General features: G+C 31.8%; 9 protein-coding genes and 1 pseudogene across 12 annotated transcripts; 9 read left to right on the top strand and 1 right to left on the bottom strand.

The window, feature by feature from the left end:
- Positions 1-5,102: 5,102 nt before the first annotated feature.
- LOC121124422 (hatching enzyme 1.2-like) lies at positions 5,103-6,747 on the top strand. Its single transcript, XM_040719577.2, has 7 exons — positions 5,103-5,188; positions 5,243-5,574; positions 5,637-5,920; positions 5,980-6,146; positions 6,203-6,304; positions 6,376-6,471; positions 6,532-6,747. Exons 1-7 carry the CDS (start codon positions 5,128-5,130, stop codon positions 6,534-6,536), a joined length of 1,047 nt encoding a protein of 348 aa, XP_040575511.1. The 5' UTR covers positions 5,103-5,127; the 3' UTR covers positions 6,537-6,747.
- A 3,954-nt stretch (positions 6,748-10,701) lies between these two features.
- LOC121124421 (astacin-like metalloprotease toxin 3) lies at positions 10,702-12,483 on the top strand. Its single transcript, XM_040719575.2, has 7 exons — positions 10,702-10,924; positions 10,979-11,310; positions 11,373-11,656; positions 11,716-11,882; positions 11,939-12,040; positions 12,112-12,207; positions 12,268-12,483. The coding sequence occupies exons 1-7, from the start codon at positions 10,813-10,815 to the stop codon at positions 12,270-12,272; spliced, it is 1,098 nt and encodes a 365-aa protein (XP_040575509.1). The 5' UTR covers positions 10,702-10,812; the 3' UTR covers positions 12,273-12,483.
- A 4,040-nt stretch (positions 12,484-16,523) lies between these two features.
- Positions 16,524-18,232, top strand: LOC121124479 (low choriolytic enzyme-like). Its single transcript, XM_040719634.2, is given in 8 exon segments — positions 16,524-16,673; positions 16,728-17,059; positions 17,122-17,405; positions 17,465-17,591; positions 17,594-17,630; positions 17,688-17,789; positions 17,861-17,956; positions 18,017-18,232. Coding segments are annotated over 8 exon segments (1,095 nt in total). The 5' UTR covers positions 16,524-16,561; the 3' UTR covers positions 18,022-18,232.
- A 4,024-nt stretch (positions 18,233-22,256) lies between these two features.
- On the top strand, positions 22,257-23,967 carry LOC121124430 (astacin-like metalloprotease toxin 3; annotated as a pseudogene).
- A 4,038-nt stretch (positions 23,968-28,005) lies between these two features.
- LOC121124437 (low choriolytic enzyme-like) lies at positions 28,006-29,694 on the top strand. The gene is given in 8 exon segments (XM_040719588.2): positions 28,006-28,136; positions 28,191-28,522; positions 28,585-28,868; positions 28,928-29,054; positions 29,057-29,093; positions 29,150-29,251; positions 29,323-29,418; positions 29,479-29,694. Coding segments are annotated over 8 exon segments (1,095 nt in total). The 5' UTR covers positions 28,006-28,024; the 3' UTR covers positions 29,484-29,694.
- A 4,088-nt stretch (positions 29,695-33,782) lies between these two features.
- LOC121124454 (hatching enzyme 1.2) lies at positions 33,783-35,429 on the top strand. The gene is made up of 7 exons (XM_040719608.1): positions 33,783-33,869; positions 33,924-34,255; positions 34,318-34,601; positions 34,661-34,827; positions 34,885-34,986; positions 35,058-35,153; positions 35,214-35,429. The coding sequence occupies exons 1-7, from the start codon at positions 33,809-33,811 to the stop codon at positions 35,216-35,218; spliced, it is 1,047 nt and encodes a 348-aa protein (XP_040575542.1). The 5' UTR covers positions 33,783-33,808; the 3' UTR covers positions 35,219-35,429.
- An 11,661-nt stretch (positions 35,430-47,090) lies between these two features.
- LOC121124424 (astacin-like metalloprotease toxin 3) lies at positions 47,091-48,799 on the top strand. The gene is made up of 7 exons (XM_040719579.2): positions 47,091-47,239; positions 47,294-47,625; positions 47,688-47,971; positions 48,031-48,197; positions 48,255-48,356; positions 48,428-48,523; positions 48,584-48,799. Exons 1-7 carry the CDS (start codon positions 47,128-47,130, stop codon positions 48,586-48,588), a joined length of 1,098 nt encoding a protein of 365 aa, XP_040575513.1. The 5' UTR covers positions 47,091-47,127; the 3' UTR covers positions 48,589-48,799.
- Positions 48,800-52,864: 4,065 nt separating this feature from the next.
- Positions 52,865-54,533, top strand: LOC121124423 (hatching enzyme 1.2-like). The gene is made up of 7 exons (XM_040719578.2): positions 52,865-52,973; positions 53,028-53,359; positions 53,422-53,705; positions 53,765-53,931; positions 53,989-54,090; positions 54,162-54,257; positions 54,318-54,533. Exons 1-7 carry the CDS (start codon positions 52,913-52,915, stop codon positions 54,320-54,322), a joined length of 1,047 nt encoding a protein of 348 aa, XP_040575512.1. The 5' UTR covers positions 52,865-52,912; the 3' UTR covers positions 54,323-54,533.
- Positions 54,534-58,627: 4,094 nt separating this feature from the next.
- Positions 58,628-60,060, top strand: LOC121124516 (hatching enzyme 1.2-like). Its single transcript, XM_040719680.2, is given in 8 exon segments — positions 58,628-58,713; positions 58,768-59,099; positions 59,162-59,445; positions 59,505-59,631; positions 59,633-59,669; positions 59,727-59,828; positions 59,900-59,995; positions 60,056-60,060. Coding segments are annotated over 8 exon segments (1,044 nt in total). The 5' UTR covers positions 58,628-58,652.
- A 5,363-nt stretch (positions 60,061-65,423) lies between these two features.
- LOC121124610 (uncharacterized) lies at positions 65,424-68,209 on the bottom strand. 4 transcript variants are annotated; one of them, XM_040719771.2, is made up of 4 exons: positions 68,106-68,143; positions 67,511-67,706; positions 66,014-67,460; positions 65,424-65,956 (listed from the first exon to the last, which is right to left on the bottom strand). In XM_040719771.2, the coding sequence occupies exons 2-4, from the start codon at positions 67,565-67,567 to the stop codon at positions 65,532-65,534; spliced, it is 1,929 nt and encodes a 642-aa protein (XP_040575705.1). In that variant the 5' UTR covers positions 67,568-67,706; positions 68,106-68,143; the 3' UTR covers positions 65,424-65,531. The 4 variants fall into 4 exon arrangements, with proteins under 4 accessions (XP_040575705.1, XP_040575702.1, XP_040575700.1 ...); XM_040719768.2 differs by having other exon boundaries at positions 65,424-67,460; positions 67,511-67,692; positions 68,106-68,209; XM_040719766.2 differs by having other exon boundaries at positions 65,424-67,460.
- Positions 68,210-71,036: the final 2,827 nt, after the last annotated feature.

Here is a 71,036-nt window from a genome sequence, read left to right on the forward strand (position 1 = left end):
TGTCGGGGAGAGGGCACGTATGAAACTCTGTAGGCCTTCATTTTACAGGAATGGGCTCTAATTGACATGAAAGAAATCAAACGTGTCCATCATATCTTCCTGTATCGTTTGGAGAAATGTGGCAGGAGAAGGCGGCCAAAGTTTGTTATTAAACAACTCCTAAACACTGTATAATTAATAAAAACTTTCTATTAGTAATAAAATAACCGTATTAGTGGTATTTTATATTACTATCAATTTATTAATCGCACCTTCTCCTTATATGTATAGATACCCAATAAGAATAAAAATTGATTTTTCTAATTATTAAAGCTTTGTTTTATATATAATTATTCTTAAAGAGAGTAGAATGCATTTAGGATAATAAAATTATACACTGATTACTTTAAAAGATTGCTTTTGAGTGTTACCGGGCGATCCATTGAAATCTGAGCACTTACTTATTCAATTATTAATTAAAGTTGAGTAATTGAAATGGATTCATATTTTGGAATTAATAAAACATAAACAATAAATTATTAACCAAAACAAATTATATCTCTCTAGCTTACGTATAAGTCAGGAAAATGACACTTTAACTTGATATGCAAATTTTCAAACACAGACTCCAAGCAGTTGGGTGTCTCTAAGACTACTGTCTACGTCGTTAGCATGTACAAAAGGTTGGAGAGGAAAATGGGATCTGTCAAAAAGGCCAAACTGGAGCCGGAAGAGTTAAAGAAAACAGTCCAGGCCAATCCCTACTAGTCAATGGGGATCCATACAAGAAATATTGGGTTCTCACATCAGTCTATCTAAAAGGCTATCACAAAAGTGGGATTGAAAGAGTCTTGTCAGAGAGGAGAGACAAATTTTGACAGCAGCATTCTTCTATTTCCTTCTCCCTTGTTGCAAGACTCTTTTAAGCTTTTTTTGAGACTCCTACTCCCCCCTATAGCCCTGATACATACACTGTTAGCGACACATTATAGGTGTAAGTAGAGTGGAAGGCCTTTAGTGCCCTTCATCCAAACAGTGGCCCTCTCAATGCTACTGTCAGCCAGTACTGGGACAACATGATACATCCGCAGGAGGTGCCAGGCCAAGCCTTAAATAATAAATTATATCTTGTTCAAGTTTTAAATTCAAAGTGTTCAAATTTTAAAGGAGCACTCGGTATGTGAATTACTTTGAAAGATTGATTTTGGATATTAATGAATTTATGTTGTTATGTCCATAAAAAAAGCCTAGATACTGATTGCACTTTTAGTTTGATTGCTTAAGAAACATACATAGAGTGACCATTCGTTTTTATATATATATTTTTTTTTTTTTTTGTTTTACTAATGAAGTTGAAACAATGCGACGTCAAGTAGATTTCTCCTTGAATCAATCAGGACATTTTTAGATGATTTAAATCATGATTAGTATATGATGAGAGACATCCATCTTAAGCACGTTCTAAAAGCATAGATTAATTTGAAATTGTACATTTATATCGTTTAGTTCATCATTACTCCTGCCCTAAAAATGTCTCACAGGTCATTTTTAATATACTATTGACTCCTACCAAATTTTCCAATAAAACTTTATCGTTTTTTGGAAATTTTTGACTTATTTTATAAAATTTTGTTGTTAATGTATTTTCATTTCATTTACATATTATTATAAAACAAATTTGAAACAAATTACTCCAAAACAATGGGGCAATTTAGTATCTGCGGATACAAAATAGAACTGAGTCAAATATCACAAAGCTTCTAAGAAAACGTTTGCTTTTTGGAATTTCCCACTCCCAAAAATCCAAAAGAAGTTGCAAGAAGAAAAAAATGGATATCAAATTTTAAATATATTCCTAATTGGAACCTGCTGAACATTATGTATGAGATAATCATTTTGAATCATAATTCCTTCTTCATATTTGCTCAAGCAAAAAGTATATGATTAATAAAGGAAATAAAAGTAAAAACAGTACCGTACTTGACTCATTCAGAAGAGAACTGGAAATTACTTTCCAAAATGCTTGAAATAATAATACCTCTAGCGGACAAAAAAAGTAAATTTTGCCCAAAAAAATTTTCCCCCTAATAATAACGTTAGCCGTCCATACGCTACTTGGTTTAATGCTTTAATGCAATCACCATCTGCTAAGAGTTTAATTAATAAACCTATTTAAATAAGTAATCATGTAATTGTGTTTATAATTTTTGGGGCTAAGCCCACCCAAACGACGAAAGCTGGCAACAACCCTTCTACAGTACATCATATGGAAATCAGGACTAAATGTTGTATTGCATTTACATGCATTGTTTTGTTTTTTTTCTCAGCTGAATTTACGGTTCAGACAAAAAATTTGAAACTCTCAATCTATACTGCCTTCAATCCTTTATCTTGTTAAATTTATTTGATGTTATGTTAGAGAAACCAAAGAGAGTTTTTAAAACAGCCCAGTTTCAGAGACCCTTTTTCTCGGATATAAAAAAAAAGCTTCAGCAAAAAAAAAAATATTATAAAATTGTATATAGTAGCATTGATTTTGAGGCAAAAAATAAATTTTTTCCCTGTTCACTTTTCTTTGAGATGTTAAATAAATAAAAGCTGATTTCTACGAACTGAAAAAAATAGTAATAATGCAGTCTTTTTATAACTGGTAACTATTTTCTTGGCCTTTTAGGTCATAACGGCCTTAAAATAGCATGTTTCTAAAAACAAATTTTATGACATACAATCATCTACTTCATAAAAAACAAAAAATAAGGACTTTAAAATTTTAAGGATTATCCTTGCTACATATTAGTAGGTATCTTTCTACATTTAAAAAAAAAGGAGATTATAAGGTTTAGTGAGGAAAAAAAAGAAGAGAGGGACTTTTGACCAGTAATGCTGATTATGTCCTAAAACGCGGGAGCGGTTTTATTGTAATTGGGAGACAAATCTGTCAAAAAAAGAAAAAAAGAAATCCATATAATACTAGAAAACAGTAATAGAAGCTGTCATCCTTATTTTTTCATTCTTTAAGAGATACAAAATATCATTATTCAAGATCATAAATAAATCAAATAAGTACCCTGTATCTACCAACTACATATTTATGGTTTCGAAAAGTTTTAGAAACATGTTGAGTTGTATTGTGATGAATTTTGTGATTAAGTATCGACTACTGTTATTACATCTTAGAATCTCTGGTTAAAAGATTAAAAGTCTTAATCACATTTAAAAATGATTTACGTATTATTTTTATTTTATTTGATCATTTATGAATCATTCAAAACACATATACCCTGTTTGCAGAAATAGTCATGAATTTGTCTGAGGCAATGAGTAATACTCCAACAAGTAATCTTGCATAAACACAAGTTACTCCAAATATTAAGAGAGTTTTGTTTCGTGATTTAAACTTAATATAGGCTCTAAATTACACAAATTAATCTTAACGACATTAGAATGTATGAATAATTAAGGGATAATTAAAAAGAAATAATTTGTATTCATTATAGTTGAAACATTATAATTTCATTTTTGATAAAAACTTCTATAAAATTTAATGAGATTGAGTGTGATATATAAAATAATAGCTGATACTTAGATATGTAGCAACACGATTTTTTTTCTCAAACCATCTAATTTTCAGTTTTTAAGTTGAATTAACTCTTTTTATCCAATATATAAACCACACCAACTGGTAGCAACTATTTACATTCTTTCATCCCTACTCCTGGGGAAAAATTCGCTTGGATGGATCTAGTTCCAGTAACTCACCGTCTTGCAACTAAATGAGTGTCTTTTGGATTAGGGATCTTGAACATGATGGTAAATACCTACCATCCAACTTCAACCTCATCAAGTCACAAAAAGAATAATGTGAGAGACTTCACCAAATCTGGATAGAATAGCAGAGTTCATTTGAAGATGTAGGAAGAACAAAGTGTTATGTATTGTCTTTTATATGTGCTTTTATCTAATGATGTAGGGATTTTGTTTTAAATAGATAGTACCTTTTTATTAATTAGATTTTACGTGTAACATGTTTATAGATTTTAGTAGTTTTGGCTATGTACGGCCTTTTTAGTTTTAATCCCTTAAAGAATAAATATATTAGTGCATGATTGTACCCCGAATCTAAAGGTACTCTTATTGGCTTTGGCTCCGGTCCGTTATTTCCTTCTGTTGGGTAGTGTTCGCAATACACTACACAAAGCATCGATGATGGTTGCAATAATTAATACTGGAGAGGTTATTGAGACTTGAGATACTTCATAAGTGCTGCTTTGGGAGTTTTCTGCATTATATGCATTCAATGAATAATAAACAAAATTTGCATTTATTCTGAAAAATGTTTACGCAACAATTTAAAAATGTTCTTTATTAAAATATATTTCTAATCAATTGGAAGCAATTTCTTATAAATTTCCCAGGTCATCAATGAAAGTTTAAAAAGGAACTAATTAATATTGCTCATGAACTATACTTTTAAGAAATGAATATCTTTGAAAATGAAAGATATATTGTACAGACATTAAATGATCTTATTTTCTTCTCAAATGAACAAAAGCGTACTTTTTACTGATTCTTATATACAAAGCTACATAAGTTAATATTTTCTTTAAACTATTATACATAACAGCAAAAACAAGAATAATCAAAAACCCTTGCAAAAGTACAGCAACTCTCAGAAAATAGTTTGTTAACTAACAATAAAAATTACAGATAACGATTCGGAGCAGGCTCCCATTCTAAGGCATTTGCCGACATGGATAAGGAGATATTCATCCAGGCTAATGCGTGTTTTAGGGGCCTGTTGGAGGCTTTTGTTGAAGCTACAAGTGTTTGGCTCGAGTCATTTCTTATGAAAATGAATTGTCAAATACATTATTCTTAAATTTTCCGGATTTAAAATCTCCATTGAATGTAATTGCAGTCAAAACTAAACTGGAAATGTCTCCTTTCTCTGATTTGTGTATATAATTGTTCTTCTTTTTCTCGTGCACGACATAATTTTTTTTAGCATGAATAATCCTAAAACAAACAAAACCTAAAAAAAAAAAATCCACTCATCTTTTACAAACCACATGTGATACAAAAAACGAATATAAATAAATGTATACAAATCAGATATTACAGCGCAAGTCCACAGCTGAGCATTGCGAAATGATGTTACTAACAATCATTGCTACTCTACTCCTCACTTTCCATGATGTCTATTCAAGCGGTAAGTAAATGAAATAAGTATAAATCCATTCTAGTATAACCTATTTGTCTTCAGTCAAGCATGCTGAATGTCGCATCGTTTACGATAAATTTCACAGACAGGAAATGGCTTCAAGGAATTTTATAGCAGGGGCAAAGTGGCCCAACAACGAAGTTCCCTACGAAATCAGTTCTGGGTACAGCAGTTCCGACTTGGATGTGATTAAATCCGCAATGAGAGAAATAGAGAGTAAAACGTGCGTGAAATGGGTCCCACGCTCAGGACAAAAGAGTTTTGTCCTTATCAACCCCAGAGAAGATGGATGCTTTGCAGTCTTGGGATATAACCCTAACCGTGGAATGCATGTTTTGAATTTACAAAGGAGTAACGGACGTAGCACATGCATGGTGAGTTAGCATTTTATTAGAAAGGCAGTTTTCTGCACTTACATACGTATCCTTCTTTTCAGATCATGGGTATTGCTGCCCACGAAATGCTCCATATTTTAGGATTTGCTCACGAACAAACAAGACCTGATCGAGATCAATTTGTTCAAATTTATTGGTCAAGAATTAAACGGGATTCTATCTCTAATTATTTTAGAGCCATTGATATTAATGCAAGAGAACGTCCTCCAGTATGTGATCCCAGGTCGACACAAACTTCATTTGATAATTGCTACTCGGGGTTCAAGACGCGTACGTTTGGATTGGAGTATGACTATGGATCTATTATGCACTATGGATTAGATGAGTAATTATTTAAATTATAGCAAATCCTTTAGTATAAAGTTATATTTGTTGAATTTTTAGTTTTACAACCACCGGCCAAGATACAATGAGGGTCCTTAGACCTGTACCCACTGGTATTGTTATCGGTAATAGAAAAGGGATGACAAACTTAGATGCACTTAAAGTAAAAATGCGTTATGACTGTAACGAGGACCCAGAAAAAAAAACGACGAGAAAGCCAAGTGTTGGTAGGTAGTTATTTTGTAGTCATTGAACGAAAAACTAAATTCATTATATCAAATAGAATGTAAGGATATTTATAGAGAGTGTCCATTATACAAAAATCAATGCAAGACTAACCAATTTATCAAAGATGGCTGTAAAGTTTCTTGCGGCGAATGCACTGGTTGGTTATTTTTATTTATTTGAAACTATTCACTTTTTATTATAATTTTTGAATCCCTTTCTTGTCTTTAGAATGCTATGACATGTATAGAAATTGTCCTGACATGAAACATCTTTGTGGAGAGCTTGATGCCATTACAAAAGGATGTAAATTAACTTGTAGACTATGTAAGTAAAATTATCTTTAATTACCTTACAATCTTTAATTATTTTAATTAATATTTTCAGGCTAACTTACTATGGATATGTCTATTTGATTATTTACTCCTTATTATTAGAATATTTAATTATTCATACTACAATTTATGTGTAAATCATTGTAATTTATATGAGTAATATTTTCAAACTATATCCTTGAGCAATGTTAAAAATAATATGTACTATGAATCCGCCATTTGATGAACTTTTTAATATTAAGGCTTACAATAAAGGAATCTGCACAAATTTGCCAGGTTTTTGAACCTACTTTATTTATGTTTGACAATACTATATATTAAAATATGGGGAGATGTATTTTTGGTATAAATTGGAAAGGATCTAATATATATTTTCCTTTCAACTGTAGTCCTGAATTTACTCTGACATGATTTGAAGCAGCTGGCTCTACCTGTTGTGAACATAGATATATAATGATGTGGAGAAGAAGTTGACGTCAATATTTTTATTTTTGATCCTCTCTCTATTTACATTTGATTTTAATTTTCTTTCTGGGAATCTAATCGAATGATAATCTTTCTCAACAATTAGTCCTGCTTCAGAAGAGCCTCCACTGATTGGGCGATGGCGAATATTTATAGCTCAACGAGATCGATGATTGGTGAATATCTCCTCGCATGATATGACATCAAGTACCTGTATAACGTATATCTATATTGTGTATCCTAGGATACGTCTGGTTCAGGGCTGTCAATCTGACAGGCGTCGACGCAGATAAGATTGCCTTTGATGAAGTTCAATTTAGCTTTATCAAGTAGTTCATCAATTAAGAGCATGGAACATCTAAATATTTAGTATTCACTAGTGGATTTGCTAATGAAAGACGTATGGTAATACTGATAATTTTTTGGGTGGGTGACACAAGTTTAGGTCCTTGTTCGACCAGGAGTAGAATTAAGGATCGCAATAATAGTAATTCTTGGCAATGTCCTAGGTTATTATCTACTCCCCCTGGCCACAACTGTTTGTTGCTCATATAATGAAACGTAATGTTGGCTAAGATGATCATCTCAAAAACATTCTTCAAATTGTCAGGGCTACTATTAGTGTTAATCATTGATGTCACGAAGGGATCGATTTCACCTTCCTTAATGACCGACAAGTGGGACTGGACATAATGCGAAAATATGAAATTTTGCTTCTATGCATAAAGGGATTTAATACCGACATTACGATGAATATATATATATATATATATGAGGATAAAAGTGCATGGAATAATCATTGAAGGGATTTTTGGATTTTCTTTTTTTCAAGTTAAAAATCCAATACAATTCAGACAAAATTATTTTTTTCAAAATTAATTGAAAATATTAAATAATTAGGACAAAATATTTCAAAAATCCATAATTATGTAGTCTTAAAAATTTAAAAATCCATAACTACATAGTCTTAACAATTCAAAAATCCAATGCTATTCAACCAAAATAAAACTTCAAATATAAAATTTTTGGAAAAATAATTTTAAAAATATAAATGTTTTTGAAAAAAAGTCAAAAATCTACAAAAATTTACAAACATAAAATTTTACAAAAATTGAGCTTTAAGTTTAAATTTTTTTCACAAAAAAAAATCCAAATTATATATTTATTGACAGAAAATTAATTATCTTCAAAAAAAATTCAACTAATTATGATTTTTTAGTAAAAAACAATAAAAAATCCTTAATCTGCGTGAGGCATTTGTTTTTGGATCGATTAAAGAATCTTCTAAATCCAGGATGGGGCAATAGATCTTGTTTTGTAAAATCAGGCTGTAAAAGTAGTTTTTATTCTTGGGGCGAGATTCTACAATAACATTCAATTGCTCCCATGTGTTGGAGTACGGATGCACGTGCTTTAGCTGTTGAAAATAAATATTATCAAAAATGATTTGACAGAATGTTTTATAAAATACAAATAGATAACGTAGTAATTGAAACTATTCTGACTCCCCTTATTAATTCTTACCTAGTACCTTAAAATGGAATATAAGCGTGTCTAAGAGCTATTACAGATAATAAAAAACCCGCTTGGATGCCTGTTACCATTCCAAGGGTATTGAGCAACAGACTGTCTGCCCTAGTTTTCTTCAACCCAACCCAGAGTTTCAGGCACTGGGACATAACTAAATTTAATGTAAAGGCGCCTAGACATATCGTGTTTTTTATATTATGATGATAAATTATAAATAATTATATGTATATTAAGTGAGAATGTTCCAAAATGCCGATTTACGGAGAGGAAAATATTGCACAATATGAAAGTACTTTCTATTCATTTCTAACCTAATTTTTTTTCAATAACTATAATAAATTGTCTGGAGAAAGTAAGAAAATATTCATATACTCAAATTTCATATTATAACATTTAATTGAAGGTATTTAAAAATAATATGTTCTGCACGCTACTGATTCTGTAATTCCTGAAAAATTCATTTAATTCTCCGTAATGTTTAAGATAGTTGTCTGTTATATTATTGAAATATCCTACCTTATTAGATCATAGATTATAGAACATGATTACGGTATCAAAATGTATTTAGGAAAACAGTTTTAAAATGAAAAAAAGATAACTTAAATTTTTTGTAACATACCTATATTGAGGTAAAAAAGAATTTTTGTAGTTTTGATTGATGATATCAAAAAATAGAGTTTCTGTCCATGTGGGTGTCCTTTATAGGTGCCCACACCGTTGGACCTAGGAGGCTGAAATTTTTCATTTTTTTGGTGGGTCTAACCTCAAGTTTTCGACCGATTTTTTTTTTGTCAGTATTAGTTTTTATCAAGTCCTAACATAGCACTAGTAAAAATTTAGTAGGATACAACTCAGACCATCTAATTTTCAGTTTTTAAGTTGAATTAACTCTTTTTATCCAATATATGAACCACACCAACTGGTAGCAACTATTTACATTCTTTCATCCCTACTCCTGGGGAGAAAATTCGCTTGGATGGATCTAGTTGCAGTAACTCACCGTCTTGCAACTAAATGAGTGTCTTTTGGATTAGGGATCTTGAACATGATGGTAAATACCTACCATCCAACTTCAACCTCATCAAGTCACAAAAGAATAATGTGAGAGACTTCACCAAATCTGGATAGAATAGCAGAGTTCATTTGAAGATGTAGGAAGAACAAAGTGTTATGTATTGTCTTTTATGTGTGCTTTTATCTAATGATGTAGGGATTTTGTTTTAAATAGATAGTACCTTTTTATTAATTAGATTTTACGTGTAACATGTTTATAGATTTTAGTAGTTTTGGCTATGTACGGCCTTTTTAGTTTTAATCCCTTAAAGAATAAATATATTAGTGCATGATTGTACCCCGAATCTAAAGGTACTCTTATTGGCTTTGGCTCCGGTCCGTTATTTCCTTCTGTTGGGTAGTGTTCGCAATACACTACACAAAGCATTGGTGATGGTTGCAATAATTAATACTGGAGAGGTTATTGAGACTTGAGATACTTCATAAGTGCTGCTTTGGGAGTTTTCTGCATTATATGCATTCAATGAATAATAAACAAAATTTGCATTTATTCTGAAAAATGTTTACGCAACAATTTAAAAATGTTCTTTATTAAAATATATTTCTAATCAATTGGAAGCAATTTCTTATAAATTTCCCAGGTCATCAATGAAAGTTTAAAAGGAACTAATTAATATTGCTCATGAACTATACTTTTAAGAAATGAATATCTTTGAAAATGAAAGATATATTGTACAGACATTAAATGATCTTATTTTCTTCTCAAATGAACAAAAGCGTACTTTTTACTGATTCTTATATACAAAGCTACATAAGTTAATATTTTCTTTAAACTATTATACATAACAGCAAAAACAAGAATAATCAAAAACCCTTGCAAAAGTACAGCAACTCTCAGAAAATAGTTTGTTAACTAACAATAAAAATTACAGATAACGATTCGGAGCAGGCTCCCATTCTAAGGCATTTGCCGACATGGATAAGGAGATATTCATCCAGGCTAATGCGTGTTTTAGGGGCCTGTTGGAGGCTTTTGTTGAAGCTACAAGTGTTTGGCTCGAGTCATTTCTTATGAAAATGAATTGTCAAATACATTATTCTTAAATTTTCCGGATTTAAAATCTCCATTGAATGTAATTGCAGTCAAAACTAAACTGGAAATGTCTCCTTTCTCTGATTTGTGTATATAATTGTTCTTCTTTTTCTCGTGCACGACATAATTTTTTTTAGCATGAGTAATCCTAAAACAAACAAAACTTAAAAAAAAAAAAATCCACTCATCTTTTACAAACCACATGTGATACAAAAAAACGAATATAAATAAATGTATACAAATCAGATTATACAGCGCAAGTCCACAGCTGAGCATTGCGAAATGATGTTACTAACAATCATTGCTACTCTACTCCTCACTTTCCATGATGTCTATTCAAGCGGTAAGTAAATGAAATAAGTATAAATCCATTCTAGTATAACCTATTTGTCTTCAGTCAAGCATGCTGAATGTCGCATCGTTTACGATAAATTTCACAGACAGGAAATGGCTTCAAGGAATTTTATAGCAGGGGCAAAGTGGCCCAACAACGAAGTTCCCTACGAAATCAGTTCTGGGTACAGCAGTTCCGACTTGGATGTGATTAAATCCGCAATGAGAGAAATAGAGAGTAAAACGTGCGTGAAATGGGTCCCACGCTCAGGACAAAAGAGTTTTGTCCTTATCAACCCCAGAGAAGATGGATGCTTTGCAGTCTTGGGATATAACCCTAACCGTGGAATGCATGTTTTGAATTTACAAAGGAGTAACGGACGTAGCACATGCATGGTGAGTTAGCATTTTATTAGAAAGGCAGTTTTCTGCACTTACATACGTATCCTTCTTTTCAGATCATGGGTATTGCTGCCCACGAAATGCTCCATATTTTAGGATTTGCTCACGAACAAACAAGACCTGATCGAGATCAATTTGTTCAAATTTATTGGTCAAGAATTAAACGGGATTCTATCTCTAATTATTTTAGAGCCATTGATATTAATGCAAGAGAACGTCCTCCAGTATGTGATCCCAGGTCGACACAAACTTCATTTGATAATTGCTACTCGGGGTTCAAGACGCGTACGTTTGGATTGGAGTATGACTATGGATCTATTATGCACTATGGATTAGATGAGTAATTATTTAAATTATAGCAAATCCTTTAGTATAAAGTTATATTTGTTGAATTTTTAGTTTTACAACCACCGGCCAAGATACAATGAGGGTCCTTAGACCTGTACCCACTGGTATTGTTATCGGTAATAGAAAAGGGATGACAAACTTAGATGCACTTAAAGTAAAAATGCGTTATGACTGTAACGAGGACCCAGAAAAAAAAACGACGAGAAAGCCAAGTGTTGGTAGGTAGTTATTTTGTAGTCATTGAACGAAAAACTAAATTCATTATATCAAATAGAATGTAAGGATATTTATAGAGAGTGTCCATTATACAAAAATCAATGCAAGACTAACCAATTTATCAAAGATGGCTGTAAAGTTTCTTGCGGCGAATGCACTGGTTGGTTATTTTTATTTATTTGAAACTATTCACTTTTTATTATAATTTTTGAATCCCTTTCTTGTCTTTAGAATGCTATGACATGTATAGAAATTGTCCTGACATGAAACATCTTTGTGGAGAGCTTGATGCCATTACAAAAGGATGTAAATTAACTTGTAGACTATGTAAGTAAAATTATCTTTAATTACCTTACAATCTTTAATTATTTTAATTAATATTTTCAGGCTAACTTACTATGGATATGTCTATTTGATTATTTACTCCTTATTATTAGAATATTTAATTATTCATACTACAATTTATGTGTAAATCATTGTAATTTATATGAGTAATATTTTCAAACTATATCCTTGAGCAATGTTAAAAATAATATGTACTATGAATCCGCCATTTGATGAACTTTTTAATATTAAGGCTTACAATAAAGGAATCTGCACAAATTTGCCAGGTTTTTGAACCTACTTTATTTATGTTTGACAATACTATATATTAAAATATGGGGAGATGTATTTTTGGTATAAATTGGAAAGGATCTAATATATATTTTCCTTTCAACTGTAGTCCTGAATTTACTCTGACATGATTTGAAGCAGCTGGCTCTACCTGTTGTGAACATAGATATATAATGATGTGGAGAAGAAGTTGACGTCAATATTTTTATTTTTGATCCTCTCTCTATTTACATTTGATTTTAATTTTCTTTCTGGGAATCTAATCGAATGATAATCTTTCTCAACAATTAGTCCTGCTTCAGAAGAGCCTCCACTGATTGGGCGATGGCGAATATTTATAGCTCAACGAGATCGATGATTGGTGAATATCTCCTCGCATGATATGACATCAAGTACCTGTATAACGTATATCTATATTGTGTATCCTAGGATACGTCTGGTTCAGGGCTGTCAATCTGACAGGCGTCGACGCAGATAAGATTGCCTTTGATGAAGTTCAATTTAGCTTTATCAAGTAGTTCATCAATTAAGAGCATGGAACATCTAAATATTTAGTATTCACTAGTGGATTTGCTAATGAAAGACGTATGGTAATACTGATAATTTTTTGGGTGGGTGACACAAGTTTAGGTCCTTGTTCGACCAGGAGTAGAATTAAGGATCGCAATAATAGTAATTCTTGGCAATGTCCTAGGTTATTATCTACTCCCCCTGGCCACAACTGTTTGTTGCTCATATAATGAAACGTAATGTTGGCTAAGATGATCATCTCAAAAACATTCTTCAAATTGTCAGGGCTACTATTAGTGTTAATCATTGATGTCACGAAGGATCGATTTCACCTTCCTTAATGACCGACAAGTGGGACTGGACATAATGCGAAAATATGAAATTTTGCTTCTATGCATAAAGGGATTTAATACCGACATTACGATGAATATATATATATATATATATGAGGATAAAAGTGCATGGAATAATCATTGAAGGGATTTTTGGATTTTCTTTTTTCAAGTTAAAAATCCAATACAATTCAGACAAAATTATTTTTTTCAAAATTAATTGAAAATATTAAATAATTAGGACAAAATATTTCAAAAATCCATAATTATGTAGTCTTAAAAATTTAAAAATCCATAACTACATAGTCTTAACAATTCAAAAATCCAATGCTATTCAACCAAAATAAAACTTCAAATATAAAATTTTTGGAAAAATAATTTTAAAAATATAAATGTTTTTGAAAAAAGTCAAAAATCTACAAAAATTTACAAACATAAAATTTTACAAAAATTGAGCTTTAAGTTTAAATTTTTTTCAAAAAAAAATCCAAATTATATATTTATTGACAGAAAATTAATTATCTTCAAAAAATTCAACTAATTATGATTTTTAGTAAAAAACAATAAAAAATCCTTAATCTGCGTGAGGCATTTGTTTTTGGATCGATTAAAGAATCTTCTAAATCCAGGATGGGGCAATAGATCTTGTTTTGTAAAATCAGGCTGTAAAAGTAGTTTTTATTCTTGGGGCGAGATTCTACAATAACATTCAATTGCTCCCATGTGTTGGAGTACGGATGCACGTGCTTTAGCTGTTGAAAATAAATATTATCAAAAATGATTTGACAGAATGTTTTATAAAATACAAATAGATAACGTAGTAATTGAAACTATTCTGACTCCCCTTATTAATTCTTACCTAGTACCTTAAAATGGAATATAAGCGTGTCTAAGAGCTATTACAGATAATAAAAAACCCGCTTGGATGCCTGTTACCATTCCAAGGGTATTGAGCAACAGACTGTCTGCCCTAGTTTTCTTCAACCCAACCCAGAGTTTCAGGCACTGGGACATAACTAAATTTAATGTAAAGGCGCCTAGACATATCGTGTTTTTTATATTATGATGATAAATTATAAATAATTATATGTATATTAAGTGAGAATGTTCCAAAATGCCGATTTACGGAGAGGAAAATATTGCACAATATGAAAGTACTTTCTATTCATTTCTAACCTAATTTTTTTTCAATAACTATAATAAATTGTCTGGAGAAAGTAAGAAAATATTCATATACTCAAATTTCATATTATAACATTTAATTGAAGGTATTTAAAAATAATATGTTCTGCACGCTACTGATTCTGTAATTCCTGAAAAATTCATTTAATTCTCCGTAATGTTTAAGATAGTTGTCTGTTATATTATTGAAATATCCTACCTTATTAGATCATAGATTATAGAACATGATTACGGTATCAAAATGTATTTAGGAAAACAGTTTTAAAATGAAAAAAGATAACTTAAATTTTTGTAACATACCTATATTGAGGTAAAAAAGAATTTTTGTAGTTTTGATTGATGATATCAAAAAATAGAGTTTCTGTCCATGTGGGTGTCCTTTATAGGTGCCCACACCGTTGGACCTAGGAGGCTGAAATTTAACATTTTTTTAGGAGGGGGGTACTTGGTGGGTCTAACCTCAAGTTTTCGACCGATTTTTTTTTTTTGTCAGTATTAGTTTTTATCAAGTCCTAACATAGCACTAGTAAAGAATTTAGTAGGATACAACTCAGACCATCTAATTTTCAGTTTTTAAGTTGAATTAACTCTTTTTATCCAATATATGAACCACACCAACTGGTAGCAACTATTTACATTCTTTCATCCCTACTCCTGGGGAGAAAATTCGCTTGGATGGATCTAGTTGCAGTAACTCACCGTCTTTCAACTAAATGAGTGTCTTTTGGATTAGGGATCTTGAACATGATGGTAAATACCTACCATCCAACTTCAACCTCATCAAGTCACAAAAAGAATAATGTGAGAGACTTCACCAAATCTGGATAGAATAGCAGAGTTCATTTGAAGATGTAGGAAGAACAAAGTGTTATGTATTGTCTTTTATGTGTGCTTTTATCTAATGATGTAGGGATTTTGTTTTAAATAGATAGTACCTTTTTATTAATTAGATTTTACGTGTAACATGTTTATAGATTTTAGTAGTTTTGGCTATGTACGGCCTTTTTAGTTTTAATCCCTTAAAGAATAAATATATTAGTGCATGATTGTACCCCGAATCTAAAGGTACTCTTATTGGCTTTGGCTCCGGTCCGTTATTTCTTTCTGTTGGGTAGTGTTCGCAATACACTACACAAAGCATCGATGATGGTTGCAATAATTAATACTGGAGAGGTTATTGAGACTTGAGATACTTCATAAGTGCTGCTTTGGGAGTTTTCTGCATTATATGCATTCAATGAATAATAAACAAAATTTGCATTTATTCTGAAAAATGTTTACGCAACAATTTAAAAATGTTCTTTATTAAAATATATTTCTAATCAATTGGAAGCAATTTCTTATAAATTTCCCAGGTCATCAATGAAAGTTTAAAAAGGAACTAATTAATATTGCTCATGAACTATACTTTTAAGAAATGAATATCTTTGAAAATGAAAGATATATTGTACAGACATTAAATGATCTTATTTTCTTCTCAAATGAACAAAAGCGTACTTTTTACTGATTCTTATATACAAAGCTACATAAGTTAATATTTTCTTTAAACTATTATACATAACAGCAAAAACAAGAATAATCAAAAACCCTTGCAAAAGTACAGCAACTCTCAGAAAATAGTTTGTTAACTAACAATAAAAATTACAGATAACGATTCGGAGCAGGCTCCCATTCTAAGGCATTTGCCGACATGGATAAGGAGATATTCATCCAGGCTAATGCGTGTTTTAGGGGCCTGTTGGAGGCTTTTGTTGAAGCTACAAGTGTTTGGCTCGAGTCATTTCTTATGAAAATGAATTGTCAAATACATTATTCTTAAATTTTCCGGATTTAAAATCTCCATTGAATGTAATTGCAGTCAAAACTAAACTGGAAATGTCTCCTTTCTCTGATTTGTGTATATAATTGTTCTTCTTTTTCTCGTGCACGACATAATTTTTTTTTTAGCATGAGTAATCCTAAAACAAACAAAACTTAAAAAAAAAAAAAATCCACTCATCTTTTACAAACCACATGTGATACAAAAAAACGAATATAAATAAATGTATACAAATCAGATTATACAGCGCAAGTCCACAGCTGAGCATTGCGAAATGATGTTACTAACAATCATTGCTACTCTACTCCTCACTTTCCATGATGTCTATTCAAGCGGTAAGTAAATGAAATAAGTATAAATCCATTCTAGTATAACCTATTTGTCTTCAGTCAAGCATGCTGAATGTCGCATCGTTTACGATAAATTTCACAGACAGGAAATGGCTTCAAGGAATTTTATAGCAGGGGCAAAGTGGCCCAACAACGAAGTTCCCTACGAAATCAGTTCTGGGTACAGCAGTTCCGACTTGGATGTGATTAAATCCGCAATGAGAGAAATAGAGAGTAAAACGTGCGTGAAATGGGTCCCACGCTCAGGACAAAAGAGTTTTGTCCTTATCAACCCCAGAGAAGATGGATGCTTTGCAGTCTTGGGATATAACCCCAACCGTGGAATGCATGTTTTGAATTTACAAAGGAGTAACGGACGTAGCACATGCATGGTGAGTTAGCATTTTATTAGAAAGGCAGTTTTCTGCACTTACATACGTATCCTTCTTTTCAGATCATGGGTATTGCTGCCCACGAAATGCTCCATATTTTAGGATTTGCTCACGAACAAACAAGACCTGATCGAGATCAATTTGTTCAAATTTATTGGTCAAGAATTAAACGGGATTCTATCTCTAATTATTTTAGAGCCATTGATATTAATGCAAGAGAACGTCCTCCAGTATGTGATCCCAGGTCGACACAAACTTCATTTGATAATTGCTACTCGGGGTTCAAGACGCGTACGTTTGGATTGGAGTATGACTATGGATCTATTATGCACTATGGATTAGATGAGTAATTATTTAAATTATAGCAAATCCTTTAGTATAAAGTTATATTTGTTGAATTTTTAGTTTTACAACCACCGGCCAAGATACAATGAGGGTCCTTAGACCTGTACCCACTGGTATTGTTATCGGTAATAGAAAAGGGATGACAAACTTAGATGCACTTAAAGTAAAAATGCGTTATGACTGTAACGAGGACCCAGAAAAAAAACGACGAGAAAGCCAAGTGTTGGTAGGTAGTTATTTTGTAGTCATTGAACGAAAAAACTAAATTCATTATATCAAATAGAATGTAAGGATATTTATAGAGAGTGTCCATTATACAAAAATCAATGCAAGACTAACCAATTTATCAAAGATGGCTGTAAAGTTTCTTGCGGCGAATGCACTGGTTGGTTATTTTTATTTATTTGAAACTATTCACTTTTTATTATAATTTTTGAATCCCTTTCTTGTCTTTAGAATGCTATGACATGTATAGAAATTGTCCTGACATGAAACATCTTTGTGGAGAGCTTGATGCCATTACAAAAGGATGTAAATTAACTTGTAGACTATGTAAGTAAAATTATCTTTAATTACCTTACAATCTTTAATTATTTTAATTAATATTTTCAGGCTAACTTACTATGGATATGTCTATTTGATTATTTACTCCTTATTATTAGAATATTTAATTATTCATACTACAATTTATGTGTAAATCATTGTAATTTATATGAGTAATATTTTCAAACTATATCCTTGAGCAATGTTAAAAATAATATGTACTATGAATCCGCCATTTGATGAACTTTTTAATATTAAGGCTTACAATAAAGGAATCTGCACAAATTTGCCAGGTTTTTGAACCTACTTTATTTATGTTTGACAATACTATATATTAAAATATGGGGAGATGTATTTTTGGTATAAATTGGAAAGGATCTAATATATATTTTCCTTTCAACTGTAGTCCTGAATTTACTCTGACATGATTTGAAGCAGCTGGCTCTACCTGTTGTGAACATAGATATATAATGATGTGGAGAAGAAGTTGACGTCAATATTTTTATTTTTGATCCTCTCTCTATTTACATTTGATTTTAATTTTCTTTCTGGGAATCTAATCGAATGATAATCTTTCTCAACAATTAGTCCTGCTTCAGAAGAGCCTCCACTGATTGGGCGATGGCGAATATTTATAGCTCAACGAGATCGATGATTGGTGAATATCTCCTCGCATGATATGACATCAAGTACCTGTATAACGTATATCTATATTGTGTATCCTAGGATACGTCTGGTTCAGGGCTGTCAATCTGACAGGCGTCGACGCAGATAAGATTGCCTTTGATGAAGTTCAATTTAGCTTTATCAAGTAGTTCATCAATTAAGAGCATGGAACATCTAAATATTTAGTATTCACTAGTGGATTTGCTAATGAAAGACGTATGGTAATACTGATAATTTTTTGGGTGGGTGACACAAGTTTAGGTCCTTGTTCGACCAGGAGTAGAATTAAGGATCGCAATAATAGTAATTCTTGGCAATGTCCTAGGTTATTATCTACTCCCCCTGGCCACAACTGTTTGTTGCTCATATAATGAAACGTAATGTTGGCTAAGATGATCATCTCAAAAACATTCTTCAAATTGTCAGGGCTACTATTAGTGTTAATCATTGATGTCACGAAGGGATCGATTTCACCTTCCTTAATGACCGACAAGTGGGACTGGACATAATGCGAAAATATGAAATTTTGCTTCTATGCATAAAGGGATTTAATACCGACATTACGATGAATATATATATATATATATATGAGGATAAAAGTGCATGGAATAATCATTGAAGGGATTTTTGGATTTTCTTTTTTCAAGTTAAAAATCCAATACAATTCAGACAAAATTATTTTTTCAAAATTAATTGAAAATATTAAATAATTAGGACAAAATATTTCAAAAATCCATAATTATGTAGTCTTAAAAATTTAAAAATCCATAACTACATAGTCTTAACAATTCAAAAATCCAATGCTATTCAACCAAAATAAAACTTCAAATATAAAATTTTGGAAAAATAATTTTAAAAATATAAATGTTTTTGAAAAAAAAGTCAAAAATCTACAAAAATTTACAAACATAAAATTTTACAAAAATTGAGCTTTAAGTTTAAATTTTTTTCAGAAAAAAAAATCCAAATTATATATTTATTGACAGGAAATTAATTATCTTCAAAAAAATTCAACTAATTATGATTTTTTAGTAAAAAACAATAAAAAATCCTTAATCTGCGTGAGGCATTTGTTTTTGGATCGATTAAAGAATCTTCTAAATCCAGGATGGGGCAATAGATCTTGTTTTGTAAAATCAGGCTGTAAAAGTAGTTTTTATTCTTGGGGCGAGATTCTACAATAACATTCAATTGCTCCCATGTGTTGGAGTACGGATGCACGTGCTTTAGCTGTTGAAAATAAATATTATCAAAAATGATTTGACAGAATGTTTTATAAAATACAAATAGATAACGTAGTAATTGAAACTATTCTGACTCCCCTTATTAATTCTTACCTAGTACCTTAAAATGGAATATAAGCGTGTCTAAGAGCTATTACAGATAATAAAAAACCCGCTTGGATGCCTGTTATCATTCCAAGGGTATTGAGCAACAGACTGTCTGCCCTAGTTTTCTTCAACCCAACCCAGAGTTTCAGGCACTGGGACATAACTAAATTTAATGTAAAGGCGCCTAGACATATCGTGTTTTTATATTATGATGATAAATTATAAATAATTATATGTATATTAAGTGAGAATGTTCCAAAATGCCGATTTACGGAGAGGAAAATATTGCACAATATGAAAGTACTTTCTATTCATTTCTAACCTAATTTTTTTTCAATAACTATAATAAATTGTCTGGAGAAAGTAAGAAAATATTCATATACTCAAATTTCATATTATAACATTTAATTGAAGGTATTTAAAAATAATATGTTCTGCACGCTACTGATTCTGTAATTCCTGAAAAATTCATTTAATTCTCCGTAATGTTTAAGATAGTTGTCTGTTATATTATTGAAATATCCTACCTTATTAGATCATAGATTATAGAACATGATTACGGTATCAAAATGTATTTAGGAAAACAGTTTTAAAATGAAAAAAAGATAACTTAAATTTTTTGTAACATACCTATATTGAGGTAAAAAAGAATTTTTGTAGTTTTGATTGATGATATCAAAAAATAGAGTTTCTGTCCATGTGGGTGTCCTTTATAGGTGCCCACACCGTTGGACCTAGGAGGCTGAAATTTTTCATTTTTTTGGTGGGTCTAACCTCAAGTTTTCGACCGATTTTTTTTTTGTCAGTATTAGTTTTTTATCAAGTCCTAACATAGCACTAGTAAAGAATTTAGTAGGATACAACTCAGACCATCTAATTTTCAGTTTTTAAGTTGAATTAACTCTTTTTATCCAATATATGAACCACACCAACTGGTAGCAACTATTTACATTCTTTCATCCCTACTCCTGGGGAGAAAATTCGCTTGGATGGATCTAGTTGCAGTAACTCACCGTCTTGCAACTAAATGAGTGTCTTTTGGATTAGGGATCTTGAACATGATGGTAAATACCTACCATCCAACTTCAACCTCATCAAGTCACAAAAAGAATAATGTGAGAGACTTCACCAAATCTGGATAGAATAGCAGAGTTCATTTGAAGATGTAGGAAGAACAAAGTGTTATGTATTGTCTTTTATGTGTGCTTTTATCTAATGATGTAGGGATTTTGTTTTAAATAGATAGTACCTTTTTATTAATTAGATTTTACGTGTAACATGTTTATAGATTTTAGTAGTTTTGGCTATGTACGGCCTTTTTAGTTTTAATCCCTTAAAGAATAAATATATTAGTGCATGATTGTACCCCGAATCTAAAGGTACTCTTATTGGCTTTGGCTCCGGTCCGTTATTTCCTTCTGTTGGGTAGTGTTCGCAATACACTACACAAAGCATTGGTGATGGTTGCAATAATTAATACTGGAGAGGTTATTGAGACTTGAGATACTTCATAAGTGCTGCTTTGGGAGTTTTCTGCATTATATGCATTCAATGAATAATAAACAAAATTTGCATTTATTCTGAAAAATGTTTACGCAACAATTTAAAAATGTTCTTTATTAAAATATATTTCTAATCAATTGGAAGCAATTTCTTATAAATTTCCCAGGTCATCAATGAAAGTTTAAAAAGGAACTAATTAATATTGCTCATGAACTATACTTTTAAGAAATGAATATCTTTGAAAATGAAAGATATATTGTACAGACATTAAATGATCTTATTTTCTTCTCAAATGAACAAAAGCGTACTTTTTACTGATTCTTATATACAAAGCTACATAAGTTAATATTTTCTTTAAACTATTATACATAACAGCAAAAACAAGAATAATCAAAAACCCTTGCAAAAGTACAGCAACTCTCAGAAAATAGTTTGTTAACTAACAATAAAAATTACAGATAACGATTCGGAGCAGGCTCCCATTCTAAGGCATTTGCCGACATGGATAAGGAGATATTCATCCAGGCTAATGCGTGTTTTAGGGGCCTGTTGGAGGCTTTGTTGAAGCTACAAGTGTTTGGCTCGAGTCATTTCTTATGAAAATGAATTGTCAAATACATTATTCTTAAATTTTCCGGATTTAAAATCTCCATTGAATGTAATTGCAGTCAAAACTAAACTGGAAATGTCTCCTTTCTCTGATTTGTGTATATAATTGTTCTTCTTTTTCTCGTGCACGACATAATTTTTTTAGCATGAGTAATCCTAAAACAAACAAAACTTAAAAAAAAAAAATCCACTCATCTTTTACAAACCACATGTGATACAAAAAAACGAATATAAATAAATGTATACAAATCAGATTATACAGCGCAAGTCCACAGCTGAGCATTGCGAAATGATGTTACTAACAATCATTGCTACTCTACTCCTCACTTTCCATGATGTCTATTCAAGCGGTAAGTAAATGAAATAAGTATAAATCCATTCTAGTATAACCTATTTGTCTTCAGTCAAGCATGCTGAATGTCGCATCGTTTACGATAAATTTCACAGACAGGAAATGGCTTCAAGGAATTTTATAGCAGGGGCAAAGTGGCCCAACAACGAAGTTCCCTACGAAATCAGTTCTGGGTACAGCAGTTCCGACTTGGATGTGATTAAATCCGCAATGAGAGAAATAGAGAGTAAAACGTGCGTGAAATGGGTCCCACGCTCAGGACAAAAGAGTTTTGTCCTTATCAACCCCAGAGAAGATGGATGCTTTGCAGTCTTGGGATATAACCCTAACCGTGGAATGCATGTTTTGAATTTACAAAGGAGTAACGGACGTAGCACATGCATGGTGAGTTAGCATTTTATTAGAAAGGCAGTTTTCTGCACTTACATACGTATCCTTCTTTTCAGATCATGGGTATTGCTGCCCACGAAATGCTCCATATTTTAGGATTTGCTCACGAACAAACAAGACCTGATCGAGATCAATTTGTTCAAATTTATTGGTCAAGAATTAAACGGGATTCTATCTCTAATTATTTTAGAGCCATTGATATTAATGCAAGAGAACGTCCTCCAGTATGTGATCCCAGGTCGACACAAACTTCATTTGATAATTGCTACTCGGGGTTCAAGACGCGTACGTTTGGATTGGAGTATGACTATGGATCTATTATGCACTATGGATTAGATGAGTAATTATTTAAATTATAGCAAATCCTTTAGTATAAAGTTATATTTGTTGAATTTTTAGTTTTACAACCACCGGCCAAGATACAATGAGGGTCCTTAGACCTGTACCCACTGGTATTGTTATCGGTAATAGAAAAGGGATGACAAACTTAGATGCACTTAAAGTAAAAATGCGTTATGACTGTAACGAGGACCCAGAAAAAAAAAAACGACGAGAAAGCCAAGTGTTGGTAGGTAGTTATTTTGTAGTCATTGAACGAAAAACTAAATTCATTATATCAAATAGAATGTAAGGATATTTATAGAGAGTGTCCATTATACAAAAATCAATGCAAGACTAACCAATTTATCAAAGATGGCTGTAAAGTTTCTTGCGGCGAATGCACTGGTTGGTTATTTTTATTTATTTGAAACTATTCACTTTTTATTATAATTTTTGAATCCCTTTCTTGTCTTTAGAATGCTATGACATGTATAGAAATTGTCCTGACATGAAACATCTTTGTGGAGAGCTTGATGCCATTACAAAAGGATGTAAATTAACTTGTAGACTATGTAAGTAAAATTATCTTTAATTACCTTACAATCTTTAATTATTTTAATTAATATTTTCAGGCTAACTTACTATGGATATGTCTATTTGATTATTTACTCCTTATTATTAGAATATTTAATTATTCATACTACAATTTATGTGTAAATCATTGTAATTTATATGAGTAATATTTTCAAACTATATCCTTGAGCAATGTTAAAAATAATATGTACTATGAATCCGCCATTTGATGAACTTTTTAATATTAAGGCTTACAATAAAGGAATCTGCACAAATTTGCCAGGTTTTTGAACCTACTTTATTTATGTTTGACAATACTATATATTAAAATATGGGGAGATGTATTTTTGGTATAAATTGGAAAGGATCTAATATATATTTTCCTTTCAACTGTAGTCCTGAATTTACTCTGACATGATTTGAAGCAGCTGGCTCTACCTGTTGTGAACATAGATATATAATGATGTGGAGAAGAAGTTGACGTCAATATTTTTATTTTTGATCCTCTCTCTATTTACATTTGATTTTAATTTTCTTTCTGGGAATCTAATCGAATGATAATCTTTCTCAACAATTAGTCCTGCTTCAGAAGAGCCTCCACTGATTGTGCGATGGCGAATATTTATAGCTCAACGAGATCGATGATTGGTGAATATCTCCTCGCATGATATGACATCAAGTACCTGTATAACGTATATCTATATTGTGTATCCTAGGATACGTCTGGTTCAGGGCTGTCAATCTGACAGGCGTCGACGCAGATAAGATTGCCTTTGATGAAGTTCAATTTAGCTTTATCAAGTAGTTCATCAATTAAGAGCATGGAACATCTAAATATTTAGTATTCACTAGTGGATTTGCTAATGAAAGACGTATGGTAATACTGATAATTTTTTGGGTGGGTGACACAAGTTTAGGTCCTTGTTCGACCAGGAGTAGAATTAAGGATCGCAATAATAGTAATTCTTGGCAATGTCCTAGGTTATTATCTACTCCCCCTGGCCACAACTGTTTGTTGCTCATATAATGAAACGTAATGTTGGCTAAGATGATCATCTCAAAAACATTCTTCAAATTGTCAGGGCTACTATTAGTGTTAATCATTGATGTCACGAAGGGATCGATTTCACCTTCCTTAATGACCGACAAGTGGGACTGGACATAATGCGAAAATATGAAATTTTGCTTCTATGCATAAAGGGATTTAATACCGACATTACGATGAATATATATATATATATATATGAGGATAAAAGTGCATGGAATAATCATTGAAGGGATTTTTGGATTTTCTTTTTTTCAAGTTAAAAATCCAATACAATTCACACAAAATTATTTTTTTCGAAATTAATTGAAAATATTAAATAATTAGGACAAAATATTTCAAAAATCCATAATTATGTAGTCTTAAAAATTTAAAAATCCATAACTACATAGTCTTAACAATTCAAAAATCCAATGCTATTCAACCAAAATAAAACTTCAAATATAAAATTTTTGGAAAAATAATTTTAAAAATATAAATGTTTTTGAAAAAAAGTCAAAAATCTACAAAAATTTACAAACATAAAATTTTACAAAAATTGAGCTTTAAGTTTAAATTTTTTTCAGAAAAAAAATCCAAATTATATATTTATTGACAGAAAATTAATTATCTTCAAAAAAATTCAACTAATTATGATTTTTTAGTAAAAAACAATAAAAAATCCTTAATCTGCGTGAGGCATTTGTTTTTGGATCGATTAAAGAATCTTCTAAATCCAGGATGGGGCAATAGATCTTGTTTTGTAAAATCAGGCTGTAAAAGTAGTTTTTATTCTTGGGGCGAGATTCTACAATAACATTCAATTGCTCCCATGTGTTGGAGTACGGATGCACGTGCTTTAGCTGTTGAAAATAAATATTATCAAAAATGATTTGACAGAATGTTTTATAAAATACAAATAGATAACGTAGTAATTGAAACTATTCTGACTCCCCTTATTAATTCTTACCTAGTACCTTAAAATGGAATATAAGCGTGTCTAAGAGCTATTACAGATAATAAAAACCCGCTTGGATGCCTGTTACCATTCCAAGGGTATTGAGCAACAGACTGTCTGCCCTAGTTTTCTTCAACCCAACCCAGAGTTTCAGGCACTGGGACATAACTAAATTTAATGTAAAGGCGCCTAGACATATCGTGTTTTTTATATTATGATGATAAATTATAAATAATTATATGTATATTAAGTGAGAATGTTCCAAAATGCCGATTTACGGAGAGGAAAATATTGCACAATATGAAAGTACTTTCTATTCATTTCTAACCTAATTTTTTTTCAATAACTATAATAAATTGTCTGGAGAAAGTAAGAAAATATTCATATACTCAAATTTCATATTATAACATTTAATTGAAGGTATTTAAAAATAATATGTTCTGCACGCTACTGATTCTGTAATTCCTGAAAAATTCATTTAATTCTCCGTAATGTTTAAGATAGTTGTCTGTTATATTATTGAAATATCCTACCTTATTAGATCATAGATTATAGAACATGATTACGGTATCAAAATGTATTTAGGAAAACAGTTTTAAAATGAAAAAAAGATAACTTAAATTTTTTGTAACATACCTATATTGAGGTAAAAAGAATTTTTGTAGTTTTGATTGATGATATCAAAAAATAGAGTTTCTGTCCATGTGGGTGTCCTTTATAGGTGCCCACACCGTTGGACCTAGGAGGCTGAAATTTTTCATTTTTTTGGTGGATCTAACCTCAAGTTTTCGACCGATTTTTTTTGTCAGTATTAGTTTTTATCAAGTCCTAACATAGCACTAGTAAAAATTTAGTAGGATACAACTCAGACCATCTAATTTTCAGTTTTTAAGTTGAATTAACTCTTTTTATCCAATATATGAACCACACCAACTGGTAGCAACTATTTACATTCTTTCATCCCTACTCCTGGGGAGAAAATTCGCTTGGATGGATCTAGTTGCAGTAACTCACCGTCTTTCAACTAAATGAGTGTCTTTTGGATTAGGGATCTTGAACATGATGGTAAATACCTACCATCCAACTTTAACCCCATCAAGACACAACAAGAATAATGTGAGAGACTTCACCAAATCTGGATAGAATAGCAGAGTTCATTAGAAGATGTAGGAAGAACAAAGTGTTATGTATTGTCTTTTATGTGTGCTTTTATCTAATGATGTAGGGATTTTGTTTTAAATAGATAGTACCTTTTTATTAATTAGATTTTACGTGTAACATGTTTATAGATTTTAGTAGTTTTGGCTATGTACGGCCTTTTAGTTTTAATCCCTTAAAGAATAAATATATTAGTGCATGATTGTACCCCGAATCTAAAGGTACTCTTATTGGCTTTGGCTCCGGTCCGTTATTTCTTCTGTTGGGTAGTGTTCGCAATACACTACACAAAGCATCGATGATGGTTGCAATAATTAATACTGGAGAGGTTATTGAGACTTGAGATACTTCATAAGTGCTGCTTTGGGAGTTTTCTGCATTATATGCATTCAATGAATAATAAACAAAATTTGCATTTATTCTGAAAAATGTTTACGCAACAATTTAAAAATGTTCTTTATTAAAATATATTTCTAATCAATTGGAAGCAATTTCTTATAAATTTCCCAGGTCATCAATGAAAGTTTAAAAAGGAACTAATTAATATTGCTCATGAACTATACTTTTAAGAAATGAATATCTTTGAAAATGAAAGATATATTGTACAGACATTAAATGATCTTATTTTCTTCTCAAATGAACAAAAGCGTACTTTTTACTGATTCTTATATACAAAGCTACATAAGTTAATATTTTCTTTAAACTATTATACATAACAGCAAAAACAAGAATAATCAAAAACCCTTGCAAAAGTACAGCAACTCTCAGAAAATAGTTTGTTAACTAACAATAAAAATTACAGATAACGATTCGGAGCAGGCTCCCATTCTAAGGCATTTGCCGACATGGATAAGGAGATATTCATCCAGGCTAATGCGTGTTTTAGGGGCCTGTTGGAGGCTTTTGTTGAAGCTACAAGTGTTTGGCTCGAGTCATTTCTTATGAAAATGAATTGTCAAATACATTATTCTTAAATTTTCCGGATTTAAAATCTCCATTGAATGTAATTGCAGTCAAAACTAAACTGGAAATGTCTCCTTTCTCTGATTTGTGTATATAATTGTTCTTCTTTTTCTCGTGCACGACATAATTTTTTTAGCATGAGTAATCCTAAAACAAACAAAACTTAAAAAAAAAAAAATCCACTCATCTTTTACAAACCACATGTGATACAAAAAACGAATATAAATAAATGTATACAAATCAGATTATACAGCGCAAGTCCACAGCTGAGCATTGCGAAATGATGTTACTAACAATCATTGCTACTCTACTCCTCACTTTCCATGATGTCTATTCAAGCGGTAAGTAAATGAAATAAGTATAAATCCATTCTAGTATAACCTATTTGTCTTCAGTCAAGCATGCTGAATGTCGCATCGTTTACGATAAATTTCACAGACAGGAAATGGCTTCAAGGAATTTTATAGCAGGGGCAAAGTGGCCCAACAACGAAGTTCCCTACGAAATCAGTTCTGGGTACAGCAGTTCCGACTTGGATGTGATTAAATCCGCAATGAGAGAAATAGAGAGTAAAACGTGCGTGAAATGGGTCCCACGCTCAGGACAAAAGAGTTTTGTCCTTATCAACCCCAGAGAAGATGGATGCTTTGCAGTCTTGGGATATAACCCTAACCGTGGAATGCATGTTTTGAATTTACAAAGGAGTAACGGACGTAGCACATGCATGGTGAGTTAGCATTTTATTAGAAAGGCAGTTTTCTGCACTTACATACGTATCCTTCTTTTCAGATCATGGGTATTGCTGCCCACGAAATGCTCCATATTTTAGGATTTGCTCACGAACAAACAAGACCTGATCGAGATCAATTTGTTCAAATTTATTGGTCAAGAATTAAACGGGATTCTATCTCTAATTATTTTAGAGCCATTGATATTAATGCAAGAGAACGTCCTCCAGTATGTGATCCCAGGTCGACACAAACTTCATTTGATAATTGCTACTCGGGGTTCAAGACGCGTACGTTTGGATTGGAGTATGACTATGGATCTATTATGCACTATGGATTAGATGAGTAATTATTTAAATTATAGCAAATCCTTTAGTATAAAGTTATATTTGTTGAATTTTTAGTTTTACAACCACCGGCCAAGATACAATGAGGGTCCTTAGACCTGTACCCACTGGTATTGTTATCGGTAATAGAAAAGGGATGACAAACTTAGATGCACTTAAAGTAAAAATGCGTTATGACTGTAACGAGGACCCAGAAAAAAAACGACGAGAAAGCCAAGTGTTGGTAGGTAGTTATTTTGTAGTCATTGAACGAAAAACTAAATTCATTATATCAAATAGAATGTAAGGATATTTATAGAGAGTGTCCATTATACAAAAATCAATGCAAGACTAACCAATTTATCAAAGATGGCTGTAAAGTTTCTTGCGGCGAATGCACTGGTTGGTTATTTTTATTTATTTGAAACTATTCACTTTTTATTATAATTTTTGAATCCCTTTCTTGTCTTTAGAATGCTATGACATGTATAGAAATTGTCCTGACATGAAACATCTTTGTGGAGAGCTTGATGCCATTACAAAAGGATGTAAATTAACTTGTAGACTATGTAAGTAAAATTATCTTTAATTACCTTACAATCTTTAATTATTTTAATTAATATTTTCAGGCTAACTTACTATGGATATGTCTATTTGATTATTTACTCCTTATTATTAGAATATTTAATTATTCATACTACAATTTATGTGTAAATCATTGTAATTTATATGAGTAATATTTTCAAACTATATCCTTGAGCAATGTTAAAAATAATATGTACTATGAATCCGCCATTTGATGAACTTTTTAATATTAAGGCTTACAATAAAGGAATCTGCACAAATTTGCCAGGTTTTTGAACCTACTTTATTTATGTTTGACAATACTATATATTAAAATATGGGGAGATGTATTTTTGGTATAAATTGGAAAGGATCTAATATATATTTTCCTTTCAACTGTAGTCCTGAATTTACTCTGACATGATTTGAAGCAGCTGGCTCTACCTGTTGTGAACATAGATATATAATGATGTGGAGAAGAAGTTGACGTCAATATTTTTATTTTTGATCCTCTCTCTATTTACATTTGATTTTAATTTTCTTTCTGGGAATCTAATCGAATGATAATCTTTCTCAACAATTAGTCCTGCTTCAGAAGAGCCTCCACTGATTGGGCGATGGCGAATATTTATAGCTCAACGAGATCGATGATTGGTGAATATCTCCTCGCATGATATGACATCAAGTACCTGTATAACGTATATCTATATTGTGTATCCTAGGATACGTCTGGTTCAGGGCTGTCAATCTGACAGGCGTCGACGCAGATAAGATTGCCTTTGATGAAGTTCAATTTAGCTTTATCAAGTAGTTCATCAATTAAGAGCATGGAACATCTAAATATTTAGTATTCACTAGTGGATTTGCTAATGAAAGACGTATGGTAATACTGATAATTTTTGGGTGGGTGACACAAGTTTAGGTCCTTGTTCGACCAGGAGTAGAATTAAGGATCGCAATAATAGTAATTCTTGGCAATGTCCTAGGTTATTATCTACTCCCCCTGGCCACAACTGTTTGTTGCTCATATAATGAAACGTAATGTTGGCTAAGATGATCATCTCAAAAACATTCTTCAAATTGTCAGGGCTACTATTAGTGTTAATCATTGATGTCACGAAGGGATCGATTTCACCTTCCTTAATGACCGACAAGTGGGACTGGACATAATGCGAAAATATGAAATTTTGCTTCTATGCATAAAGGGATTTAATACCGACATTACGATGAATATATATATATATATATATGAGGATAAAAGTGCATGGAATAATCATTGAAGGGATTTTTGGATTTTCTTTTTTTTCAAGTTAAAAATCCAATACAATTCACACAAAATTATTTTTTCAAAATTAATTGAAAATATTAAATAATTAGGACAAAATATTTCAAAAATCCATAATTATGTAGTCTTAAAAATTTAAAAATCCATAACTACATAGTCTTAACAATTCAAAAATCCAATGCTATTCAACCAAAATAAAACTTCAAATATAAAATTTTTGGAAAAATAATTTTAAAAATATAAATGTTTTTGAAAAAAAGTCAAAAATCTACAAAAATTTACAAACATAAAATTTTACAAAAATTGAGCTTTAAGTTTAAATTTTTTCACAAAAAAAAAATCCAAATTATATATTTATTGACAGGAAATTAATTATCTTCAAAAAAATTCAACTAATTATGATTTTTTAGTAAAAAACAATAAAAAATCCTTAATCTGCGTGAGGCATTTGTTTTTGGATCGATTAAAGAATCTTCTAAATCCAGGATGGGGCAATAGATCTTGTTTTGTAAAATCAGGCTGTAAAAGTAGTTTTTATTCTTGGGGCGAGATTCTACAATAACATTCAATTGCTCCCATGTGTTGGAGTACGGATGCACGTGCTTTAGCTGTTGAAAATAAATATTATCAAAAATGATTTGACAGAATGTTTTATAAAATACAAATAGATAACGTAGTAATTGAAACTATTCTGACTCCCCTTATTAATTCTTACCTAGTACCTTAAAATGGAATATAAGCGTGTCTAAGAGCTATTACAGATAATAAAAAACCCGCTTGGATGCCTGTTACCATTCCAAGGGTATTGAGCAACAGACTGTCTGCCCTAGTTTTCTTCAACCCAACCCAGAGTTTCAGGCACTGGGACATAACTAAATTTAATGTAAAGGCGCCTAGACATATCGTGTTTTTTATATTATGATGATAAATTATAAATAATTATATGTATATTAAGTGAGAATGTTCCAAAATGCCGATTTACGGAGAGGAAAATATTGCACAATATGAAAGTACTTTCTATTCATTTCTAACCTAATTTTTTTTCAATAACTATAATAAATTGTCTGGAGAAAGTAAGAAAATATTCATATACTCAAATTTCATATTATAACATTTAATTGAAGGTATTTAAAAATAATATGTTCTGCACGCTACTGATTCTGTAATTCCTGAAAAATTCATTTAATTCTCCGTAATGTTTAAGATAGTTGTCTGTTATATTATTGAAATATCCTACCTTATTAGATCATAGATTATAGAACATGATTACGGTATCAAAATGTATTTAGGAAAACAGTTTTAAAATGAAAAAAAGATAACTTAAATTTTTTGTAACATACCTATATTGAGGTAAAAAGAATTTTTGTAGTTTTGATTGATGATATCAAAAAATAGAGTTTCTGTCCATGTGGGTGTCCTTTATAGGTGCCCACACCGTTGACCTAGGAGGCTGAAATTTTTCATTTTTTTGGTGGGTCTAACCTCAAGTTTTCGACCGATTTTTTTTTGTCAGTATTAGTTTTTTATCAAGTCCTAACATAGCACTAGTAAAGAATTTAGTAGGATACAACTCAGACCATCTAATTTTCAGTTTTTAAGTTGAATTAACTCTTTTTATCCAATATATGAACCACACCAACTGGTAGCAACTATTTACATTCTTTCATCCCTACTCCTGGGGAGAAAATTCGCTTGGATGGATCTAGTTGCAGTAACTCACCGTCTTGCAACTAAATGAGTGTCTTTTGGATTAGGGATCTTGAACATGATGGTAAATACCTACCATCCAACTTCAACCTCATCAAGTCACAAAAAGAATAATGTGAGAGACTTCACCAAATCTGGATAGAATAGCAGAGTTCATTTGAAGATGTAGGAAGAACAAAGTGTTATGTATTGTCTTTTATATGTGCTTTTATCTAATGATGTAGGGATTTTGTTTTAAATAGATAGTACCTTTTTATTAATTAGATTTTACGTGTAACATGTTTATAGATTTTAGTAGTTTTGGCTATGTACGGCCTTTTTAGTTTTAATCCCTTAAAGAATAAATATATTAGTGCATGATTGTACCCCGAATCTAAAGGTACTCTTATTGGCTTTGGCTCCGGTCCGTTATTTCTTTCTGTTGGGTAGTGTTCGCAATACACTACACAAAGCATCGATGATGGTTGCAATAATTAATACTGGAGAGGTTATTGAGACTTGAGATACTTCATAAGTGCTGCTTTGGGAGTTTTCTGCATTATATGCATTCAATGAATAATAAACAAAATTTGCATTTATTCTGAAAAATGTTTACGCAACAATTTAAAAATGTTCTTTATTAAAATATATTTCTAATCAATTGGAAGCAATTTCTTATAAATTTCCCAGGTCATCAATGAAAGTTTAAAAAGGAACTAATTAATATTGCTCATGAACTATACTTTTAAGAAATGAATATCTTTGAAAATGAAAGATATATTGTACAGACATTAAATGATCTTATTTTCTTCTCAAATGAACAAAAGCGTACTTTTTACTGATTCTTATATACAAAGCTACATAAGTTAATATTTTCTTTAAACTATTATACATAACAGCAAAAACAAGAATAATCAAAAACCCTTGCAAAAGTACAGCAACTCTCAGAAAATAGTTTGTTAACTAACAATAAAAATTACAGATAACGATTCGGAGCAGGCTCCCATTCTAAGGCATTTGCCGACATGGATAAGGAGATATTCATCCAGGCTAATGCGTGTTTTAGGGGCCTGTTGGAGGCTTTTGTTGAAGCTACAAGTGTTTGGCTCGAGTCATTTCTTATGAAAATGAATTGTCAAATACATTATTCTTAAATTTTCCGGATTTAAAATCTCCATTGAATGTAATTGCAGTCAAAACTAAACTGGAAATGTCTCCTTTCTCTGATTTGTGTATATAATTGTTCTTCTTTTTCTCGTGCACGACATAATTTTTTTTAGCATGAGTAATCCTAAAACAAACAAAACTTAAAAAAAAAAAATCCACTCATCTTTTACAAACCACATGTGATACAAAAAAACGAATATAAATAAATGTATACAAATCAGATATTACAGCGCAAGTCCACAGCTGAGCATTGCGAAATGATGTTACTAACAATCATTGCTACTCTACTCCTCACTTTCCATGATGTCTATTCAAGCGGTAAGTAAATGAAATAAGTATAAATCCATTCTAGTATAACCTATTTGTCTTCAGTCAAGCATGCTGAATGTCGCATCGTTTACGATAAATTTCACAGACAGGAAATGGCTTCAAGGAATTTTATAGCAGGGGCAAAGTGGCCCAACAACGAAGTTCCCTACGAAATCAGTTCTGGGTACAGCAGTTCCGACTTGGATGTGATTAAATCCGCAATGAGAGAAATAGAGAGTAAAACGTGCGTGAAATGGGTCCCACGCTCAGGACAAAAGAGTTTTGTCCTTATCAACCCCAGAGAAGATGGATGCTTTGCAGTCTTGGGATATAACCCTAACCGTGGAATGCATGTTTTGAATTTACAAAGGAGTAACGGACGTAGCACATGCATGGTGAGTTAGCATTTTATTAGAAAGGCAGTTTTCTGCACTTACATACGTATCCTTCTTTTCAGATCATGGGTATTGCTGCCCACGAAATGCTCCATATTTTAGGATTTGCTCACGAACAAACAAGACCTGATCGAGATCAATTTGTTCAAATTTATTGGTCAAGAATTAAACGGGATTCTATCTCTAATTATTTTAGAGCCATTGATATTAATGCAAGAGAACGTCCTCCAGTATGTGATCCCAGGTCGACACAAACTTCATTTGATAATTGCTACTCGGGGTTCAAGACGCGTACGTTTGGATTGGAGTATGACTATGGATCTATTATGCACTATGGATTAGATGAGTAATTATTTAAATTATAGCAAATCCTTTAGTATAAAGTTATATTTGTTGAATTTTTAGTTTTACAACCACCGGCCAAGATACAATGAGGGTCCTTAGACCTGTACCCACTGGTATTGTTATCGGTAATAGAAAAGGGATGACAAACTTAGATGCACTTAAAGTCAAAATGCGTTATGACTGTAACGAGGACCCAGAAAAAAAAACGACGAGAAAGCCAAGTGTTGGTAGGTAGTTATTTTGTAGTCATTGAACGAAAAAACTAAATTCATTATATCAAATAGAATGTAAGGATATTTATAGAGAGTGTCCATTATACAAAAATCAATGCAAGACTAACCAATTTATCAAAGATGGCTGTAAAGTTTCTTGCGGCGAATGCACTGGTTGGTTATTTTTATTTATTTGAAACTATTCACTTTTTATTATAATTTTTGAATCCCTTTCTTGTCTTTAGAATGCTATGACATGTATAGAAATTGTCCTGACATGAAACATCTTTGTGGAGAGCTTGATGCCATTACAAAAGGATGTAAATTAACTTGTAGACTATGTAAGTAAAATTATCTTTAATTACCTTACAATCTTTAATTATTTTAATTAATATTTTCAGGCTAACTTACTATGGATATGTCTATTTGATTATTTACTCCTTATTATTAGAATATTTAATTATTCATACTACAATTTATGTGTAAATCATTGTAATTTATATGAGTAATATTTTCAAACTATATCCTTGAGCAATGTTAAAAATAATATGTACTATGAATCCGCCATTTGATGAACTTTTTAATATTAAGGCTTACAATAAAGGAATCTGCACAAATTTGCCAGGTTTTTGAACTTACTTTATTTATGTTTGACAATACTATATATTAAAATATGGGGAGATGTATTTTTGGTATAAATTGGAAAGGATCTAATATATATTTTCCTTTCAACTGTAGTCCTGAATTTACTCTGACATGATTTGAAGCAGCTGGCTCTACCTGTTGTGAACATAGATATATAATGATGTGGAGAAGAAGTTGACGTCAATATTTTTATTTTTGATCCTCCTCTATTTACATTTGATTTTAATTTTCTTTCTGGGAATCTAATCGAATGATAATCTTTCTCAACAATTAGTCCTGCTTCAGAAGAGCCTCCACTGTATTTGATGTAATGAAAAATTAGGCTTTTTTATTATTGTGCTTGGAATCTTATTCATAATATCATCAAGGTTCCTTCCCATAAAATGTTACTTATTACATAAATGCCCAATAGAGAGGTTTGATTTTAAACTTTTATCGAATGTCAATTAGGGGTAAGCTGGGAAAAGTTACATAGGGCATGAAAGTTACTTTACAAAATTGCAATGTCCGACAAGGTCATTTTTTAAGTCACATATCTGAATCAAATTAGGAAAAAAGACAAAAACTCTTTATATGGTGAATTTAGAGGATTAAAATACATCTTTAGTTATTTTGCAATAAATATTTTTGACAGACAATGATCTAACCTACAAATTTTAATTAGCAAGTTTTCTTGTAAAATGCCTTATGGAGCAAAAAAAAAAATATATATATTAGTACAATTTGTATGATTCGCGTATAGCGCGCTTCATTTACTTAGATTTTGAGAAAGGACAGTTCACATTTTTTTTCTAATATTCTCTCTTTTTGCTTCATAGAATAGCTCTAGACTAAAAAAATTAGTAATCTTTTTATAGGTGAGAATTTAATTAATATAAAATAAGGACTAATTCTGTATTTTAATCTTAATTTTGGGAGTAAGGAACTTTTGTCTCCTTTCAAACTTTGAATTAGATGTGCTCCATACAGATGACATATAATGGAATTTTGCAATAGGTTTTTCCATGCCCATTCCCAACTTTTCCAAACTTGCCCTGCTCGAAATTCGAAAAAAGTTGAAAAACAAACCGACCTAATGTACAGCAATAATACGTATGATGTACTACATATTTAATTATATAATATTAATTTGAAGTCTTTTAAAAAATAGAGTAGCAATTCATTTTCGATAATGAGCATGATTTGTGAGGTTCGTTCGTAGCATTGGATCAAGATTGGAAATCACGACTTTTTTCATAGGGAAAATAGCAATACTACTCTTAGAGATGACAATCCTAATGAGAGTTTTGGTTGTCTAATCTGGCAACCTGAAGGTTGTTGTTTTTATTCTTCAAATTATTATTTCGTTCTTGAGGAACGAACATCTAAGTATACAGTAATTACTAGCTTAAGAGTACAAGGAGTAACGCTGAGGATTTGTAACGGAGTCATAAGTCTAAAGACGGATAACCACACCTAAAGAAACTAAAAAGTAAAGACAAGTCGAAAATCCTGTAACAAATATATGCATACGAAACCAGATTGAACATTTGCGCGTGCTCATGAACAGACAGAGGAGTAACTCTGAGGATTTGTTTCGGAATTATAATTGTAAGACCTTGATAGAGTCCGAGAAGAATATGTTCTGCTAGTATTTAAAAATAAAAGAAACCAAAAATGTGAATCCTGACTGTTTGAATAATGTTAGGGTAGAGAGTAGTTTAGCTGTGATGTCGTTTCATTACATCAGCTGCAAGGAGCCGTCCAAGGAAAAAAATAAGCTCATATCCCACTATGTAAATGAGGGTGCAGAGAAAATTTGTACCATTTTAATTTCAGTGGTGGCAAGATATTGAGCTTTTGAGTTAAAAACCCCTAAGGTGACCGAAGGTGCTTGGGATTGTGCATCTGATATCATTAGATATCATACATCAAACGCATCAATACATTTTCTGACTTTGCAGAAGATGCTCAAATTTTTTTTGGAAGAGCAAAAAAACAAACAAAAAAAACGAGCTATTTGTTGCTTTAAACGCAAATTTGCAATTAATATTATGTTTGAATTTTATTGATTTTATGTGCTTTTAATTTATGTATATATATATATTGTATGTTTGTAGGCCTTAATTTGGTGAAGAAATTTTAAAATTAAATGTTTAATTATATTTTTGTAAATGCATCTTCACCTGAAAGTTTTAGATAATTTTACTTTTTATACATGATTTGTTGTCTAATGAAGGTTTTAAAAAAAGATCCCACTCCGTATCTAGTAATTACATGGATCGGACTTATTCTAATGTCAATCTTTAATTCTCCTCCGAGTCTAACAAGGACTGACTCTTAAATTCTACAACAAATTAATAGTGAATTTCACAAACTAGTGAATATATATAAATATTCTCTCTTAAGAAATAAAAGAATAATGATAATAAAATACAGATTACAAGGAGAAAAGATACTTTTCAGGTTGCAACTAAAAAACTTCTGCTGCTGAAAAGGTTTCGTGAATCAAACAGAAGTTGTAGGTCCCCTTTCTATATTGACATACTCAGATTACAGTATTAAATCCATATTTTATTAAAACTGTTTTGTTATTAGCGTTGGATTGGTCGTAGGAATTATTGATCGATCCTCAGTTCTACTAATAATTCGTGGTACAAGTAATTAATTATCCATCAACTCACGCACTTTATAAATAAATTTTCTCTCCTTGAAAATTTAAGAATAATTATTACTGTGCTGGAAATTAAAAACTCTGTTTAGTCTGCATCTACAAAAATAATCTACCTCGTCTCTGTTCATACTTTTACACCCTTTAGTTAGTTAGATGAAGTAACAATGAATAAGCATTCTAGTACAACAATTACTCAATTTGACGTAGGAATCGTCTTTGAAGCACATATACATTACGTGTATTTCCTTCTCAAGGAACAACCGGAGTACTAACGTAGGCACATTGAGTTCACGATAATGTTTTGGTTTTTTTTTCGAGCGGGTTATCCATTGAGCTACGACGTCCACTCATATTTTAAACAAAATTAATGATAACAGCTTTGTATAATAAAAACTCTGTTTAGATTACCATCAATGAACAAATAAATAACAGTCGAGTAAGTGCATAGTTTTTAGAACACTAGGAATGACTAGTACAATAAAACATCATTTGACCCTTAATTAATTAAGTAAGTTTCTAATATTAATTATGAAATGGTTGAGTGTGTGAATATTGATTAATGATTGTGCATAGTATGTATGTATATTATATATTAAAGGAAAGTAGTTTGGCCTGGAGAATATTAATGATATCTACATAGTACAACATAATTCTGTACTAAATTCCATTATATTGAAAGGAGAACAAGAGAAGGAAAGAATGATAATTATCAATATATATTTGCAAAAATAAACTACGCTCGCATCTACGTAAGGAAAGATCTATACAGGGTGCAGTAAATGAAATAAAAATATCTTTATGGCCCTAATATTTATCACACGCAGGGCCGTACGTCAGTATTCTGCTTTCTCCGCTTCAGTGGACCAAAAAAAACAACCTTACTCAACCGTCCACCAATCATATAGGTATGTAAATATAGATGAATTAAGTCATAATTAATTATTAAAATCAATTATATATATGTAACTTATGACCAACTCATAATAGTACTGAGTCATTATAATAAAATTACATATTTGTAGCACGTCCACCCAAAAGGAAGCTAGATAATTTTTCTCAAAATTGAACATGGAATACATTTTCCAACAAATTATAGTTCATTTAAATAAAAAAATTATTCTGATTAATCCTTTGGAGGCAGCACAAATTGTACTTAGAGTAGCCAAAATTCACCGGCACATTTATAGAATTAGTAAATTAATAAATTATATCTCTAAGACAATATTGGGGCCAAATTAAGTCAGATAGATAAAACGCCGGTTTTAAACTATAGTTTACACTCTAGGGTATCTCAATTCATCGCAGAAATTTGAATTCAAATCCTTTAATTTACCGTAATATCTCTTTCAAATATTGCCTGTCATTTTATAAATATAAATGATTGAACCTTTGAATATAAAACGCGTTTTCCGCTTCCCGTGATACATTTCTGATAATTAATAAATGACTATAATTATTTCAAGGGTACTTTACAGCCAAAAATAAAAAACAAAGACGCACACAACATTTTTCGTATGGATTTAAAGTACTTCACATTGAGTGGATATTTGAGTTAGATATTACGTTTAACGTTACTGGTTGCAAATGTGAAGTACTTTACAGCCAAAAAAAAAAAAAAAAAAGACGCACACAACATTTTTCGTATGGAGTACTCTTGAAATATTTAAGAGCGTGAGAATTTGTTTCATTGAATACAAGATAAATTAAATTATTACTGCTTAAAAGGGACATAAATAATAGTTATGTACTTTTTAGAGTGGATTGTTGCAGTAATTTATTAATTATCAGAAATGTATCACAGGAAGCGGAAAACGCATTTTAACAGAGAGTTGGTGATTTGTTCTGTCTGTCAGAAGGAAATACAGAAGGACAACTTTAATGATCACAAAGTTAAACTCCATAAGAATGACCCCAGCTGCAAGTATCAAGTGAAAATTGATCATAAGAAGCAGAAAACATTGAACTTTGCTGTTAAGAAAACTTCCTCTGCTACATCCTCATACTCAGTCACTGCCTCCTCCTGTCCCGATGATTCTGCTCCAGTTGAGGCCTTACTGCCTGAACCAAGATCTGAAAAGTCCGTTTCTGCTGAAGAGAACGTTACTGCAGACACAGAAAATAATGGCGACTCATCAAATTACCCCAGCGGACGGATTTATCATGGAATGAGACTTCCTAATCTCGATATCGGACCAATCTTCTCTCTCGAGCAGCTCTCTGTAGTCAACAACAACAATATTCCCTCTGCAGAGGACTCTGAGACTAGCGACAATGTCCAGGGAGGTGAGAAGAGCAAGAATGAGGAGATGGAGTTTGTGGACGGTCGCCCAGAGTACCCTGTCGTCTTCACGAGCCAGCTGGGTGACCCAAAACTTACCGGGCGGGAGCCAAAGCGGAAGGACATCCAGACCAGAACCAGAGTGGAGACTGAGCGGGAAACTGTGGCTAAAGTCGAGAGAGATCATCCTCTACAGCCCAAGTTACAAACATACAGCCATCAGACAGATGACAAATACTCCAGAGACTTTCAATATGAATGGTTCTGTAAGTTCCCGTGGCTAGAATATGACGAGGTTGAAAAGTCAGCCAAGTGTTTCGCCTGTTCCAAATTTTCCATTTCCAACCTTGGGAAATTTGAGTTCAAAACATGGAAAAACAGTTCCTCGTTGAAAGTTCTTTCTAACAACAAAAAACACAAACTGTCGATGGAAAAGTGGATCAATTTTCCTCACATCAAAGAGAAAGAATACCTCGGTTCTCAGCCATGTTCAGTCTCAACATGCTGAGGAAGTCGTGAAGTGGCGAGCTTATTTGAGATATCTTTTCCAAACTGTTGGGTTCCTCGCAAAGCAAGGATTGGCTTTCAGGGGCGATTCCGAAACAAGAGAAAAGTTGACGAAATCTAATGAAACCAATCGAGGAGACTTCTTTGAGCTTTTGTCCCTGCGTTCACACGACAATCATATTCTCAAAGATAAACTGGAGGCCGAAGTCAAAAAATTTGGTTCAGCTGGGGTAGGTTTTGCCAAATGGACTTCACCTGACATCCAAAATGAGCTGATAGAGATTATAGCATCCAAAGTGACGGAAAATATAGTTGAAGATGTCAAGACTTGTGCCGGCGATGATGACTACTGGTTCTCTGTGATTGTTGATGAGACATCAGATATGTCAAACACGGAGCAGTTCAGTCTGTCACTGGGGATATCTGACGAGTGAAGGCATCAAGAATAAGAGCTTCCTCAAGTTTGTAAAAGTTACCCAGACTGACGGGCAATATTTGTTTGAGAAGCTTCACGAGGCTGTCAAGGATCTCGGCCTTAACCCCACCCGCACTGTCTCCCTGGCCACGGACGGTGCCTCCAACATATCCGGCATCAAGAGGGGTCTTGCCGCCAGGTGGAAGGAAGCAGCCCCACTGTGTGTCTACATCCACTACTACGCCCATATCCTCAATATTGTAGTCAAGGATCTTCTCTCAGATATAACCCTATTGAGAAATATGATGAGGACATTACAAATTTTATACAACTTCATTGAATGGTCACCAAAGAGGTCAGCAATCTACAAGTTGGTGAAGATAACAAGTAAAGATGAGGAGCATGCCAAGGTGATGACCCTGAACAACCAGTCTACTACCCGCTGGAGTCTCCGCTACGATGCTGTACACGCTGTATCTCTAGGGATGGTCAGAATCATGAAGACCCTCATAATAATGAGAAAAGATAAAGATACATTGTCGAGTTCAACAGTAACTTCTCTGCTCAACAGCATCTTTTTTCTGTTGATGTAACCGTTTCATGGTATATAATAATCTCGTTCATTATCTTCATCCGTTATTATTTTAAAAATATTTAAGGAGGTTTAAATTGTTTGACTTAATTGTGTAGTTCAAAAATTTTTCTCTCATTCTTGCACCGTGCATTTTATACTCCATTATACTCCTTCCTTTATGAATAGGTCGGCATTGACTTTCCGTCTAGAGTTTTTCCTTTTCATTTTATTTTTCCCAATGTTTGCTTGAAGAAAATAATGGTCAGACAGTCCATTGGACGATATTCTTGCAAGATTTAATCTATGCTGTAGCATTTGCCCTGTTTAAATATCCCACGTTCACCACTGAAAATCAACCGTTCACCCTTGTAAAGCGGACCGAAAAATCTTCCTGACATACGGCACTGATCACACGCATAACAAATTGGTGCCAATCGAAGATGTGACGCACTTCGGTTTAATGATGTAATGTATATTTTTTAGAAGGCCCGTTTTATTAGAATTGGTAAGAATACATTTATTTTCACTGAACAGTTGTCATTATTATTAAATTTATATCCTAAATGAATTATATTACATTGCAAAAGAATTTTTGCCTGCAAGCTGAAACCCACATTTATTATTGATATTGAAGCCGTAAAATACAAATATGACCATTCAAACCTTCAAGTAATGAAGTGTAATCTTCCTTTAAAGTAGATTACAATAATATTCTGAGGAAAAAAAATAATTAAAGAAGAGTCTATAATATTACATAATTTATATGGAAGCATCTATTAACTTCTTTAAATTCCTTGTACATATAAATTATGTAATTATATAGACTCATAAATAATTAATTTTTTGTCGGAATATTAATATAACAAATATTCACGCAACCTTTTTAGATTATCTTATTAATATTTCTTAAAAAGATGGAGCCCCCGGTCACACATTCAATGCTATCCAAAGATACAGCTTGTATGATTTAGAAACAAAACAAACAGATTCCGGGATAGAGATAAATGACCTTTGTCATCACTGGAATCTTCTGTATTATTATTTTTTGAGCTTTGTCGGGGAGAGGGCACGTATGAAACTCTGTAGGCCTTCATTTTACAGGAATGGGCTCTAATTGACATGAAAGAAATCAAACGTGTCCATCATATCTTCCTGTATCGTTTGGAGAAATGTGGCAGGAGAAGGCGGCCAAAGTTTGTTATTAAACAACTCCTAAACACTGTATAATTAATAAAAACTTTCTATTAGTAATAAAATAACCGTATTAGTGGTATTTTATATTACTATCAATTTATTAATCGCACCTTCTCCTTATATGTATAGATACCCAATAAGAATAAAAATTGATTTTTCTAATTATTAAAGCTTTGTTTTATATATAATTATTCTTAAAGAGAGTAGAATGCATTTAGGATAATAAAATTATACACTGATTACTTTAAAAGATTGCTTTTGAGTGTTACCGGGCGATCCATTGAAATCTGAGCACTTACTTATTCAATTATTAATTAAAGTTGAGTAATTGAAATGGATTCATATTTTGGAATTAATAAAACATAAACAATAAATTATTAACCAAAACAAATTATATCTCTCTAGCTTACGTATAAGTCAGGAAAATGACACTTTAACTTGATATGCAAATTTTCAAACACAGACTCCAAGCAGTTGGGTGTCTCTAAGACTACTGTCTACGTCGTTAGCATGTACAAAAGGTTGGAGAGGAAAATGGGGTCTGTCAAAAAGGCCAAACTGGAGCCGGAAGAGTTAAAGAAAACAGTCCAGGCCAATCCCTACTAGTCAATGGGGATCCATACAAGAAATATTGGGTTCTCACATCAGTCTATCTAAAAGGCTATCACAAAAGTGGGATTGAAAGAGTCTTGTCAGAGAGGAGAGACAAATTTTGACAGCAGCATTCTTCTATTTCCTTCTCCCTTGTTGCAAGACTCTTTTAAGCTTTTTTGAGACTCCTACTCCCCCCCTATAGCCCTGATACATACACTGTTAGCGACACATTATAGGTGTAAGTAGAGTGGAAGGCCTTTAGTGCCCTTCATCCAAACAGTGGCCCTCTCAATGCTACTGTCAGCCAGTACTGGGACAACATGATACATCCGCAGGAGGTGCCAGGCCAAGCCTTAAATAATAAATTATATCTTGTTCAAGTTTTAAATTCAAAGTGTTCAAATTTTAAAGGAGCACTCGGTATGTGAATTACTTTGAAAGATTGATTTTGGATATTAATGAATTTATGTTGTTATGTCCATAAAAAAAAGCCTAGATACTGATTGCACTTTTAGTTTGATTGCTTAAGAAACATACATAGAGTGACCATTCGTTTTTATATATATATTTTTTTTTTTTTTTTTTTACTAATGAAGTTGAAACAATGCGACGTCAAGTAGATTTCTCCTTGAATCAATCAGGACATTTTTAGATGATTTAAATCATGATTAGTATATGATGAGAGACATTCATCTTAAGCACGTTCTAAAAGCATAGATTAATTTGAAATTGTACATTTATATCGTTTAGTTCATCATTACTCCTGCCCTAAAAATGTCTCTGAAAAGCTTCAGCAAAAAAAAAAATATTATAAAATTGTATATAGTAGCATTGATTTTGAGGCAAAAAATAAATTTTTTCCCAGTTCACTTTTCTTGGAGATGTTAAATAAATAAAAGCTGATTTCTACGAACTGAAAAAAATAGTAATAATGCAGTCTTTTTATAACTGGTAACTATTTTCTTGGCCTTTTAGGCCATAACAGCCTTAAAATAGCATGTTTCTAAAAACAAATTTTATGACAGTCAATCATCTACTTCATAAAAAACAAAAAATAAGGACTTTAAAATTTTAAGGATTATCCTTGCTACATATTAGTAGGTATCTTTCTACATTTAAAAAAAAGGAGATTATAAGGTTTAGTGAGGGAAAAAAAGAAGAGAGGGACTTTTGACCAGTAATGCTGATTATGTGTCCTAAAACGCAGGAGCGGTTTTATTGTAATTGGGAGACAAATATTCATATAATACTAGAAACCAGTAATAGAAGCTGTCATCCTTATTTTTTCATTCTTTAAGAGATACAAAATATCATTATTCATGATCATAAATCAATCAAATAAGTACCCTGTATCTACCAACTACATATTTATGGTTTCGAAAAGTTTTAGAAACATGTTGAGTTGTATTGTGATGAATTTTGTGATAAAGTATCGACTACTGATATTAAATCTTAGAATCTCTGGTTAAAAGGTTAAAAGTCTTTATCACATTTAAAAATGATTTACGTATTATTTTTTATTTATTTGATAATTTATGAATCATTCAAAACACATATACCCTGTTTGCAGAAATAGTCATGAATTTGTCGGAGGCAATGAGTAATACTCCAACAAGTAATCTTGCATTGCATACCATGCAAAGCAAGTTACTCCAAATATTAAGAGAATTTTGTTTCGTGATTTAGACTTAATATAGGCTCAAAATTACACAAATTAATCTTAACGACATTAGAATGTATGAATCATTAAGGGATAATTAAAAAAAAAAAAAAATTTGTATTCATTATGGTTGAAACATTATAATTTCATTTTTGATAAAAACTTCTATAAAATTTAATGAGATTGAGTGTGATATATAAAATAATAGCTGATACTTAGATATGTAGCAACACGATCTTTTTTGTCAGTATTAGTTTTTTATCAAGTCCTAACATAGCACTAGTAAAAAATTTAGTAGGATACAACTCAGGCCTTCTAATTTTTAGTTTTTAAGTCGAATTAACTCTTTGTATCCAATATGTGAGCCACACCAACTGGTAGCAACTATTTACATTCTTTCATCCCTACTCCTGGGGAGAAAATTCGCTTGGATGGATCTAGTTGCAGTAACTCACCGTCTTGCAACTAAATGAGTGTCTTTTGGATTAGGGATCTTGAACATGATGGTAAATACCTACCATCCAACTTCAACCTCATCAAGTCACAAAAAGAATAATGTGAGAGACTTCACCAAATCTGGATAGAATAGCAGAGTTCATTTGAAGATGTAGGAAGAACAAAGTGTTATGTATTGTCTTTTATGTGTGCTTTTATCTAATGATGTAGGGATTTTGTTTTAAATAGATAGTACCTTTTTATTAATTAGATTTTACGTGTAACATGTTTATAGATTTTAGTAGTTTTGGCTATGTACGGCCTTTTTAGTTTTAATCCCTTAAAGAATAAATATATTAGTGCATGATTGTACCCCGAATCTAAAGGTACTCTTATTGGCTTTGGCTCCGGTCCGTTATTTCTTTCTGTTGGGTAGTGTTCGCAATACACTACACAAAGCATCGATGATGGTTGCAATAATTAATACTGGAGAGGTTATTGAGACTTGAGATACTTCATAAGTGCTGCTTTGGGAGTTTTCTGCATTATATGCATTCAATGAATAATAAACAAAATTTGCATTTATTCTGAAAAATGTTTACGCAACAATTTAAAAATGTTCTTTATTAAAATATATTTCTAATCAATTGGAAGCAATTTCTTATAAATTTCCCAGGTCATCAATGAAAGTTTAAAAAGGAACTAATTAATATTGCTCATGAACTATACTTTTAAGAAATGAATATCTTTGAAAATGAAAGATATATTGTACAGACATTAAATGATCTTATTTTCTTCTCAAATGAACAAAAGCGTACTTTTTACTGATTCTTATATACAAAGCTACATAAGTTAATATTTTCTTTAAACTATTATACATAACAGCAAAAACAAGAATAATCAAAAACCCTTGCAAAAGTACAGCAACTCTCAGAAAATAGTTTGTTAACTAACAATAAAAATTACAGATAACGATTCGGAGCAGGCTCCCATTCTAAGGCATTTGCCGACATGGATAAGGAGATATTCATCCAGGCTAATGCGTGTTTTAGGGGCCTGTTGGAGGCTTTTGTTGAAGCTACAAGTGTTTGGCTCGAGTCATTTCTTATGAAAATGAATTGTCAAATACATTATTCTTAAATTTTCCGGATTTAAAATCTCCATTGAATGTAATTGCAGTCAAAACTAAACTGGAAATGTCTCCTTTCTCTGATTTGTGTATATAATTGTTCTTCTTTTTCTCGTGCACGACATAATTTTTTTAGCATGAGTAATCCTAAAACAAACAAAACTTAAAAAAAAAAAAAATCCACTCATCTTTTACAAACCACATGTGATACAAAAAAACGAATATAAATAAATGTATACAAATCAGATTATACAGCGCAAGTCCACAGCTGAGCATTGCGAAATGATGTTACTAACAATCATTGCTACTCTACTCCTCACTTTCCATGATGTCTATTCAAGCGGTAAGTAAATGAAATAAGTATAAATCCATTCTAGTATAACCTATTTGTCTTCAGTCAAGCATGCTGAATGTCGCATCGTTTACGATAAATTTCACAGACAGGAAATGGCTTCAAGGAATTTTATAGCAGGGGCAAAGTGGCCCAACAACGAAGTTCCCTACGAAATCAGTTCTGGGTACAGCAGTTCCGACTTGGATGTGATTAAATCCGCAATGAGAGAAATAGAGAGTAAAACGTGCGTGAAATGGGTCCCACGCTCAGGACAAAAGAGTTTTGTCCTTATCAACCCCAGAGAAGATGGATGCTTTGCAGTCTTGGGATATAACCCTAACCGTGGAATGCATGTTTTGAATTTACAAAGGAGTAACGGACGTAGCACATGCATGGTGAGTTAGCATTTTATTAGAAAGGCAGTTTTCTGCACTTACATACGTATCCTTCTTTTCAGATCATGGGTATTGCTGCCCACGAAATGCTCCATATTTTAGGATTTGCTCACGAACAAACAAGACCTGATCGAGATCAATTTGTTCAAATTTATTGGTCAAGAATTAAACGGGATTCTATCTCTAATTATTTTAGAGCCATTGATATTAATGCAAGAGAACGTCCTCCAGTATGTGATCCCAGGTCGACACAAACTTCATTTGATAATTGCTACTCGGGGTTCAAGACGCGTACGTTTGGATTGGAGTATGACTATGGATCTATTATGCACTATGGATTAGATGAGTAATTATTTAAATTATAGCAAATCCTTTAGTATAAAGTTATATTTGTTGAATTTTTAGTTTTACAACCACCGGCCAAGATACAATGAGGGTCCTTAGACCTGTACCCACTGGTATTGTTATCGGTAATAGAAAAGGGATGACAAACTTAGATGCACTTAAAGTAAAAATGCGTTATGACTGTAACGAGGACCCAGAAAAAAAAACGACGAGAAAGCCAAGTGTTGGTAGGTAGTTATTTTGTAGTCATTGAACGAAAAAACTAAATTCATTATATCAAATAGAATGTAAGGATATTTATAGAGAGTGTCCATTATACAAAAATCAATGCAAGACTAACCAATTTATCAAAGATGGCTGTAAAGTTTCTTGCGGCGAATGCACTGGTTGGTTATTTTTATTTATTTGAAACTATTCACTTTTTATTATAATTTTTGAATCCCTTTCTTGTCTTTAGAATGCTATGACATGTATAGAAATTGTCCTGACATGAAACATCTTTGTGGAGAGCTTGATGCCATTACAAAAGGATGTAAATTAACTTGTAGACTATGTAAGTAAAATTATCTTTAATTACCTTACAATCTTTAATTATTTTAATTAATATTTTCAGGCTAACTTACTATGGATATGTCTATTTGATTATTTACTCCTTATTATTAGAATATTTAATTATTCATACTACAATTTATGTGTAAATCATTGTAATTTATATGAGTAATATTTTCAAACTATATCCTTGAGCAATGTTAAAAATAATATGTACTATGAATCCGCCATTTGATGAACTTTTTAATATTAAGGCTTACAATAAAGGAATCTGCACAAATTTGCCAGGTTTTTGAACCTACTTTATTTATGTTTGACAATACTATATATTAAAATATGGGGAGATGTATTTTTGGTATAAATTGGAAAGGATCTAATATATATTTTCCTTTCAACTGTAGTCCTGAATTTACTCTGACATGATTTGAAGCAGCTGGCTCTACCTGTTGTGAACATAGATATATAATGATGTGGAGAAGAAGTTGACGTCAATATTTTTATTTTTGATCCTCTCTCTATTTACATTTGATTTTAATTTTCTTTCTGGGAATCTAATCGAATGATAATCTTTCTCAACAATTAGTCCTGCTTCAGAAGAGCCTCCACTGATTGGGCGATGGCGAATATTTATAGCTCAACGAGATCGATGATTGGTGAATATCTCCTCGCATGATATGACATCAAGTACCTGTATAACGTATATCTATATTGTGTATCCTAGGATACGTCTGGTTCAGGGCTGTCAATCTGACAGGCGTCGACGCAGATAAGATTGCCTTTGATGAAGTTCAATTTAGCTTTATCAAGTAGTTCATCAATTAAGAGCATGGAACATCTAAATATTTAGTATTCACTAGTGGATTTGCTAATGAAAGACGTATGGTAATACTGATAATTTTTTGGGTGGGTGACACAAGTTTAGGTCCTTGTTCGACCAGGAGTAGAATTAAGGATCGCAATAATAGTAATTCTTGGCAATGTCCTAGGTTATTATCTACTCCCCCTGGCCACAACTGTTTGTTGCTCATATAATGAAACGTAATGTTGGCTAAGATGATCATCTCAAAAACATTCTTCAAATTGTCAGGGCTACTATTAGTGTTAATCATTGATGTCACGAAGGGATCGATTTCACCTTCCTTAATGACCGACAAGTGGGACTGGACATAATGCGAAAATATGAAATTTTGCTTCTATGCATAAAGGGATTTAATACCGACATTACGATGAATATATATATATATATATATGAGGATAAAAGTGCATGGAATAATCATTGAAGGGATTTTTGGATTTTCTTTTTTCAAGTTAAAAATCCAATACAATTCAGACAAAATTATTTTTTTCAAAATTAATTGAAAATATTAAATAATTAGGACAAAATATTTCAAAAATCCATAATTATGTAGTCTTAAAAATTTAAAAATCCATAACTACATAGTCTTAACAATTCAAAAATCCAATGCTATTCAACCAAAATAAAACTTCAAATATAAAATTTTTGGAAAAATAATTTTAAAAATATAAATGTTTTTGAAAAAAAGTCAAAAATCTACAAAAATTTACAAACATAAAATTTTACAAAAATTGAGCTTTAAGTTTAAATTTTTTTCAAAAAAAAAAAAATCCAAATTATATATTTATTGACAGGAAATTAATTATCTTCAAAAAAATTCAACTAATTATGATTTTTTAGTAAAAAACAATAAAAAATCCTTAATCTGCGTGAGGCATTTGTTTTTGGATCGATTAAAGAATCTTCTAAATCCAGGATGGGGCAATAGATCTTGTTTTGTAAAATCAGGCTGTAAAAGTAGTTTTTATTCTTGGGGCGAGATTCTACAATAACATTCAATTGCTCCCATGTGTTGGAGTACGGATGCACGTGCTTTAGCTGTTGAAAATAAATATTATCAAAAATGATTTGACAGAATGTTTTATAAAATACAAATAGATAACGTAGTAATTGAAACTATTCTGACTCCCCTTATTAATTCTTACCTAGTACCTTAAAATGGAATATAAGCGTGTCTAAGAGCTATTACAGATAATAAAAAACCCGCTTGGATGCCTGTTACCATTCCAAGGGTATTGAGCAACAGACTGTCTGCCCTAGTTTTCTTCAACCCAACCCAGAGTTTCAGGCACTGGGACATAACTAAATTTAATGTAAAGGCGCCTAGACATATCGTGTTTTTATATTATGATGATAAATTATAAATAATTATATGTATATTAAGTGAGAATGTTCCAAAATGCCGATTTACGGAGAGGAAAATATTGCACAATATGAAAGTACTTTCTATTCATTTCTAACCTAATTTTTTTTCAATAACTATAATAAATTGTCTGGAGAAAGTAAGAAAATATTCATATACTCAAATTTCATATTATAACATTTAATTGAAGGTATTTAAAAATAATATGTTCTGCACGCTACTGATTCTGTAATTCCTGAAAAATTCATTTAATTCTCCGTAATGTTTAAGATAGTTGTCTGTTATATTATTGAAATATCCTACCTTATTAGATCATAGATTATAGAACATGATTACGGTATCAAAATGTATTTAGGAAAACAGTTTTAAAATGAAAAAAAGATAACTTAAATTTTTTGTAACATACCTATATTGAGGTAAAAAAGAATTTTTGTAGTTTTGATTGATGATATCAAAAAATAGAGTTTCTGTCCATGTGGGTGTCCTTTATAGGTGCCCACACCGTTGGACCTAGGAGGCTGAAATTTTTCATTTTTTTGGTGGGTCTAACCTCAAGTTTTCGACCGATTTTTTTGTCAGTATTAGTTTTTATCAAGTCCTAACATAGCACTAGTAAAGAATTTAGTAGGATACAACTCAGACCATCTAATTTTCAGTTTTTAAGTTGAATTAACTCTTTTTATCCAATATATGAACCACACCAACTGGTAGCAACTATTTACATTCTTTCATCCCTACTCCTGGGGAGAAAATTCGCTTGGATGGATCTAGTTGCAGTAACTCACCGTCTTGCAACTAAATGAGTGTCTTTTGGATTAGGGATCTTGAACATGATGGTAAATACCTACCATCCAACTTCAACCTCATCAAGTCACAAAAAGAATAATGTGAGAGACTTCACCAAATCTGGATAGAATAGCAGAGTTCATTTGAAGATGTAGGAAGAACAAAGTGTTATGTATTGTCTTTTATGTGTGCTTTTATCTAATGATGTAGGGATTTTGTTTTAAATAGATAGTACCTTTTTATTAATTAGATTTTACGTGTAACATGTTTATAGATTTTAGTAGTTTTGGCTATGTACGGCCTTTTTAGTTTTAATCCCTTAAAGAATAAATATATTAGTGCATGATTGTACCCCGAATCTAAAGGTACTCTTATTGGCTTTGGCTCCGGTCCGTTATTTCCTTCTGTTGGGTAGTGTTCGCAATACACTACACAAAGCATTGGTGATGGTTGCAATAATTAATACTGGAGAGGTTATTGAGACTTGAGATACTTCATAAGTGCTGCTTTGGGAGTTTTCTGCATTATATGCATTCAATGAATAATAAACAAAATTTGCATTTATTCTGAAAAATGTTTACGCAACAATTTAAAAATGTTCTTTATTAAAATATATTTCTAATCAATTGGAAGCAATTTCTTATAAATTTCCCAGGTCATCAATGAAAGTTTAAAAAGGAACTAATTAATATTGCTCATGAACTATACTTTTAAGAAATGAATATCTTTGAAAATGAAAGATATATTGTACAGACATTAAATGATCTTATTTTCTTCTCAAATGAACAAAAGCGTACTTTTTACTGATTCTTATATACAAAGCTACATAAGTTAATATTTTCTTTAAACTATTATACATAACAGCAAAAACAAGAATAATCAAAAACCCTTGCAAAAGTACAGCAACTCTCAGAAAATAGTTTGTTAACTAACAATAAAAATTACAGATAACGATTCGGAGCAGGCTCCCATTCTAAGGCATTTGCCGACATGGATAAGGAGATATTCATCCAGGCTAATGCGTGTTTTAGGGGCCTGTTGGAGGCTTTTGTTGAAGCTACAAGTGTTTGGCTCGAGTCATTTCTTATGAAAATGAATTGTCAAATACATTATTCTTAAATTTTCCGGATTTAAAATCTCCATTGAATGTAATTGCAGTCAAAACTAAACTGGAAATGTCTCCTTTCTCTGATTTGTGTATATAATTGTTCTTCTTTTTCTCGTGCACGACATAATTTTTTTTTAGCATGAGTAATCCTAAAACAAACAAAACTTAAAAAAAAAATCCACTCATCTTTTACAAACCACATGTGATACAAAAAAACGAATATAAATAAATGTATACAAATCAGATATTACAGCGCAAGTCCACAGCTGAGCATTGCGAAATGATGTTACTAACAATCATTGCTACTCTACTCCTCACTTTCCATGATGTCTATTCAAGCGGTAAGTAAATGAAATAAGTATAAATCCATTCTAGTATAACCTATTTGTCTTCAGTCAAGCATGCTGAATGTCGCATCGTTTACGATAAATTTCACAGACAGGAAATGGCTTCAAGGAATTTTATAGCAGGGGCAAAGTGGCCCAACAACGAAGTTCCCTACGAAATCAGTTCTGGGTACAGCAGTTCCGACTTGGATGTGATTAAATCCGCAATGAGAGAAATAGAGAGTAAAACGTGCGTGAAATGGGTCCCACGCTCAGGACAAAAGAGTTTTGTCCTTATCAACCCCAGAGAAGATGGATGCTTTGCAGTCTTGGGATATAACCCTAACCGTGGAATGCATGTTTTGAATTTACAAAGGAGTAACGGACGTAGCACATGCATGGTGAGTTAGCATTTTATTAGAAAGGCAGTTTTCTGCACTTACATACGTATCCTTCTTTTCAGATCATGGGTATTGCTGCCCACGAAATGCTCCATATTTTAGGATTTGCTCACGAACAAACAAGACCTGATCGAGATCAATTTGTTCAAATTTATTGGTCAAGAATTAAACGGGATTCTATCTCTAATTATTTTAGAGCCATTGATATTAATGCAAGAGAACGTCCTCCAGTATGTGATCCCAGGTCGACACAAACTTCATTTGATAATTGCTACTCGGGGTTCAAGACGCGTACGTTTGGATTGGAGTATGACTATGGATCTATTATGCACTATGGATTAGATGAGTAATTATTTAAATTATAGCAAATCCTTTAGTATAAAGTTATATTTGTTGAATTTTTAGTTTTACAACCACCGGCCAAGATACAATGAGGGTCCTTAGACCTGTACCCACTGGTATTGTTATCGGTAATAGAAAAGGGATGACAAACTTAGATGCACTTAAAGTAAAAATGCGTTATGACTGTAACGAGGACCCAGAAAAAAAAACGACGAGAAAGCCAAGTGTTGGTAGGTAGTTATTTTGTAGTCATTGAACGAAAAAACTAAATTCATTATATCAAATAGAATGTAAGGATATTTATAGAGAGTGTCCATTATACAAAAATCAATGCAAGACTAACCAATTTATCAAAGATGGCTGTAAAGTTTCTTGCGGCGAATGCACTGGTTGGTTATTTTTATTTATTTGAAACTATTCACTTTTTATTATAATTTTTGAATCCCTTTCTTGTCTTTAGAATGCTATGACATGTATAGAAATTGTCCTGACATGAAACATCTTTGTGGAGAGCTTGATGCCATTACAAAAGGATGTAAATTAACTTGTAGACTATGTAAGTAAAATTATCTTTAATTACCTTACAATCTTTAATTATTTTAATTAATATTTTCAGGCTAACTTACTATGGATATGTCTATTTGATTATTTACTCCTTATTATTAGAATATTTAATTATTCATACTACAATTTATGTGTAAATCATTGTAATTTATATGAGTAATATTTTCAAACTATATCCTTGAGCAATGTTAAAAATAATATGTACTATGAATCCGCCATTTGATGAACTTTTTAATATTAAGGCTTACAATAAAGGAATCTGCACAAATTTGCCAGGTTTTTGAACCTACTTTATTTATGTTTGACAATACTATATATTAAAATATGGGGAGATGTATTTTTGGTATAAATTGGAAAGGATCTAATATATATTTTCCTTTCAACTGTAGTCCTGAATTTACTCTGACATGATTTGAAGCAGCTGGCTCTACCTGTTGTGAACATAGATATATAATGATGTGGAGAAGAAGTTGACGTCAATATTTTTATTTTTGATCCTCTCTCTATTTACATTTGATTTTAATTTTCTTTCTGGGAATCTAATCGAATGATAATCTTTCTCAACAATTAGTCCTGCTTCAGAAGAGCCTCCACTGATTGGGCGATGGCGAATATTTATAGCTCAACGAGATCGATGATTGGTGAATATCTCCTCGCATGATATGACATCAAGTACCTGTATAACGTATATCTATATTGTGTATCCTAGGATACGTCTGGTTCAGGGCTGTCAATCTGACAGGCGTCGACGCAGATAAGATTGCCTTTGATGAAGTTCAATTTAGCTTTATCAAGTAGTTCATCAATTAAGAGCATGGAACATCTAAATATTTAGTATTCACTAGTGGATTTGCTAATGAAAGACGTATGGTAATACTGATAATTTTTTGGGTGGGTGACACAAGTTTAGGTCCTTGTTCGACCAGGAGTAGAATTAAGGATCGCAATAATAGTAATTCTTGGCAATGTCCTAGGTTATTATCTACTCCCCCTGGCCACAACTGTTTGTTGCTCATATAATGAAACGTAATGTTGGCTAAGATGATCATCTCAAAAACATTCTTCAAATTGTCAGGGCTACTATTAGTGTTAATCATTGATGTCACGAAGGGATCGATTTCACCTTCCTTAATGACCGACAAGTGGGACTGGACATAATGCGAAAATATGAAATTTTGCTTCTATGCATAAAGGGATTTAATACCGACATTACGATGAATATATATATATATATATATGAGGATAAAAGTGCATGGAATAATCATTGAAGGGATTTTTGGATTTTCTTTTTTTCAAGTTAAAAATCCAATACAATTCAGACAAAATTATTTTTTTCAAAATTAATTGAAAATATTAAATAATTAGGACAAAATATTTCAAAAATCCATAATTATGTAGTCTTAAAAATTTAAAAATCCATAACTACATAGTCTTAACAATTCAAAAATCCAATGCTATTCAACCAAAATAAAACTTCAAATATAAAATTTTTGGAAAAATAATTTTAAAAATATAAATGTTTTTGAAAAAAGTCAAAAATCTACAAAAATTTACAAACATAAAATTTTACAAAAATTGAGCTTTAAGTTTAAATTTTTTCACAAAAAAAAAAAATCCAAATTATATATTTATTGACAGAAAATTAATTATCTTCAAAAAAATTCAACTAATTATGATTTTTTAGTAAAAAAATAAAAAAAATCCTTAATCTGCGTGAGGCATTTGTTTTTGGATCGATTAAAGAATCTTCTAAATCCAGGATGGGGCAATAGATCTTGTTTTGTAAAATCAGGCTGTAAAAGTAGTTTTTATTCTTGGGGCGAGATTCTACAATAACATTCAATTGCTCCCATGTGTTGGAGTACGGATGCACGTGCTTTAGCTGTTGAAAATAAATATTATCAAAAATGATTTGACAGAATGTTTTATAAAATACAAATAGATAACGTAGTAATTGAAACTATTCTGACTCCCCTTATTAATTCTTACCTAGTACCTTAAAATGGAATATAAGCGTGTCTAAGAGCTATTACAGATAATAAAAAACCCGCTTGGATGCCTGTTACCATTCCAAGGGTATTGAGCAACAGACTGTCTGCCCTAGTTTTCTTCAACCCAACCCAGAGTTTCAGGCACTGGGACATAACTAAATTTAATGTAAAGGCGCCTAGACATATCGTGTTTTTTATATTATGATGATAAATTATAAATAATTATATGTATATTAAGTGAGAATGTTCCAAAATGCCGATTTACGGAGAGGAAAATATTGCACAATATGAAAGTACTTTCTATTCATTTCTAACCTAATTTTTTTTCAATAACTATAATAAATTGTCTGGAGAAAGTAAGAAAATATTCATATACTCAAATTTCATATTATAACATTTAATTGAAGGTATTTAAAAATAATATGTTCTGCACGCTACTGATTCTGTAATTCCTGAAAAATTCATTTAATTCTCCGTAATGTTTAAGATAGTTGTCTGTTATATTATTGAAATATCCTACCTTATTAGATCATAGATTATAGAACATGATTACGGTATCAAAATGTATTTAGGAAAACAGTTTTAAAATGAAAAAAAGATAACTTAAATTTTTTGTAACATACCTATATTGAGGTAAAAAGAATTTTTGTAGTTTTGATTGATGATATCAAAAATAGAGTTTCTGTCCATGTGGGTGTCCTTTATAGGTGCCCACACCGTTGGACCTAGGAGGCTGAAATTTTTCATTTTTTTGGTGGGTCTAACCTCAAGTTTTCGACCGATTTTTTTTTGTCAGTATTAGTTTTTTATCAAGTCCTAACATAGCACTAGTAAAAAATTTAGTAGGATACAACTCAGACCATCTAATTTTCAGTTTTTAAGTTGAATTAACTCTTTTTATCAATATATGAACCACACCAACTGGTAGCAACTATTTACATTCTTTCATCCCTACTCCTGGGGAGAAAATTCGCTTGGATGGATCTAGTTGCAGTAACTCACCGTCTTGCAACTAAATGAGTGTCTTTTGGATTAGGGATCTTGAACATGATGGTAAATACCTACCATCCAACTTCAACCTCATCAAGTCACAAAAGAATAATGTGAGAGACTTCACCAAATCTGGATAGAATAGCAGAGTTCATTTGAAGATGTAGGAAGAACAAAGTGTTATGTATTGTCTTTTATGTGTGCTTTTATCTAATGATGTAGGGATTTTGTTTTAAATAGATAGTACCTTTTTATTAATTAGATTTTACGTGTAACATGTTTATAGATTTTAGTAGTTTTGGCTATGTACGGCCTTTTTAGTTTTAATCCCTTAAAGAATAAATATATTAGTGCATGATTGTACCCCGAATCTAAAGGTACTCTTATTGGCTTTGGCTCCGGTCCGTTATTTCCTTCTGTTGGGTAGTGTTCGCAATACACTACACAAAGCATTGATGATGGTTGCAATAATTAATACTGGAGAGGTTATTGAGACTTGAGATACTTCATAAGTGCTGCTTTGGGAGTTTTCTGCATTATATGCATTCAATGAATAATAAACAAAATTTGCATTTATTCTGAAAAATGTTTACGCAACAATTTAAAAATGTTCTTTATTAAAATATATTTCTAATCAATTGGAAGCAATTTCTTATAAATTTCCCAGGTCATCAATGAAAGTTTAAAAAGGAACTAATTAATATTGCTCATGAACTATACTTTTAAGAAATGAATATCTTTGAAAATGAAAGATATATTGTACAGACATTAAATGATCTTATTTTCTTCTCAAATGAACAAAAGCGTACTTTTTACTGATTCTTATATACAAAGCTACATAAGTTAATATTTTCTTTAAACTATTATACATAACAGCAAAAACAAGAATAATCAAAAACCCTTGCAAAAGTACAGCAACTCTCAGAAAATAGTTTGTTAACTAACAATAAAAATTACAGATAACGATTCGGAGCAGGCTCCCATTCTAAGGCATTTGCCGACATGGATAAGGAGATATTCATCCAGGCTAATGCGTGTTTTAGGGGCCTGTTGGAGGCTTTTGTTGAAGCTACAAGTGTTTGGCTCGAGTCATTTCTTATGAAAATGAATTGTCAAATACATTATTCTTAAATTTTCCGGATTTAAAATCTCCATTGAATGTAATTGCAGTCAAAACTAAACTGGAAATGTCTCCTTTCTCTGATTTGTGTATATAATTGTTCTTCTTTTTCTCGTGCACGACATAATTTTTTTTTAGCATGAATAATCCTAAAACAAACAAAACTTAAAAAAAAAAAAAAAAATCCACTCATCTTTTACAAACCACATGTGATACAAAAAACGAATATAAATAAATGTATACAAATCAGATATTACAGCGCAAGTCCACAGCTGAGCATTGCGAAATGATGTTACTAACAATCATTGCTACTCTACTCCTCACTTTCCATGATGTCTATTCAAGCGGTAAGTAAATGAAATAAGTATAAATCCATTCTAGTATAACCTATTTGTCTTCAGTCAAGCATGCTGAATGTCGCATCGTTTACGATAAATTTCACAGACAGGAAATGGCTTCAAGGAATTTTATAGCAGGGGCAAAGTGGCCCAACAACGAAGTTCCCTACGAAATCAGTTCTGGGTACAGCAGTTCCGACTTGGATGTGATTAAATCCGCAATGAGAGAAATAGAGAGTAAAACGTGCGTGAAATGGGTCCCACGCTCAGGACAAAAGAGTTTTGTCCTTATCAACCCCAGAGAAGATGGATGCTTTGCAGTCTTGGGATATAACCCTAACCGTGGAATGCATGTTTTGAATTTACAAAGGAGTAACGGACGTAGCACATGCATGGTGAGTTAGCATTTTATTAGAAAGGCAGTTTTCTGCACTTACATACGTATCCTTCTTTTCAGATCATGGGTATTGCTGCCCACGAAATGCTCCATATTTTAGGATTTGCTCACGAACAAACAAGACCTGATCGAGATCAATTTGTTCAAATTTATTGGTCAAGAATTAAACGGGATTCTATCTCTAATTATTTTAGAGCCATTGATATTAATGCAAGAGAACGTCCTCCAGTATGTGATCCCAGGTCGACACAAACTTCATTTGATAATTGCTACTCGGGGTTCAAGACGCGTACGTTTGGATTGGAGTATGACTATGGATCTATTATGCACTATGGATTAGATGAGTAATTATTTAAATTATAGCAAATCCTTTAGTATAAAGTTATATTTGTTGAATTTTTAGTTTTACAACCACCGGCCAAGATACAATGAGGGTCCTTAGACCTGTACCCACTGGTATTGTTATCGGTAATAGAAAAGGGATGACAAACTTAGATGCACTTAAAGTCAAAATGCGTTATGACTGTAACGAGGACCCAGAAAAAAACGACGAGAAAGCCAAGTGTTGGTAGGTAGTTATTTTGTAGTCATTGAACGAAAAAACTAAATTCATTATATCAAATAGAATGTAAGGATATTTATAGAGAGTGTCCATTATACAAAAATCAATGCAAGACTAACCAATTAATCAAAGATGGCTGTAAAGTTTCTTGCGGCGAATGCACTGGTTGGTTATTTTTATTTATTTGAAACTATTCACTTTTTATTATAATTTTTGAATCCCTTTCTTGTCTTTAGAATGCTATGACATGTATAGAAATTGTCCTGACATGAAGGATCTTTGTGGAGAGCTTGATGCCGTTACAGAAGGATGTAAATTAACTTGTAGACTATGTAAGTAAAATTATCTTTAATTACCTTACAATCTTTAATTATTTTAATTAATATTTTCAGGTTAACTTACTATGGATATGTCTATTTGATTATTTACTCCTTATTATTAGAATATTTAATTATTCATACTACAATTTATGAGTAAATCATTGTAATTTATATGACTAATATTCCCAAACTATATCCTTGAGCAATGTTAAAAATAATATGTAATATGAATCCGCCATTTGATGAGCTTTTTAATCTTAAGGCTTAAAATAAAGGAATCTGCACAAATTTGCCAGGTTTTTGAACCTACTTTATTTATGTTTGACAATACTATATATTAAAATATGGGGAAAAGTTTTTGTGGTTTATTGGAAAGGATAAGCTGTCAATCTGACAGGCGTCGACGCAGATAAGATTGCCTTTCATGAAGTTCAATTTAGCTTTATCAAGTATTTCATCAATTAAGAACATGGAACATCTAAATATTAAGTATTCACTAGTGGATTTGCTAATGAAAGACATATGGTAAAACTGATAATTTTTTGGGTGGGTGACACAAGTTACCAGGAGTAGAATTAAGGATCGCAATAATAGTAATTCTTGGCAATGTCCTAGGTTATTATCTACTCCCCCTGGCCACAACTGTTTGTTGCTGATATAATGAAACGTAATGTTTGCTAAGCTGCTCATCTCAAAAACATTGTTCAAATTGTCAGGGCTACCATTAGTGTTAATCATTGATGCCACGAAGGGATCGATTTCACCTTCCTTAATGACCGACAAGTGGGACTGGACATAATGGGGCCGGACTGGACGGCGGTCCTCGATCCAAAATAAGGACCGACAAACACTAGCCAACATGTTGATTTGGTTATTTTTTAAATACTTAAGCTCAATGGAAAATATGCGCTTGGGAAAACGTATTCTCTTTAATCGTGCGCAGGTTCGATACTAAGTCGTTCCTAAGAAATGAAAAATACTAAATGTATGTATATTGACCTGAAAAGCAATGCCTAGGTCAGATGGAGGTATTGCAACTCTATTTGATCAATTAGGGTAAATAATAATGAAAAAAAATAAACGCCATTTCTTTCACTGAAGATGTAACTTTATTAATAAAGCGTAGTTCTTTTAAACATTTGCAATTTTCCCTGGCCTCATCTCATTTCACTAGGAAATGAGGTCAATGTGTGCAAACACACACTAGTGGAGAGTAAGTAAGATACGAATGTGACACCACCACGTCAGTTGCTCATCTTGCACTTTCAATAGGAACAAAAATCTTGTGCACCTGCGTGTATTTTATGCCATTTAAATGGAACAGACATGCTAAATAGATACTAAGCCTAGTTGTGGCCTTATCAGTCTAAAGGTTTCGGCAGTTTCGGCTGTTGAACTACTAGCACCGGAACCGACAAAGTCAATATACAAACTTTATCGTAACTATGCACAAAATGTCAGCGACTAGACTGTGGAAAGTGTATGGCGACAATTTGCATCTGTTCCACGTAGTTTTAATAATATCTCCAGTTTTTATGTATACATGGACATTTTCGATACATTTTTCTTTATTCCTCTTACCCATTGATTTGTAAATAGAATGATAATTACTTTACTTCGATTGACGTCAGCCGGACTTCCAGTAGTTTTAACCTTTTTTGGGAATGGGGGTGCATAATTATTTTTTTTTCAATATTTCAAATATCAACAGATCTTCAAATAATTACAAGTCAATGGAATGCAACACAAAAAAAAAACATAGAACCGAAATATTAAGGATAGAATATTAAAAACTTTGTCAATTATCGTAACAGCGTTTCTAGTGTTAAGACCGAATCGGATAAAAGAATCGGTCTGGGACCAAGTGTCTCAACACTATTTAAGTACGTACATGAGTTCTTTCACTAAGTGGGAAATCTGTCATATGCATTTCATGTAATATTTTGCAATATGTTTGTTTGAAATTTACATGTCTATTACAAAATATGAAATTTTGCTTCTATGCATAAAGGGATTTAATACCGACATTACAATGAATATATATATGAGGATAAAAGTGCATGGAATAATCATTGAAGGGATCTTCAATGATTATTCCATTTTTTTGCAAAAGCGTTTTTACAGGGGCGTTTGCAGGATTATATTTTAGGAGGGGGATTGGTTTTTAGATAATGTTTTTTTTTTTAAAGTCAAAAATCCACAGCCATTCACACAAAATTAAATTTTGCAAAATTATTTTAAAATATTAAACAATTAGGACAAAAAATTTCAAAAATCCATGAATAGTCTTTAAAATTCAAAAATCCATGACTAGTCTTAAAAATTCAAAAATCCATAACCATAATCCATAGGATTTTTACTCATCTCTCCAGAAAGAGATATATATTTAATTATAGTAAAAATTTGAATAATATTCGGGAAATCACATTTTCTAAAGATTTCCCACTTTCATGTTTCTTGCAATAGATTGTAATATAGACCAATAATAGTTCTACAACTAATAATAGGAAGGATTTTGAAATTTCTACTCCCCTGACAACAATTGCAATAACAAAATAGAATTTGCATGTCCAAAATAAAACCAAATTAATCAATAAGATAAAAAAATTAATTAGCGGAGAACTCATAAATTTGGAATGTAAAATTTTGAAGAATATCATTGACACTTTATTATTTTTTCAATCAATACTAAAACAATTGTACTATTACATTGTTACATTTTAACTATTGTTTTCAGTAAAACAACTTATAATTATCTAGTTTAGAAAACATTTAATAATTTATTTATTCGTGTTGAGATCCTATATATTTGTAGGAGTAATATGCCAATATGGTAACAGCAATTTGCCTCTTTAGAAAAGGATTCCCGACTCAATAACTTTGGGAATTTCAATGACATTAAGATATTTCAACATAAGTCTATAGAAGTTAAGAGGTTTGTTATATATTTTGTAAAACACATAATCACTTAACAGCTCCGAATAACTATTTATAGGTAATAATAGCAGAATAGAATATGCTTTACTGACCAAAATATCGAGAAAAGAGAAGCACATTATCTTTACCAGTCTGGAATCATGTTCCACTTATTTTCCAATGTCAAGTGACTCAGTAGTAATAAAGCAATCAGGCGTGAGCTCGGAGTGTCCAGCTTAGTTAATTATCCGTATAGACCGTATTTTATATCACGAAGTCCAACTTATAAATGGAATTGATATAAATGTGATAGGTTTGAGTGATTTCTGCGTTATGTAAATACAGGAAACTGAAGCACTCTTATTTATGGAATAGTTTTCTTAGAGTAGGAGACGAAGCAGAGTTGACTTTCAATAATTTTACAGATGGAGCTCGGGGTGGAGGATGAGAACTCTCTCTCTGCTCCTCACTGTGTATCTCAGTAGAATATTTTGTCGCTTTATGGAATTCCATAGTTCTTATAAATATATACGTTGATTCCGTGGAAGCCTTGAAGGAATTTATGTAAAGGAACAATTATTAACGAGATCAGAAGTCACAAGTCACCTTGATATGAAGAAGTACCTGCACAATGAACGATCTTTCCATTAAAGGAGATGAGATCCACCGAGTGAAACACTTGTTCCTTGGATCTTGCCTTAAGAGTCCAGATCACTGACCAGACCATTACATTAAAGAGAGTTATATATTATTCACCACCCTGATAAATTCTCACTTCACGCTGTTATATTAATATTATTGTTTTAATTTTTGAGTGAATACAACATATGTGTCGGCACTCAGCTACGCTAATCAGAATGCAGACGCTAACCGACAAACCTATTTTACCTACTACTTTGCAAAACATGAACTTACTTGTTCAAGCCTACACAAGTCATGTGCCATTTGTGGACGATCTGAGCAAATGGAAAAATACAAGTGTAATGGTGAATATTTGCATGGAATAACCTCGAAGCGCAACCCACCTTATTAACAGATGTCAATCGCTCTCATACGAGACATACCATGCCATGCATGCAGAGGATGAAGATCTTTGTATTCTTAAATTGATGAAATGTAAAAAAATGAAACAAATTATTGAGAATAACTATATAATCAAGTAGGACTGGAGATCAATTTCTTCTTAGTAGCACATATACCCCTTTGTGTGGTCGTGTTCCTTGACGTATGTATGTATAGTTTTGTAATATATGCATATTTGTACTATTTTATAGTGTATGTCTTATGGTAAAGAGTTATAAATTCCTAAGAAATTTTACTTTTTCATTAATAATGCAATTAATAATGTTGAAATACATTTTTCTTTCCATATAATGTACCTTTTATATATATATATGCAAATAAATTTTTGAATTACGTTTATTAAAAGACACTTTTCATTGTGCATACAAGTCCAATATTAGTTATTTTTCCATTCAAGAAACTATAATTTGTTTAAAATAAAAACATATATAAAATTAATTAATATTATTTTATTTCAAAACTATGTAATAGACGGAACCAAAGACACTCGACAGCTTTCCATAATTGCAGTGTTGGCTGTTCCCTTAGATAGCTATTTTTTGGGTCTTCCTTATCTCATTAACTTATCCAATGATTACAAGTTTTGTTTTAAAAATATCAGCAACGTATTTACTGCAGTTCCATCATATCCAATGCTAATGAAGACTTCCAGATAAAGGAAATAATTCTATTGCAATGTGTTCTGCTTTTCCAGAAATAGGGGGAAATGGCTGATGTATTTACCTTCAGGTTCTACAGTTCCAATTTTATTATTTAATGATTTTACACAACTTTATTTATTAAAACAAGAAACGTTATGAATTATTGTACTTTCAAACCCAAATCTAAAGTCAATACTTTGTCTCAAACTGCATCACGAATTCACTTTACACGTTTCTAAAACTTATTAAAATAATCAATATGTAATTCGTAGTTATATGTTACTTATTTAAATATGATTAATAAGTATGAATTGTGATATGTTTTCTCCACAAGAATGAAAAAAAATAATCATGACAGCTCATAGTTTTATAATTTTTATAAGGATTGCCAAATTCAAAAAGGCCCTCACGCTTTTGAAGACGTATAATATTCAGGTCTGGTTATTGCTGTGTTTATCCAACGATTTTCTTATTGCCTAACTTTGTTCAAATAACATTGGCCCTAAAAACTCCAACAGGGATAGACTTAGTTTTAAGCGAAATTTCCCATAATTTGCCACGTGGTTTATAAATGTCCCCTTAGTAAAAGTCGTAATTCATTAGCCAATACTACTAATAACTTTTAATTGAATTTTTTTCCTACCTCGGTCGTTTGACTATTTCCTCAGTTCTATTTTTAATACAACTTTACATTCAAACCTTTGATTAAACGCTATTTTTGAAGAATCTCATCAAAACTTACCAATACGTTTTAGACTACGCTTAAACTAATAGTTTTCAGAAGTTATTTTATAATAATATTCATTGCATCTTTAGCTTTTATAAAACTCAAAGTAAATTTGCATCAATCGATAGAAAATAATATGATCAAATAAAAATTCATAGACGATACATGACAAAAATGTATTTTAAGAGTCCATAGTTTTAAGATGACTGATTCGTCGAGGTGCTGGTCGTGATGGTTGCTCTGGAATAAAGTAAGTTTTTTCATCATTTGTATTCGGAGAATGTTGATTATTTGCACATGCATTTAGTTCATGCTCGTCTTCTTCATCCAAATCCTGCTCATCTTGCCCTTCTGTTTTACTTTCAAACGAGTTTTCTGAATTGGAATCTTCTTCAGTGACCTCTGTTATTGTGTGTTCTTCCTCATATTTAAAGTCTTCCTTCCGATTTGATTTACTGGTTTGATTAATTCTAGAAATATTGTGGGATGAGCTGTTTCTATTATCATAATAACGCTGATATTGATCTTTCTTTATTAAACTATCACGAGGAGTTGAGTTTGTATGATATTTTGTATATGGGCTCTTCAACTTCATTTCTGGTACGACTAAGGGATTTGGACCCTTTTGATCAAAATATATAGAGTTATGGGTTGATGGATTACCTTTAGACAACGAAATAACATCTGGAACATTTATGATGAGAGGCGAATACATTGGAGCGGATATCTTCAACGTGGATATGGGAGTTCCTCTATCTATAGTTACTTCTGTAGTGTTGTAATTTTGATAGTCAATGTTTTTTATTCTTGATAACGATCTACTTTGATGCTTCTTTTTCTCTTCAACAAAATGATCCAAGACTATATTTTGTGTGTTTTTATTATCTAAACTCTCATCTTTAAAAGATGTAGTCGGCATGTACATTTTCCAACCTTCTGCGTTATTGTTTCGGGATGGAGTTGGTAGAGGTAAAGACGTATTTTTAAAATTTGGTCTTTCAGGTTGACTGTAAATGTCATCTGAATGTCGTCTACTGTGTGTTTTTGATGCCATGTAATTAAATAACGCACTTTCAGACATGGCGTTGACCATATTGAAAGGTCTGGTTTCATTTGTTTGAGTCATGGCATCTTTAAAATGCCTGTTTTCCTCAGATGTACTCATAGACTTGATCCATTCTCCAACATGCTCACTTGGTTCATTTTGCGTATTTTGTTTGGCCGTCGATTTTTCTAAAAATATTTGTCTCTTACTTCTTACATTTCCACTTTCGATATTAGGAAGGTATGAAGAAATGTTGCGCCCTTCTTTTTGTATTGAAAAATCCGTCTGATTTCCCTTGTTCCGATATTTCAAGATGCTTCTACGAGGGTCATCTGTATTTGAAAAGACATTTCTCATATAAGTTTCTGTAGTTATATTCTTATTTGGCTCTTCAACATCTACTTCACACATATCTGACTGTTGTTCATAAGTCTCGACGATTACTTCTTGATTTTTATAGCAACTATTACTTTTATTGCGGTCTAGAATATGTGGGTTGTCTATATGTCTTAAATTTTTAAACAGTTTTTCTTGCTTCTCTTCAGTTGCAAACTGCTCACCTGCTAATCGACTCTGATCAATTTGCTGTTGTGTTAATTTCTTTAAATACAATTCCTGGAGCTTCTTTATTTTATTTTCTGTAGAAATATTCTCAGTCTGTACTTCTTTACTTGAGGATGTGTGTTTTTGTAAGACATCCACCTCTTTTTCTCTTTGTTTAAGCATCTTAATCTCTTTTGCATGTTGTTCTTGTAATAGCCTTTGCCTCATGGCAAATTCCTCTTGAATCTTTTTACTTTCTTCTTCTCGTAGGCTCTCGAGTTTTTGGATCTCTACTAACTTTTTTTTTTCTTCTTTTTTACGAAGAATCCCAATTTCTTTTTTCTTCATTTCGAATTCTTTATTTCGAATGTCTTCTTCACGTCGTTTAACCTCGGTTTCCTGACGTTTTTTTTCCTCCCTCATTTTATTAAGTTGTTCCTCTTTCTTTCGAATTTCAGAGTCATCACCGTTATTTAATTTGACCTTCTCCTTATCTGATAGCTTGCCGCTGACCTTCTTACCCTATTAAAGAATATACATAGAGAATATACTGATATAATAATTAATCATACCTCTTTAATTTCATGATCAAATACCATAAGGACAAGATCATTGTAATACTCGTTCATTATGTTTCAATCACCAAGAAGAAGTTATTTGTAAGAAACAATCTTTGGTGCTTATAAGTTATACCACTCCTTGATAATCAATTCAAATCATGGTTTGAAGTGTATCTATCGATTGAACTATGAAACTATAACAAACAAACTTCATAAAAAATTAAAAAGATAAGTGTTTTATTTTGAAAAAAAAATATCAATATTTATTTAACTTCCATTATTAAATCATTTAATTAAACGAGTTTTTATTCAATTAAATAGAAAAACAATCATTTATAGACTAATATAATATGTAATAACGTTATTTAAGATTGAATAAATATAAAAGATTATAACAAGTATGAAGATTTTATGGCATAGATAACTTTTGCAATAAGAAAACGAGCATGTCAGAATCCCAAGTGTTTTTGACAATTTTTCTTAATAAGTGATGATATATTTATTAAAATAATGAAATATTTTGTAGGATCATATACTTATGGAAAATGTATGAGATATTATTATAAAAATATAATTAAATAAAATATTTTTTTAGACTAAAAATAACCTGATGGATAAATATATGTCACGTGTTAAAACAAAACTGATTTTAAACAAAAAAAAATAAACTGATAAATCTCAAATAGAGTCTTCTCATGTGACGTCAGTATTGTTGATATCGGCCATTTTCTTACTGTCAATCATAAATTTATCCTTCTAATGCCTAGTATTATTATTATTATATATATGACACTGCTATGCATTTAAAATATGTTATCACATCGCAATAGAATCATATTTCTATATTGTAGATACAAATTAAAGTATTACAATGGAAATAATAAGAGGTATTTCTCTAATTATCCTAATTTTATCGTCCCAAATCAATCAAAAAAAAATTTATTGAATAAATCTAGTAATTTTAAAGGGTTTTAAGATCGAATTACTTTAATTCAAATCAAATATCAGTGTTTATCATTTGAATAATTTCCATTAAATCTCGATTAAACTTTTAAAAATGGTTTTTAGAATAAAAGAAACTTAATACCTGCATTAAATGCTGCTTAATGCAAATGATAAACAGAGTTGGGGGGCTCTTAGTAGTTTCTTCAAATATCGGCGGTGGGTTGTATCCTGTTTAGGAGTGGGCGGTAACCGAAAAACACCCATATTTCGGAATACAATTGGGGGATTGTGAGGGGCTCTTAGTAGTTACTTAAGTATCGGAGGTACCTCAAAAAACCGCAAACATCTATGCCCCTTTCCTCATAAATTTATAAAAAATGGTTTTATACAAAATTGTTTTAATACAAAAATGGTTTACACAAATTGTTCTTATACGAATATGTTTCATGAGAAGTTACCGTAGACTGACTCAACCAACCCAATAAAACCAAGATGTTTACAGTACCATTTAATCGATTTCGAGTCTCCTATATAAGTTTGCCCACAGGTGATACTTTCTCATTCTATATCGAAATGGGAGACAGCCATAGAGGAAAGATGAAATTAAATTCTCGCAACCTTTTAGTAATGAGGAACTAACTTCGGGGCGTCAAGTAAAATAACGCAAAGTGAGAAATATTTGACGGATGAAGAGAAGGATCTCGACTTTATCGAGTTATTTTATTCAAGAACTTTAAAAAAAAAAAAAAAAATATGAGAGAACCTCAACTCGGATATTGGCCCATAATGTCGTCAAGAATTGTATGAAAAGAACTAATATCCTTGAGACAATTCCTTCACATATACTCGTTGAGAAAAAAGGTCTTTAGACGTATTCATGACTCTGTTCATAGCAGATTTCTGATGTCCTCTCGAATTCAAGTGTTCTCCAGTGGCTTCCAAACATTTATCAATATAAATTTCAAAAAAAAAAAAAAAATACTCTTTGCAATATAAAAACGATATTTAAACTGCATTTAATTTTTTGACTGAAGTGGTTCTCAAAGAAATTATAATTTTGAAAGATTAAAATGATAGAAATACCGAGAGGTCCATTAAAATCAACTTTAAAAACTTCAAGAAGTTATAACTTATTAATTAATAATAGAATTTCAAAAAAAATAATGCTATAAATAGATGTGTGTCCGAGCTCTATTAATAGTTAATATAGCCACTCTTAGTGGCATTAATGGCTTCAAAGCAGTGGAAGGACTGGCACCCGCTGCGTATGTAGTCCTTTATCATGGCGTTTTTTCTCACATTAATTCGGGATTTTATTGTTATATTCCAGTACCTTGGTTGAAAAGGATGTGCTAGTACTTTTATTATTTCAAAACTTTAAAGAAGACATACTTGACTCAATCAACACAATATAAAAAGATGTTAGAGGATCATTAATATATAATCAATGTTGTCTCCACTGGAGACCTCTTCAAAAATAGTTACAAAACATAATTTTTAAATTCCCGAGCTTTCTCAAAAAATAAAAATTAGGAATATTTAAAATAATATATATGAGTACATTCATATATTAATAAGCCTTGGGACCTCAGTGTTTGGATGGCAGACACTGCAGCCCTTCCCCTCAACATGCAGCCAAAAGGTGTAGTCAAGAGGGTAGCTCTCAGGGTTGTAAAGGGAGGAAGAAAAGTGTCAAAATAGAGTTATAATGAACTTAAAAGATTCCCGAGCTTTCTCAAAAATAAAAATTAGAATATTTAAAATAATATATATGAGTACATTCATATATTAATAAGCCTTGGGACCTCAGTGTTTGGATGGCAGACACTGCAGCCCTTCCCCTCAACATGCAGCCAAAAGGTGTAGTCAAGAGGGTAGCTCTCAGGGTTGTAAAGGGGAGGAAGAAAAGTGTCAAAATAGAGTTATAATGAACTTAAAAGATTCATTCAAAAGAATTTTGCAACGGAAGATATGGGGTTCTTTCATTTCCAGACTCAAAAGTGGTCTCTCCATCCTCACAAGGCTCTTTCCACCCACTTTTTTGATAGATCTCTGTAGTGCCTGGTGTGAATCTCCGAGATCTCTTATATGGGGCCTCATGGACTTGAGGGGATTGACCTGGGCTCTTTTCTTAAACTCTTCCATCACCAGTTTGGCGCTTTTGACAGAGCCGTTCTTCAACATTTTAGACTTGCTAAAGACGTAGAGGGTGGTCCTGGAAAAGCCTGACTGATTGGAGTGTGCGAATGGAAATTCGTCGATCACGTTCAACCGTCATTTTCTCCACTTCTACGGAAGCTAAAGAGTTCATGTCTGGTTTTGCTTTGTAACTAATTATTTATGCTCTAATAAATATCAAACTATAAACTAATTTAAATCACTTAATCTTCATTAATAATTATTGAACCAGTAAGTGTTCGGATGTTAATAGATCACCCGGTATTTATACTTTTTTGCCTCTGATAAAGCCTCTGAAAAATATATGTATATTTGAATAGAGCAGATTTTGTAATAAAAAAAAAAGTTAGAGGGAAAAAAAATTATTCAATATGGGATTTAATGTATCTATCCTCTTTCATATTGTGGGAACCAG

The sequence above is a fragment of the Lepeophtheirus salmonis genome, chromosome 9 (genome assembly GCF_016086655.4).
Source record: "Lepeophtheirus salmonis chromosome 9, UVic_Lsal_1.4, whole genome shotgun sequence".
Taxonomy (NCBI): Eukaryota; Metazoa; Arthropoda; class Copepoda; order Siphonostomatoida; family Caligidae; genus Lepeophtheirus; species Lepeophtheirus salmonis.

What these genes read in the sequence shown, in the direction of transcription:
- LOC121124424 (XM_040719579.2), top strand. Translation starts at nt 47,128, where the DNA reads ATGTATACAAATCAGATTATACAGCGCAAGTCCACAGCTGAGCATTGC. An exon ending in CCATGATGTCTATTCAAGCG is followed by an intron (nt 47,240 to 47,293) that starts GTAAGTAAATGA and finishes ATTTGTCTTCAG; the next exon opens with TCAAGCATGCTGAATGTCGC. An exon ending in ACGGACGTAGCACATGCATG is followed by an intron (nt 47,626 to 47,687) that starts GTGAGTTAGCAT and finishes CCTTCTTTTCAG; the next exon opens with ATCATGGGTATTGCTGCCCA.
- LOC121124422 (XM_040719577.2), top strand. Translation starts at nt 5,128, where the DNA reads ATGATGTTACTAACAATCATTGCTACTCTACTCCTCACTTTCCATGAT. An exon ending in CCATGATGTCTATTCAAGCG is followed by an intron (nt 5,189 to 5,242) that starts GTAAGTAAATGA and finishes ATTTGTCTTCAG; the next exon opens with TCAAGCATGCTGAATGTCGC. An exon ending in ACGGACGTAGCACATGCATG is followed by an intron (nt 5,575 to 5,636) that starts GTGAGTTAGCAT and finishes CCTTCTTTTCAG; the next exon opens with ATCATGGGTATTGCTGCCCA.
- LOC121124610 (XM_040719768.2), bottom strand. Translation starts at nt 67,567, where the DNA reads ATGAACGAGTATTACAATGATCTTGTCCTTATGGTATTTGATCATGAA. An exon ending in TTGATCATGAAATTAAAGAG is followed by an intron (nt 67,461 to 67,510) that starts GTATGATTAATT and finishes ATTCTTTAATAG; the next exon opens with GGTAAGAAGGTCAGCGGCAA.
- LOC121124423 (XM_040719578.2), top strand. Translation starts at nt 52,913, where the DNA reads ATGATGTTACTAACAATCATTGCTACTCTACTCCTCACTTTCCATGAT. An exon ending in GACGAGAAAGCCAAGTGTTG is followed by an intron (nt 53,932 to 53,988) that starts GTAGGTAGTTAT and finishes TATATCAAATAG; the next exon opens with AATGTAAGGATATTTATAGA. An exon ending in TTCTTGCGGCGAATGCACTG is followed by an intron (nt 54,091 to 54,161) that starts GTTGGTTATTTT and finishes TCTTGTCTTTAG; the next exon opens with AATGCTATGACATGTATAGA.
- LOC121124421 (XM_040719575.2), top strand. Translation starts at nt 10,813, where the DNA reads ATGTATACAAATCAGATTATACAGCGCAAGTCCACAGCTGAGCATTGC. An exon ending in ACGGACGTAGCACATGCATG is followed by an intron (nt 11,311 to 11,372) that starts GTGAGTTAGCAT and finishes CCTTCTTTTCAG; the next exon opens with ATCATGGGTATTGCTGCCCA. An exon ending in TTCTTGCGGCGAATGCACTG is followed by an intron (nt 12,041 to 12,111) that starts GTTGGTTATTTT and finishes TCTTGTCTTTAG; the next exon opens with AATGCTATGACATGTATAGA.
- LOC121124454 (XM_040719608.1), top strand. Translation starts at nt 33,809, where the DNA reads ATGATGTTACTAACAATCATTGCTACTCTACTCCTCACTTTCCATGAT. An exon ending in GACGAGAAAGCCAAGTGTTG is followed by an intron (nt 34,828 to 34,884) that starts GTAGGTAGTTAT and finishes TATATCAAATAG; the next exon opens with AATGTAAGGATATTTATAGA. An exon ending in TTCTTGCGGCGAATGCACTG is followed by an intron (nt 34,987 to 35,057) that starts GTTGGTTATTTT and finishes TCTTGTCTTTAG; the next exon opens with AATGCTATGACATGTATAGA.